Source organism: Gastrolobium bilobum, unplaced genomic scaffold, assembly GCF_033153095.1.
Source record: "Gastrolobium bilobum isolate Gb01-03AN ecotype WA unplaced genomic scaffold, APGP_CSIRO_Gbil_v1 utg547, whole genome shotgun sequence".
Classification (NCBI taxonomy): Eukaryota; Viridiplantae; Streptophyta; class Magnoliopsida; order Fabales; family Fabaceae; genus Gastrolobium; species Gastrolobium bilobum.
The window spans coordinates 39544-111632 of record NW_026897661.1 but is presented as its reverse complement, the minus strand read 5'-3'; the positions used below and the strand labels follow the sequence as shown (position 1 = coordinate 111632).

At 39.2% G+C, this 72089-nt stretch overlaps 4 protein-coding genes and 1 pseudogene across 4 annotated transcripts; 1 reads left to right on the top strand and 4 right to left on the bottom strand.

The window, feature by feature from the left end:
* Positions 1-20204: 20204 nt before the first annotated feature.
* On the bottom strand, positions 20205-24277 carry LOC133309114 (ras-related protein RABA1b-like; annotated as a pseudogene).
* Positions 24278-41553: 17276 nt separating this feature from the next.
* Positions 41554-44175, bottom strand: LOC133309118 (uncharacterized). The gene is made up of 3 exons (XM_061509856.1): positions 43366-44175; positions 42637-43207; positions 41554-42215 (listed from the first exon to the last, which is right to left on the bottom strand). The coding sequence occupies exons 1-3, from the start codon at positions 44173-44175 to the stop codon at positions 41554-41556; spliced, it is 2043 nt and encodes a 680-aa protein (XP_061365840.1).
* Positions 44176-44574: 399 nt separating this feature from the next.
* LOC133309117 (uncharacterized) lies at positions 44575-46014 on the bottom strand. The gene is made up of 3 exons (XM_061509855.1): positions 45862-46014; positions 44923-45644; positions 44575-44803 (listed from the first exon to the last, which is right to left on the bottom strand). The coding sequence occupies exons 1-3, from the start codon at positions 46012-46014 to the stop codon at positions 44575-44577; spliced, it is 1104 nt and encodes a 367-aa protein (XP_061365839.1).
* A 2978-nt stretch (positions 46015-48992) lies between these two features.
* Positions 48993-54517, bottom strand: LOC133309115 (ras-related protein RABA1b-like). The gene is made up of 2 exons (XM_061509853.1): positions 54213-54517; positions 48993-49573 (listed from the first exon to the last, which is right to left on the bottom strand). The coding sequence occupies exons 1-2, from the start codon at positions 54431-54433 to the stop codon at positions 49141-49143; spliced, it is 654 nt and encodes a 217-aa protein (XP_061365837.1). The 5' UTR covers positions 54434-54517; the 3' UTR covers positions 48993-49140.
* A 5571-nt stretch (positions 54518-60088) lies between these two features.
* Positions 60089-60898, top strand: LOC133309116 (uncharacterized). The gene has a single exon (XM_061509854.1). The coding sequence runs from the start codon at positions 60089-60091 to the stop codon at positions 60896-60898; it is 810 nt and encodes a 269-aa protein (XP_061365838.1).
* The last annotated feature ends 11191 nt before the right edge of the window (positions 60899-72089 follow it).

Genomic DNA, 72089 nt, shown 5'->3' with positions numbered 1-72089 from the left:
AACCCACGGAGGAATTGAGGTAAACCCAGATAAATGCAAGGCAGTTCTTGACATGATTGTGCCTCAAAATAAAAAGGAGGTTCAACAGCTAACCGAACGTTTAGCGGCGCTAACACGGTTCCTTCCGAAATCGGCAAAACATGCCCTCCCATTTTTTAAACTTTTAAAGAAAGAAGCAACTAATGGATGGAACCCGGCGTGCGAAGCCGCATTTGAAAAAATAAAAAAGTGTTTATCAACTCCACCGATCCTCTCAAAGCCAAACCTAGGAGATGTTTTAATTCTGTATTTGGCAGTAGGGGAGGAAGCAATAAGTGTTGTGCTGATCAAGGAAACAAACCAAGGCCAGGAGCCGATTTACTTTGTCAGTAGAGCATTACAAGGTGCAAATGTTAGGTATCAAATGCTAGAAAAAAGTTGCTTTTTCCCTATTAATCACGGCTATAAGGTTGCGACCGTATTTCCAGGGCCATCAAATCATTGTGAGGACTAACCAGCCTATTCGACAGGTGTTGCACAAACCAGACCTGACAGGAAGAATGGCTACATGGGCAATAGAACTCAGTGAATACGACATTATTTATGAAAGTTGGAAAGCAATCAAGGCACAAGCTTTAGCAGACTTCATAATGGAATTAACACCACAAAACTCAGAGAATGAGGAACACGGGGTTGCTTGGAAGGTCTACGTTGATGGATCGTCCAACATTAAAGGAAGTGGGGCTGGAATCATATTAGAAAGCCCATAAGGAGTGACCATAGAGCATTTTCTGAACCTGGGATTCTCAACTTCCAATAATCAAGCTGAATATGAGGCCCTGATAGCTGGTTTAATTCAGGCCAAAGAACACAACGTTAGGAAAGTACACATGTTCAGCGATTCACAGCTGGTAACCTCGCAGATAGAAGGAAAGTACCAAGCCAAAGGTCTTCTACTGATGAAATACCTGAGCCGGGTCCAGGAAATTATGGCCGACTTTGATGAGGTCCGGGTTTATCACATCACGCGAGCGGAGAATAGCCGAGCTAATATCTTGTCGAAGTTAGCCAGCACCAAAAATCCAGGGAATCACATAACTGTGGTGCAGCAAAGCATAACAACGTCGAGTTGTGTGATGATGGTAACCTCTGTAAATGACTGGAGAAAACCTCTGGTTGATTATTTAGAGAAAGGCATACTGCCACAGGATCGCCTGGAAGCCAGGAAGCTGGTCCGAGATGCGACCCAATATGCGATTGTGAATGACCAGCTATTCAGAAAAGGCCTGCATAATCCCATGCTAAAATGCTTGGACTCGGAGGGAGCCGAGTATGTTCTTGACGAGATCCATGAAGGGATAAATGGGCACCACATGGGTGGAAAAGCCTTGGCCAGAAAAGCCCTCAGAGCTGGTTATTACTGGCCAACCATGGGGGCAGATTCCCAAGAACATGTCAAGAAGTGTGACAGCTGTCAGAAGAACGGTAAGTTGATCCTTTCACCACCGGAAGAACTGAAATCCATCTCGGCCCCGTGGCCTTTCTTCAAATGGGGAATGGATCTACTAGGACCTTTTAAAGCTGCTGAAGGGCAACTCAAACGGCTGATCGTGGCTGTGGATTACTTCACAAAGTGGATAGAAGCAGAATCAGTCACCACGATCACCTCGGCTCGAGTGCAAATATTCTTTGAAAGAAACATTGTTTCAAGATTCGGAATTCCAGCCGAGGTGGTTACTGATAATGGAACGCAGTTTGCTGATAAGAAATTCCAGCAGCTAATGAAAGACCTACACATCACCCATCGTTTCGCGTCCGTGGAGCACCCACAGTCAAATGGGCAGGTGGAGGGTCTCAGAAAATGAATGTTTGCCGCGAAAGAAAGCTGGGTTCACCAGTTATACTTTGTCCTGTGGGGTTACAGAACTAGTACCCAAACTGCAACTGGAGAAACCCCTTATAGGCTAACATATGGATGTGAAGCCTTGATCCCGGTGGAGATTGGAGAACCCTCCTGGAGAAGGCTGACCAGTCTCGAGCAAGGCGAACAACAGAACAGTAGAATGCTTATTGAAGAATTAGACCTTGTAGATGAAGCTAGGGTCACTACTCACTGCCGAAATATGATGGCGAAACAACAAACGGCAGCAAAGTATAATAAGAAAGTGAGACCAAGGAATTTTGAAAAGAATGACTTGGTGCTCATGAGAGCCGATATTGGCAACAAAAATGCCAGAGATGGAAAGCTAGCTGCAAACTGGGAAGGACCTTACCGGGTTAAAGAAAAGCTCGGAAAAGGGGCTTACATCCTGGAAACAGTGGAAGGCAAAGAATTTAAGCGGACCTGGAATGCAGATAAGCTGAAGACATACTACAGCTAAACCTGTATTCCTCCGCTTAAATATGTCAAAATGCAACTTTTCTTCCCTCTACGAAGGGTTTGATAAAGCCGAATATGCCGGCAAGTTCATGTAATTCGTAATTTGATATCAATAAATGAGAAAATTGAAATTTTTCTTGTCTATCTTTGATATATCAATATTAAATCCGAGGTACAAATACAATTTTCCATAATGACTCTGATCAAGTCAAAATGCCACTCCTTTGGTCGAGATACCAAAAAGTGGCAGATGGCATTGTTGTTTTTACCTTAGATAAATTGAGTTACAAAATGGCTAAGTCAAAAGGCAAGGCCCATTATATATGCAAACTTACCAGAACGAGTAAGTTAAATAAACATGCGTCATCCAATTGACATAAAGCGGAATCCGTACAATGCTTTGACCTCGGCCAGGTCATGAATTAAAAAACTCTTATGATGCACGAGTATACGACAACAGGTTGGGATGAACATTTCACCTAATTACTGAAAATAATGCAACCTTGGTGTATCACTCATCAAGTATGAAGAGGAGGTATATCTCTGTAACTCGGATTTGTAACTCGGCGACTTAGGAAATCCTAATGCCGAGGGCATATCCGGGTTATGGTCACCTCGTAAAATTGCCTAAGCAAAAGCATTACTGCAATGGCATACTAGATTCTGACAAATAAACTACCTAGATAAATGCATCTATGGCGAACTCAGAATCAAGAAGTGCTAAACAACATATCATAAGGCAAGGCATTCAAACACAAAAATTCAGAATTGTCTGGGAAATAAAAATCAAACTAGGATAAAACCGTCAGTATTCATGATAAACCAAAAAGGGACCCAAAGGATCCCAACAAACTACAAATCCAACCGGCATTCCGGCTCTTCATTTCGTCAGGGTGGTGGGATGATCTTTTTGCACCACAACCTCCTTGCCAGATTGGTTGGTAACCTCCTCACCATCCTTGACGGCAGCAAATTTCTCAGATTGAGAAACCGAAATGCGAGACGGGGAGCCGGTCGCTGGGAGCATAATTTGGCCATCGGCAACATAGGCACGAGGGCTTAGGCCAACCAAGTTTAAAAGCAAGTCTGGGTTCAGAATTTGTAGTTGGCTTAGTGCATTGTAAAAGGAGCCAGTGATAGACTTTTCAAGTTCACCCCGGTAGAGTTAAGCTTCATCCTGAGTTTCCCTCAACTGGACCTTGGCTTCCTTCAACTTGTCTTGGGCTAACTTCATTTCCACCTCTGCTTTCTCATATACGATTTTGAAATCACTCAAACTCTTGCTGTTACTGGCATGGAGATATTGAAGCTTCTCATGATCACGTTGAAGTTGCGTCAAGGATGTTTTAGCCTTTCCCAAGTCAGATAAACTTTCGGTATATTTCTCCTTCATCGACGAAAAATCTTCTTTCACCTTGATCAACTCGGTAACTGCCTTTGTTTTTTCTTCCCGAGAGGCAGCAACTTCGTCAAGGGAATGAAGATACTTACGCTTCAATAAACGTAATGATTTCGTTAACCCAGACAACTTCAGGCCACTAAGCTCCAAATCGTCCAGTACCTTGATTTCTTTAGTTGTGAAGGGCTTTGCACTGGAGAAAGACTCAGGCGGAAGTTACGCTTCTCGGATAACATCAGATATCCCGGATTCCCATACAGCATGCTTAACCAAGCCGGAACCCGAAGTAGGAGGGGGTTCCGTCACTTGCCAAGGAGGGGATAGCGGAACATTTTCGGTAGGGATCCCCCTGCCTTTGTTCCCCATTTCACCTTTTTCCAACACCTTGGCTTTTGACTTGTAACAACATCCTTGGGTGGATTCAGCTCGGACACTTTCCTCTTTTTCCCCACCCCAGAAGAACTATCTTTCTGTGGCAACTTGGAGGTGGACTCGTTCTTTCCTTCAGTCAGAGCCAACCAACTTGGAGGAGTGTTTGGCTGCTTTTCCATTTGGGGAACTGAAAAAAAAGCAAAATAAAGCAGAATAATGAAGTCAGCTATTAGGCGGAGTATGAAACATTTCTATATAGCAATTCAACATACTTAATTCTGCATCAAGCTCCTCTTGAGACTTATAAATAAGAGACGCAACGCTAGCGTGATGATGCGTCTGAAGATATGTACCGATGGCGATCACGGTATTAATATCATTGCAGTCTAACTCGGACTCTTTAAAGCGGTAGCTAGAAGGAGGAAACTGAAAATGATCAGGTGACCAACACAAGGGAAACTTTCCCTCTGCCTCATCTGTGCCACAGCATTGGAGAAACCATACCTCCTTATCGGGATGCACGCACAATTTAAAGAACTTGTTTTTAAAACCCTTAAAAGATTCTGTATAGACCTTAAAGAGTCTACGGCCAGGAACACCTCGGACAGTAATCCAGCCTTTCAGTTCTGGTGGTTCGCGACCAGTTCGACAAGATATGACTTGAAAGAAGAAAAAGAAAACCATAACGGAAGGACGAAGTACAAGGTAGGCACAAAATCGCTCAAAGGCCTTAACGAAACCCCACCCGTTGGGATGGAGTTGCGTAGGGCATATGTGAAGATGATTGATTATCTCTATTTGAAATTCGGTCAACGGTAATCGGATTCTGAGTTGAGTAATAAAATCTCGGTAGAAGAAAAAGAAGCAAGGACCCTCTTCAGTCGCACCAGAACATACGAGTTCATCTTCTACAGGGGCTACAAGGTCAAAGTTTTCAACCAACCCAACTGAAAGACTAGACACGTCTTCCGCAGAAAGCTTGGACGTAGTATTCAAAACCTCGTGAGTCACCCAGGGAAACTGGGAGGTCAATGAGGATGGCGGAGGCCCACAACGTGACTCAGCAGATCCTGATTCCTCTACTACCTCTCGAGGGGGAGATGCCATTTATGCCTAGAAAAACAAGAAAGTTTAAATCAGAAGGAAAGAATAGGTTATACCTGCATCAAAAATACTAGCAGACGATGAGTCACTAGAAGATGAAGAGCTGGGCACGTCGGAAAGAGTAATCGGATCATTGGCCCCACCAGATGCCGACATCGACCCAACAAGATTTCCATGCCGGCAACTTTCCAAGGTGGACTCGGCCAACGAATCACATCCTTGCTCGACGAGCTTAGAACTCAGGTAGACGCAAGAATAACATGGGACGCCTACCGAGACAGAGGAAGGATAGGGCAAAGCAGGGCTTTTGGACTGAGAACTTAAGGTGGTCTTGGGTAGATATCGTGGAACTGAAGGACTACTTTTTCTGAGGCACTTACTCCGGGAAGAACGACCTCTACCCCGCTGGGACCCTAATTCCCTACTCGACACCTCGGCCCTTCGCCGAGATCGACCACCACGGCAGCCTCGAAGCATAGCCTCTTGCTCTTCTTCTTTAGTCCTGGGAATCCTCCAAAGCCAAAAACGAGCATCTGGAGGAATCTTTTTGAAAAAATCAGGGTTTCCTCCCTCTGCCCTTTAGAACACAAAGCTGACGGGAAAGCGTTTTTTCCCCTCATTTGTTCAGAGATTGAAAAATACTAAATATCAAATAGCAAAAAGAGGAGGAGAAGAGCAAGATGATGACCATCCGCGCAACAAGAAGGAACGTACAACTGCCATAAGAAGGAACATACAATTGTGGGAGATATGACCCTATGAAAAATTCTTACAGATTCTGGACAAAATAGCAAAATCGACGATGCAACATGCGCATCTTCAACAAAAAAGGGGGGGGGGAGAAGAGAGAAAAACTACAAATATGTGCAAATACCTGTTGGAGGAAGACGAAGAACCTAAGCAGAAATGGGGGCACAAAACCAGAAAACAAAAGCAAATGCTAGTGCACGATGCTCAGAAGCCAAACGAAAGCATGTGAAAGGGGAAGATGGCTTATATAGCCAAGCAAACGACTACTGGAATTTGAATAGCAAAGGTCAGGGTTATTTAATTATTTTCACCCTCAACTTATAACTGCCACGATCGTGGATGGGAACCGCAATCAACATGCGCCAAATCACAGCGCAGATAAGGTTAAAGGGCGAGGGCAAAACTGTCACCTCGCGCACAAAAAAAAAAGGTGTTAAATTTTGATGACAAGACAGCTGAAGCGATGCTGCAATAAATGCGCTCGAAACTCAATGACAGCATAGGAACGGTTGCAGCATACTATAGTGCACAGGCTGGAACACGTGGCACAACGCAATGATCATCGTTCAAAAACCTATATATGCGAAAAAAACTGCATGAACATACAGCTGTTCACCGCGTTTCGAGCTGATGCTGGGGTAATAATTAACCCACGGGTATTTCAGCACAGTTTCTACCCGGCTTCATAGGGAAGCAATATGCATACATACATGCCCTTGTAACCCGGGTACAATACCGACGGGGTCCTACACAACCATTGACCAAATCAATATGCAGATGCATTCTGAGATCGGGAATACCGCTTGGGGGTAATCTGCAAATAGGGTCAAGCAACTCAAGTGTACTCCTCGCTCAGAATAGCAGTATGGTTGATGCTCAACCAACATAGGGAAAATGAGAACCCGAAAGCAACATGTTGGCCGACATTGGGAAGAAGCCAAACAGATCGGCATTATACCTGGTCCAAGCATTGTAAAATGTCCCACCGGGTTGACATTCGACTCGTCGGCATAAGAGGGGCAAAGAACACCCCATGAGAAAAAAGCGCACTCATAGGTTCATCCTGACTACCCGGGTACCCCGTTATCCCGGCTGAGGGGCAACTGTTATGGACCCATACGATGGGCCCATTAAGTAACAAGCCCAACAAGGGGCAATCCAAAAGCTGATGAGTCAACACAGCTATCCACTTGATGTGTCAGCATAGCTACCCACTTGATGTGTCAGCATAGCTATCCAAGCTATCTACATGTAACCTCTATAAATACTAGGGCAAACCCTAAAAGGTACACACATTCTCTCTCTGATTGTTATGCTGTCACTATGCACACACACACCCCATTGGCTAACGCCATCATTGTATTCTGTGCACAGTGATCTTACTGACTCAAGGGTATCTCTCTCATAGATACCTTGGAGAGGACATCAGATCCGATACCAACGTACTAGCCTAACTGGGCTAGACATCTCTGTCCCAAGGACAGAACAAATTTTATTTATTTTTCTATGTGATTTTGAAAAAATGGCACCTTTATTCTGTATCTGTTATTGATATTCATGTTGTTAATTCTTTATAGTTCATTTTCATAAAAGTTTAAATTTTAATCGGTAAAAATGCTTTAATCCATGGTTAGGGTCTCTCGTGTATTTCTCGATTTGTAACAAGGAGGCTAATCCCATATGATTAGGTTTCCTCCTTGCTCTTTTTATTTATTTTCGGAATTTCTGTGTATTTTTCCAATATTTTGTAAAAGTTCAAGATCGAGAAACCGCGAGGAGATGCGCAGTCAGCACTGTTAGAGACTTTTCGAGGACTTCCCGATCTCAGAATGGGGCGATCTATATATGGTTGGAAAAAGGATGGAAATACGAACGCAACGGTGGGTGGATCGCCGCCACCTGATCCTCCATGCACCGCCACTCTCCGCCAAAAGCGGTTGCAAGTGGCCGCCTCTGGCAAAGAATGAGAGCGTGAGGGAGCGTCCGGCCACCTTTTTGGGTGGTTCAGGCGGCAACGCGGCAGACCTGACGGCTAGGGTTCCTCTTTTGCATCCTAGGGTTTCTCGTCAAAGGATTGGGTCTTTGGGCTTTTGGGCCCATGGAAACCCTAAAGGGGCTTGAGACAGATACTATGGGCTAGGCGAAAGTCGAATTCCAAAGTTGTAATTTTTTATTTTTTATTTTTTTTATTTTCTTTAAAATAGGAAGACCATGAATTAAAGTAATTAGAATTTATTATTTAATGCTTTTATTGATTGGTATGAATTATATGTGCGATTAACATGATATTTACAATAACATGTCATATAGGATATGAAGCTGCCATGTTGTTGCATGATCACATGTCATACGTACATATTTACTATTATGTCATTACCGACTAGTATGATAGTTTATGCGCGTAGTTTTTGATTTTAAATATTTTGGTAAAATAAAATTATGATTATTATGATTTTAGAAACAAAATCTAGATTAATGGTTATATTAATTTCGAAAATTAATTAATATTATGATTTTGGTAAAATCTAGAATAATCAAATTGATTATTTTTGGAGTTTCAAAATCAAGCCAAATTAGTAAGAAAATTTCCTAAGAGAATTCTTTTCTTTTGCGTGTAATTTGTGGGTCTACTAAAATGGTCATGTGTTAAACACACGCTGCATACCACAATCGTGTATTATGATTGTGTGAAGCATACGCTGCTTATCATGACCGGATTTTAGGACCTTAATGATTTTAAAATTCAGATAAGCTAAGTGATGCACGTTCATCGGTGCTCTTGCTTACATAGTTTTTGAAATCAAACAAAGGATACTCTCAATTAAATAATTCTTGGAAATTGAAAATTTTTGCTTATGTTGAATGGAAGGAGATTTAAATTAAGAAATTAATTTAACCTTCAAGTGCATTATAGGACCATTAATAAAATAATCATGTGAAGTCCCATCAAATAAGCATGATTGGATTTTATTAGATTGGACCTAAATAATTATGTGAGGAGATTTAAATTAAGAAATTAATTTAACCTCTAGGCACATTGTGGGCCTATCAATAAAATAATCATGTGAGGCCCCAACGGATAAGCATGATTGGATTTTATTGGGCCTTAATAATTTCAAAATTTTAATAAAGTGTTGTACGGTCCATCGTCGATAATACTAAGTTATTAAATATAATTTTGAAATTAAACAATGAATTCGACAAGGCTTATGAAAATTCTCAAACAAAAATGTTGAATGAGTGAAGGTTTTAAAAAAAATTTGATTAATTTTAAAACCTGCGGGCCCCAATTTTGGGTTTATTAGTGAATGGTTATCGCTGAAGCCCCATCGGATAAGAATAATCGTATTTCACTAGATTAAACCTTAATATTTTCAAAATTTTAGTAAAGTTTTGTACGACCCACCGTCGGTAACACTTAGACACTAAAGATAATTTTGAAAGTAAACAATGGTTAAATACATTCAACTTTGGTAAAATTATTAACCCTCCTATCGAGGCTCTGGCAATGGCACTGAAGGCCCAAATATCAATTTTGGTTTTTACAAGTGACTTGCCCATCGTAAGCTTTGTAAAGATAAACTAAAGGATTGTTAACAATAAACAAGAGTAGTTATGAGAATCTACTTGTACTTCGTTTGTTTATTGCATTATTTGTTTGTAATTGTGTGTTTTATATGTTTTTTCAGAAAATGACTTCCTTCAATTCTATAGCCATGATTTTGAGTCAAAAACCTCTAGATGGAACTAACTTTGAAGAATGGAAAATAATTCTTATATTGTTCTAAAAACATGAAAGCTAAAATTTGTCCTGACAGTACAAGGGCCATAGCAACCTGCAGAGGATGCATCTAAGGATGAAATACTCATATTGGAAAAGGACAAAAATGGTAGTTCACTATTATGTTCTTGTCGGTCTTTCCAAACACTTGCATAAGCAAATGTACATGGTTAAGAGTGGAGTAGAGATGCTTCAGACTCTTAATGACATGTTTGTTGTGTCTAGCAACTCTGCTAGACAGAATGCAGTCAACGCAGGTTTTGCTAAAAGTCTTGTTAAATCCAAGGGAAAACCCAAGGGTGTTAACAAGAACAAAATAACTTGGTGATCATTTGTCAAACCAGTTGCTATGTAGAAGCCGCAAGACAGGTGCTTCAAGAGCAGACTGAAGGGACACTGAAAGAAAAATTGCCCAGAGGTGATGAAAAGAACCAAACATGGGCATATCAAGGCCTAATCAGTGAAAGAATTATTGATTTTAGAATCACTGATTATGTTTGTTACTCTTTGCAGTAGTTCAAACATGGCATACCTGTCAACAATGGACATAGATATTTTAAGCTTGAAAATGGGAACTTGTGTCTGCATTTGCAGTAGGACAAGTTATTTATAAGACTATGGTTTTGGGTGACTGATTATTTGTTCCAGATTTCAAGAGGAATTCAATTATTGTTAGTTGTTTTGATTAAAACATGGTTTGACAATGCGATTGATTCCTCAGGTGCATTTCGGAGTTCATCTTCGTCTTGTTTGTTCTGGTACATTGTTTAAATAGTCTTATTACCTTTGTCCTATACCCCCTAAATTTATTGTGTTTAATGGAAAGGATAATGAACAAGAACTTTCATCAAATAAATAAAAATTTCAAATGAAATATAACTTTGGCCTTTGTGGTTGAGTCACATTACTTCAAGTAGGAAACATGTTTTAGTTAAAAGAGGAACTGAAAGTTCCAGAATCTTTTAAACTAAAAGCTACATGTTAGTCCTATTTAGAAGGTAAAATGGCCAAGCAATCCTACAAGGGGCCAAAAAGATTTGCGCAACTATTCAACTGGAACTGGTATATACTAATGTATGTGGACCAATTAGCGTTCAAACCAGAAGAGGTGAGGAGTACTTCATTATATGAATGTTTACTCTGGATTTGGATAGATCAACCAAGTGCTCCATAAGTCTAAAGCTTTTGGAAATTTCCAAGAGGTTTAAGTCTGAGGCAGAAAAATATATATGTGTTCAAATCAAAACACTTTGGTCTGACTAAAGTGTTGGCTGCCTGTCTGGTAAGTTCAGGTCTTACCTGATTTAAGAGGGGATAGTTTTATAACTGTCAACTCTAGGAATGCATTAGTTGAATGAAATTGCAGTATGCAAAAATCAAACATTTCTAGACTTGGTGAAGATCATGTTCAGTTATTCATCTTTGCCAATATTATTCAAGGGAGATGCCTAGGAGAAGGAAATGTACCTTCTTAACTTGGTTCCGTTAAAGTTTTTTGTAATGACACCTAAAGAATTATGGAAAGGGTGCAAGCCCAGATCAAACTATATTCGGATTTAGGGTGCTACGGCACACGTCCTACAACAGCAGTCAAATAAGATGGAATCTTGTATGGAAGAGTGCATATCTTTTGGCTACCCTAAGAGAATGAGGGATGATTTCTTATTTAGTCTTAAGGACAAGATAATCTAAGTGAGCACTCACATGATTTTCTTAAAGGAGGACTAGATGAGAAATTATAAGCTCTTAAGTAAGGTTATTCTTGATGAGATTTATCTCAGATCAAGAATTTCCAGAATCTTTAGAAGCTTCATCCACTGATACCTTGATTGTTCAAGAGGGGATAGATATATCTCTATGTGAACAAACAAGAGAACCGTAATTGGAAATTCAACATGATAATATATAAGTGAAACTAGTAGAAATATTAGTATCACATGTGGAGGAACAATATCAAGAATAAATGGATCCTCAAGAAATTGAAGATCCATCATTTGACTCACTCTTTGTTTTACCTATAAATACACAAGGTCTAGTGCAGTACATTCGTAGTGGGAGAGAACCTTGTTAACTCTCAAGTTGTCTCTTGTTGAGTGACATTGATCCTACTAGTTACGATAATGCACTAGAAGATGTTGTTGATCAAGTGTTGCTCAAGCTATGAACAATGAGATGAAATACTTGTATTTCAACTCCGTTCAGTCCTAGTAAAGACACCAAGAGGGGTAAAACCCACAAGGTGCATGTGGACATAAAAGGCAAAAAAAGGATGGACAGGAAAGTGAAAACCTTCAAAGCTAGCTTGGAGGCAATTTTTGCCAGACGCCATGCTTGAGTCTATCCAGATTCTTTTAGTTGCTATAAGTCTCAATTATGAGATTTCATTTTGGGAGTTGGATGTCAGGATATCTACATACAACAACCAAAAAGGTTTATAGCAAATGGGTAGGAACACATGATATGCAAGTTGTGAAAGTTTATTTCATAGAATTAAGCAAGCATCCAGGTCTTGGAACATCAGTTTCGATCAAGTTATCAGAATTTTGATTTTGAGAAAAACTTGATGAATGATGTGTATTTGTATGTAAAGGAGGATCCTACGGAAGACAGTAGATTTTCTGGTACTTTATGTAGATGATATGCTCCTTATTGAAAACAACGTGGAGGTAATATCAAGCATAAAGAGTTGGCTAAGTTAGTGTTTTGGTATAGAAGTACTGAAGAAGCCAATTATATTCTTGGTTTAAAACTCTTATGAGACCGGAAGAATAAGTTGTTGGCATCACCTCAGACTACTTTCATTGACAAAACTCTTGCCAAAATTCAACATGAGAATTCTAAAAGAAGAATTATAATTCTCAGATGTGAAATTCATCTCCCTAAGGAGTAACAAAAGACTCCTAAGAAGGAAGAATGCATGGGCAGGATATCTTATGCTTTGGCAAAGGTAGTCTCATGCATATCGTGTTGGGCGTTAAACCAGACATCTGTCACGCAGTGAGAATAGTGAGATGGTACCATTCTGGATATAGAGGAACACTAAGATTATTGTTAAGCATGTACTCAAGTATCTTTGGAGAATGAGAGATTATATGCTGGTATATTCTAGTGGGAGTCTTGAAAAGCTGAGTTTTCATAAATTCAGTTATTTCAAGTGGATATTGACTCAAGAAATCAACCTTGAGCTATGAGTTTTTCACTAAACTCAGATAGGAATAGAGATGGATCTTGTAGACCCAGTTACTAAGAGTTTGCCTGAACTTGTGTTCAAGAGGCATGTTACTTCTTTGGGTCTTAGGAGGATCCTAGACTTGCATTAAGCGAATGGGAGTTATTGGTTTCATTGTGCTCTTGGAGTAAGACAATGAAACAATGAAATCATTTTCTGAATTTCATAAATAAAGTTTTTATTTATTTATTTTGCGCACTATTTACAAACATCAAGGTCCGGATCAAATTGTGGAGTATATGATCATATGGATACGTTCATGGAGGACATGATCATAGGTTCTCACAATTGATGAATAGATTCACAGCTGTTAAATAAAGTTGGGTACTTTATTTAGGCTGCAATATTTTATGAAATGATTTTGTCCGAATTATAGTAAAATATTGGTGTGAATTAACATTCACATTGAAAGGATCAAGGAGAGATTTGATTAATGTAGTTTTTTCTGTCATAAAGTATCAAATCTCCAGTTAACTATAGTTATGTAATTTCTCTTAATCCTGAGTTTATTATAGATAGTTAATCAAATAGTTTTCATTCTTTGATTTACCAACGGGTGAGGTTCGATATATTGACGGCCAATAACTCGGTATTTTGGGAGTGAGTTATTTGATTATCGGTATTTGTGAGATAAACAACATGGAATTTGTAAGATATGTCCCCTTGATATGTTTCGGTACTTGGATATTAAAGACACTGACCAGTGCATGTAATCCATTAGAGAAACGATCATAGTCAAGGGAATAAATAATTGATTGAGTTAAAGAAAACTTGTCAAACAATTATAGACATTTTACAAAGGGGCGATGCATATTCATGTTATAAGTGTTGTTAATCTTGGAGTTCAAGTTAGGGCTTTTAGTGGAGTAGCACTGAATTAGATAGTCATTCGTTGATTATCAGGAGCCTTGATTAATAACAGATGGTAGATCCTCAAGCTAGCTTGAGATAAGGGATGGGGTGTTTTTCAGATAGATGATGACTTATGGGTTACATGATCTTGGGTTTTACGACTCAAGTTTGTATCCAAAAGAGCAAATGGGAGATTGTTGGGTTTGCTCTTTTACTAAAGCACAAATGGGTTATTAGTATGAGAAGGGCCCAAGGAACCTAGAGCCCAATGAGCTAGGGTTTCTTGGAACCCATATAAATAGTACCACTTAAGTCATCAGCCTCCAAGGTCTTTTGTGAGAAAGAGGCAAGCTCAGAATCTGATAGGTGCCCACACACTTCCCCTTCCTCCTCGAGAGATAGTTTGGAAGGTCTACCACAACAGTTCGTGAGTTCGTGCTGTGACGCAAAGGACTTAAGCGTGTGGAACATCATCATCTCACATTTGCGCCATCAAAGAGGTAATTGATAAAACCATGATGATCTTTATACATCCAAATCACAATGGTCTCATACGCTTCTGCAGATGCAATTGCTCCTACACCATGAATACCCTTTGACTACTTAACATCACTCACGTTTGTAACAGGCATTAAACCATCATTCTATTGTATTAAATTATCACATCATCGTTTGCACTCAAGGCAAACATTATCATGTGTTATTCCATTGTACCATGGAATCTTTAATATCATTTTACATTCTAAGCAACATTACCATCTATCTTATTTGGGCCCCCGATTGTGTTTCGTTCGTATGTGTTGAGCTCAAACATCGATGGACATCTCCATCATGTAGACAATTGTTATAATCCATCATTATAATAATCTAATATACTATAGTCATAGTAATCCATCAAGTTAAGGTTGAGGAGCTAAAATTAAAGTAATCTCTTACAATCTATAATGTTGAGGAATACTCTATAATTATAGTAAAACTGTGAGTAAACTTTTTCTTTTTTCAAATGAATTTATTTCGAGTTCATTAACATCTAATTCATTCATTAATAAGATTACTTTGGTTAAAAGTATCCTACATGACTCTACAACCTTATAACAAGTGGCCCACATTAACCTAGAAGGGTAAAAGATAAGTTAAGGATGTTGGCTTAGTGCGCTTTAGCGCCTAGGAGTACGCTATAGCATATTTTATTGTGTTGTAGCATGCTATAGCGCCCAATAATGTGTTGCAGCAAGAGTTTTCCCCTATCTAGAGTGTTATGCGCCTAGTAGTGCATTGTAGTGCGCTCAACAGATATTTACTTCCTATAAAGTGCGCTTTAGCATGCTTAAACAGAGGGAAAATATCCCTAACACATTTTAACTCGCTCTAGCATGTTGTAACGCACTCAGGGGAGCCTTTTTTGATTTCCAAGTGCGCTTTAGCACTCTCCAACACACTATAGTGCACTCAACTAGATAGAAAATTCCTTAACATGTTTTAGCATGCTAGGTTCGAACTTGAAAGGTTTCGTTTGATGTCTTAGACCTCTTCCAAGGATATAGACCCCTTCATTCACCTAATAGACCATACCATTAGTTTTTACCAATAATCAACCTCAAATACATACATTCCATCCATGCATCACTATATTTGGCATCAAGCCATCAAATTAACATCAAATCCATTCTCATACATGAATTCTAATGAAATATGTCATGTATCTCATATACATAACATAGAGAACTTGAATTACAAAATATGGAGCTCAAACTTGAATGTAATTGTATATACCATAAATACAAGCTTTCAACTAAAGATATACAAATTCTTTCCAAACATAAGATTTACAAAGCTCTCCAAAATACATATATCATCATGGAATACTCCAATGGAACTAGGCATGATCCTTTCCCCTATTTGTACTAGATCTTCCTCCTTGAGGTCCTAAAACATATCTCCAAAAAGGGGTGAGATAAAAATCTTAGTAAAGTAAGGGTCCTTGAAAAATCTCACCACCCTTAAGTTCATTTTCCTACCTGAAGGGTTAGATTACATAGTATAATAGTAACATATATCTAGACGCAAAATAAAAATGATTGAACTTGTGCACCCAGTATACTAAGATCACTCCAATGAGCCACCCCTCAAAGTAAGTGTCCATATGAAACTTCCAAGAGTCGTCCCTCTTAGGTAAATCCCCAAGAGAAGTTCATGTATAAGTTCAATTAGTCAAAGAACTAAACAATCAAATCATCACACAAGCTTTTAATTGTGTATTGGCCCATCCAGTAATTATACAATCTAGCCCCTTGTGCTTGTCCATTGGCACGTCCACCAATGATACAACAATTCTATATTAATGCAATTATACCATACATCTAAGAATCAATCATTCCAGTCATTAACCAACACTCCCTAAGAGTGCGGTGGAACACTATGTGTGACAACTCCCAAGGTCTAAGAGTTTACCTTTGGTGATTACTTCCCAAGCCTTAACTCTATGAATTCCAAAGCCAACAACACCAATTCACTAATAATCACTTATTATGATTAATCAATCCAATCAACAACATATTGTACATGTGAATTCATTAACACCATTACTCAAATACCAACATATCAAGGTGATATACTTACCTCGAGCTTCTTCAAGGTTCAAAAACCAAGCCCTAATTATCAAGAGGTTCCGATGGTGATTCCAACATAAAATCACCACTAGGTTCAACACACCTATCCCAAATATACACACAATATCCATCAATTTTATCATACCACAACCTAATCCAAACACCCCCAAATCCATGAAACACTAGATTATAGAATCCTTAAAAACTCAAAGGAAATCTATGGTTTTCTTACCTCCAACCTTGAAGGCACCCAAAAGGAGAGGAGCTCCAAGTTCTAATGGAATAAAACCTCACTTTTCTCCCTCTCAAAGTGGCGCCCTGATTTCAAGGAAATGGGTTTTGTTCTATTTTCAAGCTTCTTAGTTAGCTCTAATGGTAGGAGTGAGTAGAAGGAGATGAGGAAGGTTGTGGTCTCCTTGGTTCTTAGTGATCAAGAGCAAGAAAAGGTAAGAGCTTCCTTCTTCCTCCCTTTCAATGGAGAACCATGAACTTTGAGATAAAGGGAAAGAAGGTCCATGGTGAGGGTGAGAGAAAATGAGAGTGAGAAAGGAAGGAGAGAGAAATTGTTGGATATTATGAAATATCCTTGTGGTGAAAAACACTATTTTGCCTGTAGCCCTTCCCTCATTTTACCACTCAAGCCTAAGTCATTTAACTAGGACTTTTAAATTAGTTAGCTCATGAAGGGTGTGTTACACACTTAATTTAGCTTAGGGTGTCACCCATTTTTGCATAATTGCATTTGTGCTCGAAATTTTAATATTTGCACTTTTACCCCAGAGAGTGACTTAAATTTAAATAATTTCATCTAATCAACCTCTTTTAATTACTAAATAATTCCCTATTTACTCAATATAATTATTTGAGATATTATACTATATTTTATTCACTGGTTTCAAGTGCTAGTCGAATGATTTTGAGCTACTAACATCACCAGTCCCAACTATCTGTGCAGTTGGGCAAGTGGTTGTTAGTTCAGTTGGCGAAATGCTCATGGTTTCTACACGAGATGTATGCATTTACTTCAGAGTTAAGTTACGATTTCTGGGCCCTTTGGGCCTCTCTTTGGATTAGGTCTTCATCTCGCCGTTGTGAGGTCAAATCATATCTTTATATATACAGAAATAATATAACATGGTGCTACCTTAGGGATAATTTTCCACATCCAAAATAGTTTATTTTAGTACAAATATAATGTCATTATATCAATCATATTTGATACAATCTCAAGAAGAGAGTATCATGCATCTAAGATAAATACAAAAAAACCTTTAGAAAGAAAGTAACTTCTGAATATTCTTTGATTATCCTCATATACATATCCTATTTATAAATATTTTACATAACCCCTACTTAACTATCTACTCAATCTGATATTTGATTTTTGTTACAACTCTAACTAAGTGACAGAGCTACTATTAGAGTTGTTGTTTTTAGAAGGCCTTCAACTCCTAGCCCGTAACAATATTTCACTCCAAGAAAAAAGAGAGGATATGAAAGTAATTGGTGATTGCAAATTTGCAAGGATTTATTTCCTTTTATTTGGTTTTTGATGCCAAAAAAATCAGAAATCACTGATAGAGAATGAAACAAACCATTTTACTAACTCCAGAAAAGGGACAAAAATTAAAACTTTTTCCCGGGAAGGGAATCTCTTTTCCTCTTTTTTTTTTTTCTATTTACTTTTTCCTCCCTCAAGTATAAGCATCCTTTTGACATTTAGGGCATATTTGGCACACAGTATAGGATAAGGCTTGATAGTATAAGACCTGATAGTATAAAGTCTGATTGTATAAGACCTAATTAAATTTTAATACTATCCAGCGTTTGGCATGATATTGTATAAGATAATATATTGTATAAGATAATATCATCCAATGTTTGGTAATGCACTGTATAATACTATATAGGATAAAATAAATATTTTTGACAAAAATACATTTTAATCATGAATTTATATAATTCTTCCAAATATATCAGATGATATTAATTTTTATAGAAATATGTTGATGAGTCTGTCCAAAAAATATATTAATTTTTATAAAAATAAAAATCTCCAATATTTTAAAAATTTATGTAATGAAAAAATATTTTTTATTTTAACATATTAATATTAAAATAATATATTAATTCTTGAGAATTGCATTAGTTAATACATCAACCATTTATCAGGTCTAATCCTACCCTCCTAGACCTGATTAAGTCATACATCATTGTGATGTATAAAGGGATCCTGCTGTATAAACTTATACTATACGATGATCATATCAAACAACTAAAAATGTCATAACGTATAATATAAGCTTATACTATCAGACTTTATACATCACACCAAACAAGCCCTTAGTAAAACTTTAAAGCCCTATCCGTTCCTTCTCTCTTGTAAGATCTTGAGGTGATTTTTCAGAAGTTAGGGATAGTGATTTGATAAGAATGGGGTGCTACCATCACCTTAAACTCAGCTTATTTGACTCTTTGAAATAAATTTATAACCCTAAAAATTTAATGAATAAATATTTTTAGCATAGATTATTTTGGGTAGTTTAAGTATAAACTTAAGGTTTGTCTAACCTCATTACTATTCATTATTAATTATTCTAAACAATTTTCTAAAGCATTGCTGAAATAGGAGTTGATGTTCAAATCTGTTGGATATTACCTGGCTTGCTTTTTCTGGAATCATTAAAATAATTTAGTTAGCTCTTTAGAACGTGAGTTGATGGTGATCATGGTGGCATAATTTTTTTTGTTATTATTATTATTATTATTATTATTATTATTATTATTATATATTTTGTTGTATCAGTATCATTCAATATTGTATGTATGGGGTAACAAACTTTTTATATTATATTTAATCACTTATAAATTCATGGAATTTTATCTAATGCCATCCCGGAATAATCATTTTGAAAATGTTAGATAGCATTTGATAATGAAATGTAGAATTTGAAAGTTTGAAATTCAATTTTTTTACTTTTATACATTGGAAACGGATTTTATATGAACCAATATTGATTTGTTAAGATTTACATATTTCAAGGGATGTATGTTAGAATGTCATAGTTATTAGCGGGAGGAGGGATTGGGTGCATATAATTATGGGAAAAATATATTCTTATGTTGTATGAGAATTTTTCTCTCCTACACATACATCGATTTTCGTGTTATTTTTTTATTCTTTTTTTCTTTTTATATAGTGAGTGAGTTCCACACATGATTCTCTCTATTGTATGAGAAAATTCTCTCCTATTGCATGAGATTAATAAAACCCATAATTATGTATATGGATATTTTATTCTCTGAAAAGAGTAATATTCGTTAGATGAAACAACCTAAGAAAGAGATCATTCCTTGAAAGAGAAGATTATTAACGAGATGAAGCATATGACACGACTTTGTTGAGAAAAGAAAATGTTGCTCATTAGATAGAGTTGCCCCTAAGGCTGGGGCATGGAGCTTGAGACTGATATAGATAAAAGAATTCCCTGAAGCCTATTGTAAATCTATTTAAGTATGATCTATTTAAGTATGCCACACTTAAATATATTGAATTTGGGTATAAGCTATGGTTTTAAACAAAACCCACCAAAAAAAAAAAAAAAAAACTTTTCACGCATTATGTTATTGTATCCTGCTTATGTCATTCTTCGTTGTTTGCAGGGTGACCTAGGATTGTTTCTTCACTTTATTTCAGTCAGTGAGGCTCCTACACCTCTAGGTCTAAACTCTAAGTCACAAGTGATTCAAGATTAATATTTAGATTGTAGGTGTGACTATGTATTTTGTATCACAATGTACTTAACAATGACATGCAAGTAGCAAGGTTTTAAGGTTTTAAGGCTAGCCCATGATGACAACAACTTGCATCCCCAGATCCTATTGAACATGGTTTTAAGGTTAGACAACAAGTCTAATATATGCTAATGCTATTAGCTTGAGCAACAACCAACTCTCTTCAAGCAGACACATCATTCGTAAGATCAATTTTCTCTCCTCTGGAAGGCACAGATGCAGTTCCATTTTCTGCACCCTCAACTATTTTGTTACTAACAACATGGTATATCTGAGTCATAACTTCAGAGAATGCATTTTCTACATTAGTTGCTTCAAGAGCTGAGGTTTCTATGAAATACAGTGATTCTTTTTCAGCATAAGCCTTCCCATCCTCAGTTGATACAGCTACAAGGTGACTAAGATCTGATTTGTTCCCAACAAGCATCACAACAATGTCTGGGGTTTGATTCCGCAATTCCTTAAGCCATCTGTCAACATTCTCAAAGGTTGCACGGCGTGTGACATCATACACAAGAAGTGCACCTACAGCCGCACGATAGTAAGCACGGGTGATTGCACGAGACCTATAAAGAGAAACAATGTAAGTTAAAAAGCATGCAATACGGTGGAAAAGTAAAATATGGGTCAGAGCTATATGTCAATAATATACAGGCTTGGCTAGTTATAGACATAATAATTCAAAACAATTAACATCAAGGATTGTTAAGCAACAATTGAAATTCACGTTCATTTAGGTGGTCATAAAGAAAGGGACAAAAATCAAGATTGGACTAAGCAGCGTCTCGGTGACACACCATGAATATTTGGAAGTTATACACATACCAAATATTCTTATGTTGGATAGTTACATATTTGGTAATTACTAGAAACAAAAATTAGAGTCAATATGAAGTCACAAGGGCATACAAAGACTGAAAAAGTGCATACGCACCTTATGATATTTTCTTCATTGATATAAATTGAGGGAGATGGGAGGCATACCTTGATCTTTACTAAGATAAATTGCACATCATTAATTACACCATGTATCTCACTTTGCATTTTAGATTTTCTAATGGTGTGTGAGCAAAATCACCTCACTAAACACTGTAGTAGAAAATGAAGGCATCTATCCTTTTTTTTTTCCCTTGCCCACCTTTTCTATTTGCTCCTAAAGAGGGGGAGGGGGGGGGGGGGGGGGGGGGGGAGAGATTCCATTTAGCCCAAGTTTTGTTGGAAAAGTGCATGACTTCATGAATATATCTGTAGAAGGTATATAATAATAATGTGTAAGTGCTGCTGTTTTTGTTGTGGTGTTTTGGTTTTTTTTGTTTGTTTGGTTTGGTGGGGTGGGGTGGGGTGGTGGGTGGGGGGGGGGGGGGGGGTGGGGGGGGGGGGGGGGGGGGGGGGGGGGGGGTTCAAAGCTACTGGAAAGAATAATATGAATATCAAGCAAAGTGTTGTCCAGAATAGTGTATTATTTATGTCTGCCACACATCCCTATAGCTTTATAATATCAGCCTTTCAAATGCACCCATCAAGTTTCCGATTGGGACACTTAGTCAATTACCAACTCTCAAATTATTCTTCAAGTAAGGTCTCAACAATAATTTCCAGACACAATTTGTATCCAGCCAGAGTCTTTTCCAAAACCCAGGATACTAGCAACTTCTTTCATTTTAAGTAAGATGCATTATGTGTATCATAACAGATAATATACAACGAAATCTCCAAGGAGTAATATTAATTATTTCTTCAAAATTCAAATTAAAATGTAAACATTCATATCAGGCGGGCCACGAGAAAGGTCCAAACTTACTACTTTGCAAGAGATCTTTCATGACATGTTCCATCAAATTGAAAGCATAAAAGCAACTTCTAGTTTAGAGGCATATGTTTAACAAAGTTTGATGCTTAACTTAATGGTGACACTGAAGGAAAACACAGACCACAAAAGTTCAAAATTACTTCAGGTCAATGTTATATTGAAGTGTAAATGAGAGAGGGTGGGGCTTAGCGAATCGTCAACTACCTAGTACTTTGAAGCATGAATTACTATGGTTGAATCGGCAATTCAATTAAGTGATAAAAGTTCACAACTTCTTGATAAGTTCATCATTGGAAATAGAAAAGTAATCTTCCTTCCCCAGGCAAAAGGAAGATCAAGCCAGTGACCAGTTATTAAAATTCCCTGTTGCTTCACCAATTTGAAGAAGATTATAATGTGTTTCCAAGAGAAATGACTATGGGTATGGAAATTTTAAATTTGTTAGATTACATTACATACTTTGCAACAAACAGGCCCAAACGAGCTTTTATATGCTTGACTTAGGCCACTGTTTGGCTGAGATTACAGATGATCAAGGCCAACCAAACCCACTAATATCAACATCTCAGATCCTTCTAAATCTATAATGTAGAAATGCAAAAGCAGCAGTTCAACACAACGCTAACACTTGGATCTAAGCCCAAAAGTTATGTGATTTAAGCAACACTTCCAATGTCATCTCATAAAGAAAATATCAAAGTGAATGAACTAAAAAAAATTAAGCCCAGTGGAAATATCCACTAACAGATACATATAAAGCATAAATTAAAAGACAAAATAATCAATATTTTTATTAACAATATACTTAACACCTGTCAGCAATATAACAGTATTTAACAAAACTGCAAAAGGAAAAAAATTCGGGTTCGAAACAACAAAACATGGGCATTTATGTTTCTATATTGTTTTCTCAAACTATCCATACTCAAGTTTATGATTTTCAATTCTCCATGATACTATCCATCACATTTCTGAAACAGTAAAATCTTTTCCAAAGAAAGAAAATCAACAAGCAGCAGCTAGAATTGAGCATGTAATGCGAACTGGACTAAATTTGATTGAGGATTAATTGAGTTCAAATGAACATGATTCTAAATTTAAAGTGTTTTTTAATACGCCCATGATTGAGTTACGTCTCCTGCCTATGTGATGAATTCACAATACTATAAATATTGATTTACCTTCAATGAAGATTATTAAATGAAGTCTTACATAACTTCCTAAATAGTTAACAATTGACACCTAAAGTTTGCATCATATCTGAATAACAAATTAAATAATTAAATTAATATTTTATTACAGGATATAAATCATAGAAAATGGACACCATTAGAATAATAGTCCCAATTCTATTGCTAGCCTCTAAATCAGAAACTTACTAACCCAAGTCAACAAATGGAGTCCAAAAGAGGGAAAAACACTGACTTCAGTAAGAAAGTTTAGAATTAGCAACTTATACACTGCAATTAAATTGGATCACATTCCAAGGTGTTCAAGCTTCAATGGATCACGATCCACCCAACTAAACTTCAAAAAATAAAAGGGCAAAGAAGATCACAAAAAGACAAACATGACCCACCCAAAAAATTCCAAGTCAAGTAACACTTTACCAGGAACTTGACACGAAACAAAATTAGATCTTTCTGATAAAAACAAACCTTCCATAATAACACAACAGCTACACGAAACTCAACCCAACACCGACCCAGATACCCATTCATCACCCGATTCCAATTCCAGCTAGCAAAGTTACCAAATCTAGCTAATTAAAGCCAAATAGAACACAAGACTACAAATGTTTTTTGTTTCTTTTACGCGAAATGAAGAAGCAAGAAGAGAAAAGAAGAAAGACCCAGATGAGAAAATGACCTCTCCTGGCCGGCGGCGTCCCAGATCTGAGACTTGACGACTTTGGAGTCGACGTTCAAGGTGCGAGTGACGAACTCAGCGCCAATCGTGGACTTGTATTCGAGGTTGAACTCGTTCTTCGTGAACCTCGAGAGGAGGTTCGACTTGCCCACGCCGGAGTCGCCGATCAGGACCACCTTGAACAGGTAGTCGTAGTCGATGCTCTCCCTGTAACCCGCCATTGATGCTTCAAGCTTGCTTCGAAGCTCTTGCTTCTAGAGAGAGAGAGAGAGAGAGAGAGAGAGAGGAGAAGGTAGAGGAGGAAGAAGAAGGAGATTTTGCAGTTGCTTGGCGGAGTGAGTGAGGGCTGAGAGAATAAACTGTAATAATTGTGTATTGTCTTTGGTCTTTTTAAGTTTATATTTAGACAGCATGACGTAATCTGTTATTTATTATATTTTTAAATTATCTTCATTTAATCTTAAAATAATATCGTTTTGGGATTGAAATATTAAAAAATTATAATTATAAAGATTATAATAATCCTGAAATAAATTAAAATTACAAAAATACCATGATTTTCATCTCAAAACGACGTCGTAATGGGCTTACTGTAGATAACTTATCTACAGTAACTGCAGAAAAAACAAACCCTTATTATAAATATAATTAGAGTTTTATTAATCTCATGTTAAAGGATATAAGTTATCTCATGTCATAGAGATAAACTTGTGGACTCTACCACCTGAAAAATAAAAAGAAAAGAAAAAAAAGATGATACGATTATCGAAGAGTGTGTAGGAGAGAAAACTTATCTTATGTAACATGAGAATGAAATAATTATCATTATGGCTTGATTTGCTTGATTTATTTATATAAAAATTTATTTTAATCTGCTAAAAAAATAAAACAACAAAAACTTATTCAAAGCAATGTTATAAAAACCGATCCGGTTATCAAACCAATCGAATTGTTGGGCACTAGACAGTGGCGGACCCAGAAAATTATATGACGGGGGGCGAAAAATTATATTACTATAATAAAAAGACAATGCCAATTTTAGTTGGATGATCACACTAAGAATACAAAAATACCTGTTAAGAATAACCTTATAAAATTACATAATTTTTTGCCAATTTTTTGGTTGGAATGTCAATTTTTTGCTTCCGGTGACAATGGTCCAATACATCCTCTATTTCAATGAGGAACTAGCCTTAAGACCCTATATTTTGTTTGTAAATAAATATTTTATTGTTTACCTTATGCCTTCTCGTGTTATAATTGCACTTTCTTTGATTTTTTCAGAATCTTATTTTCTCACTTAGCTGTTATTTAGCAGGAGACACAATAAATTATTTAATGTATTATTTATCTTTAGCATTTGGTCCAAACTAATAATTGATAACTATTAGTGACATTGCCAACAAAGTCAAAACTTAAATACTCTTCTCCTGAGTTCATACATGACAATCTGTATAAATTTTTAATGATTATAAAAAAATAGATAATCAATCAATATAAAATTAAATTTTAGACAAATTTGATAGGTAGAGTGAATATGCATTACTAACTGAACTCTTCTTTGCATACAACAGAAAAGCCAGCTTTCCACATTTATTGGGGATAAGGTAGCAGACCAAGAATAAAACCTGCCATATATGCTGGCAGGTTAAAATTGGTAAATAATAGTTATCTCTAATTGGGTGCGATGAACGGGTGGAACACTTTTTTTATAAATAGCATGCTTGTCTTTCACTTTTTAAAAGCACTTTTAAAATTTTGTTTTTACACACCATGTTGCATATCATATAGTAGAACATATTTTTATATTTTAGAGGGGGCAGGGGCCCACCCTATCCCTCCATGTAGGTCCGCCCATGGCACTAGATCAATGGTTGAACCAGTGGCATAACTACCATACACTATTAACAACCTGCTACATGTGTGTTTAACAACCACTACAAATGGGCTTGAACAGTAGCATACCACTGTACCAAATAATGAAGCACCTGGTTATCCTGTCTCAACACTTGTCTAGAATTAAGTAAGGCTATTGGAGCTTGAACAGGTTTATTTGCCACGTTCAGAATAGGCAATGGTTCACGACTCACATAAGAAGAACCAAAAAACGGTTTCAATTGAGAAACATGAAAGGTTGGATGAATTAATTTTCCTTCTAGTAATACAATGTGATATGCCACAGGGTTAATTACCTTTTCAACACAATAAAGGGCCAAAATAGCACCTGGCCAGTTTGTGACATGCATGCCTTGCCATTGATACCTGACGATAAGTCTGTAATTGATTAAAACCTGGTCTCCAACCTAAAACGTATGCTCTTGTCGATGACAATCTGCCTGAATTTTTATTCGTTGCTGAGCTTTCTACAATTGGAATTTGAGATGTTGTAAAACATGTATTAATATATTAAACATGGATTAAAAGGAAGGATTAGTGAAAATCCTGAAGATTAGGTCAAAATACAAAGGAATGGAAAACAGTAATTAGCCAAACACGTAACCCTAGAAAGGTAAAATTGAGTAAGAGGTCTCAAATGGTAAAAATAACCCTGGAAATGGATTTAGAACGAAAAATTGAGTGGTTAGGCAAGTTTCAGAAAAATCAGTGAATAGTGTTTTTACCGGGTAAAAATATCGTGGTACAGTTGCACCGTAAAACGTGCCGATTGAATTTTGAGCTCTAGGTTTTGAATACAAGTTATAAATGGTGTATAGGACTAGGAAATATGATTTCTGATGAAATTTGATAGAAATTAGTAAGTTTGGGGAGCGTGCCTACGACGCGCATAACAGCTTAAAATTGCATTTTCTTCGAACGACCGGAAAGCTCTGGATTCATCTGATCAAGGGTAATTAAAGGACAATGGTTAATGTTAAAAATTAGAGTTTCTAATTAGTTTAGGAAATTATGAACGTTTAGCGGAATAAGAGAAAAATTCGAATTAGTTTGGAATCGCGTGAGGTGGCGGTGGGCCCACCTCACTTAAGTGGACTTGGCCACATGGCAATACATAAAAATCTGAACCATTGTCTCTCCTCCCTCACCATGAACTCGCGGCGTCCATTGGAAGAAAGGGGGAGTTTTTCTTGAAACTTCAATCAACCAAAACACCATCCAATCCTACTCAAATCCAAAAATGCTGAACATGAAAGTTGCTCCAAATTAGCTTGTGAACAACTTCCCTTCCTTGTGTGAGCCACGAAATTGAGAGATGGAGGAGATCATTGTGCTATATTGGTGGCGGTTTTGGCCCATTTTGGTGGTGGTTGGTGGCAGTTTTGGACCGTTCAAAGGTTGAAACTCACTCTTGGGTTTCCTAGGAGTAGATTGGTGGTAAGCATTCTCACTCATTTATGGTTTTGATTTTGAGTTGTTGATGGTGAACTAAGTTGGGTTGTTCGATTGATGTAGTTATAGAGCTCAAATGAAAAATGTGTATTAGATAAATATGTCTTAGAATGATGTTTTAGAGTGTTGTATGTCATAAAATTTATTGGTGAAAATTGATGATAACTTTAGGAAAAAATTTGGGTGAAATGCCATGTCTTTGTGTTTGGGATTGTTGTTAGGATTGTATAATTGAATTGTTGGATGTTTATATGAGTAAATGGTAGGATGCTAGGATGTATTTCATAGTTAAATTGATTGGAATAATCCTTGCTATGGGCCTATGAAGATTTCTACCAATGAGGGGGGAAATGGGGATTTGATGTTGTGGAATTGTATGATGGGTATGTTGTGATGTTAAATGGTAATTAGAAGGGTTGTGATGAAATGATGCTTTGGAAACCAAAACAAAAATGGTTGGATTGTATGAAATTGGAAATTGAACCTATAGTGAAATTAATGGCAAAATGAGGTTGTGATGATGTAGGATGCAAATTGGCACCTAAAATGACGTTGGAGTAGCCTTAAGATGGTTAAGAAAAATGAAAAGAAAATAAAGAAAAATAAATTGTATTTTAACACTTAAATGGCTGAACCTCACTTGGCGGGGGGAGGAAAAATCGACGTTTTGTGAATTTGGTGGTTTACCGTGTTCTGATGATCCGTATATGGTCGTTGTAGGTTACCTTTCGCGAATTTGAACCCCGAACCGTGAGCTCGGTGGGTTGCCCTTGGTCCCGGACCAAAAGGGATTGTGGTAAGTATTTTGAATCATGCTTTTATACTTGATAATTGGCATGAAATTGGTGAATGGAAATTAAGTTGGGAATGTCCTATGTGTAGGCATTTCTGTTTACCTAGCTCGGGAATTTATTACTGTGGAGCTGTTGAAAAGGAGATTATCCAGGTAATCCTTTGGTACTGGGGTTTGATCCCCTTGTGTGTTCCACCATGCCCGTTGAGGGTAATGGTAGGAAGTGTATGTAAATAATATAGGATAACATGTTCATGCATATTGTATGTGTGGTGGTACATAGGATGTACCGTGTCTCTGGCCAGTAGACTGTTTGCCTTCGGGCGTTACGGACTTCCACTGGATAGGTCTCCGTGAGGGAGTTCCAGTTGACCTGGGATCGTGGTGTGTGATCCAGATAGGAGCACACTAGGAAGTCTCGGGTGGATATGGATTGAGGGTGCCTTGGTTGATATTCTAGGAACACGCCTTGGTTTGAAACCCGTAGGCTTATATGCCGAGCCAATAGGCTGGACGTTGTGTGGTTTTGGCATTGACCATTCCAGCTTCGTCGTATTTTGTATCCCTATGCTCCCCTATTTCACTAAATCCCTTGCTTTATCCTGTTTTCAGATGTTATGTTATGTTATTTATATGCATCGAAGTGAGCCATTGGGAGAACCTCTGGGTTACTGAGATATATTTGTATATCTCACCCCGCTTTGGGGGCTTTATTTCAGGAGGTAGCAGTGGTGTCAGGGCGGCGGGCAAGAAGTCCGTAGGCTGAGCTGGAGGATTCTATTTATTTTGCATTTTGGTGGCCATTGGGCCTAGGCTAGACTTAGGGCATGAAAATTGTTTATGGATTTAGGATGAGTTATATTGTCATATTTGTTCATGCCATCTTTTGCCTAAGTCTAGTTGCATATGTATTTGTTCTGCCTGAAGCAGATATGTCCGACAGAAGGTCGGGTCTTTGATGTTGGATCTAGAGCTTTCTCTCTAGATACCTATGAATTAGGTATCTTGGGGACAGCTGATCACTACACACTATTTGATGGCTTTAGCCAGAAGGGGTGTGTGTGTGCACTGTCGTGTCTTGAATGAAATAGGGTTAGAGAGATCAGTCATACCTGTGGTCTTTAGTCCTATTTATAGAGCTTACCTCTGGGCTGACGTTGGTTGGGCTTCATATTGCTGTGGGCCTTTCTCTGGTCCATAACAGTTGCCCCCCAGCCCGGTAGACTGAGTCTTCAGGTTGCCGGGATGTCCAGTCCGACTGCTATGCTTTAGTTCAGAAGTTGGTCACCTGGCTGATTTGTTACTTTGGCTCCCTTGCCTAGCCTTGAGAGGGAAAACTTCCCCTGGAAGTCATTCCTGGTCTCCGTAAGCCTAATAGGCATAAATAACCGAGTTCCTTGTCTAAGGCAGGTCACGATCTTAAACCCAGCATGTGAACCCGGATGCAAACACAAATGTCGGCAACGCGGAATATGATTGTGCATAACTGCCATGTGACGATTGCTCTGAAGTGAGAAACAGTTTCCCTTCCTTCTAATGATTATCCCTCCACGTGCCCTCTCCTAATAGGCGCGACGTGTGGCGTGGTGCGTTTCTCGCCGTCTTGGCATTTAATGCCTCTGCCAAAACGTCCCTCAACTGTCTTGTCTACTGCAAAATTACCGCAGTACCCCTGCCTTTTGGCTTTCGCGGGTTTAATCCTTTGATTTCAACATTTCATACCACTTGCCTCATTTATCATTCATTTGCTTCTGTTGCTGTTCCGAATCGTTCCCGAAGCATTTTTTCTTCGCTGCTGAAGGGTTTCTTCCTACCAGAGCCTCCTCCTCCAGTATCTACCAATTTCTTCAACACCTTCCTTCGTAGGTATTTTCTTTCATTCTGACTCTCTTTTATGGCATGTTCTCCATTTACTTTCAATAATGACCATGGCTGCTGGTTTTGTAATGCCTTTCTTTATTCCAAGCTTATTTACTTGCCTGCTTCTCTATGTGATTGCACCTTCTGTATTGGTCTTGCACTTTATGTGAGCTTATTTGCACTTGGTTCACTCCTTACGCACCCTGCTTTGAATAGTTCCTGATATGGGTGAACAAAATTATGCTATTCGAGGGAGGCCCACTTGCCCCCGCGTCTTCGGTCGTGGTGATGAAATTAACGTCGAAGAGGAAGAACGATGTGCGCAAGAAGAGGAAAGGTTCATTCAAAGCCTACCACCTGGTTCGAGGTACTGGTTGTATGGCAGACCTCGGACCGAGGAAGAAACGCAGGTTGCTCTGCTAGGCGGCTATCGAGGTGGTGGCCGTAGGGGAGCCTCTTCATCTCGCTCCTCGATTGTGGTCGTAGGAGGGGTCTTCGAGGTAGAAGGGTTTCTGGTTCCTCCACCCGGGGTCAGGATGTTGAGCCCCGTAACTTGGGCAACCCGTCCAGGGCAACTTCTCTTTCATTAGGTTCTACCCCGGTTCACACTATTACACCTTTTCGTTCTCCGAATCAGAGTCTGAGAGTCTCCTCCCGTCCTAGCATTCCTAACCCTGAGCCTTGTTTCAATTGTGTATACCTTGGTGCCCAATTTATGGAGAGGAGGAATGACTTCATGGCCAACCTAGTTTTAGGTGGCTGTTCACATGTTCCGGGTTCACCAACCCCTGCTCCTGTCTCCACATCTGACGATTCTAGTTCCTCTAATAGTAGTTTGTTTAGCTCGGGTACGTCCCTTTTGCTACGTGCTATTGTTGCTTTTTAATCCTCCATTTTACTGTTCTAGGTATTTATGGAGTCTCATTCTACAGAATCAAAAGCGAATATCGCTTCTTCCAACCAGGGTCAAGAGGTCAGGACGAGTACCGCGGAGAAGGGTCTGGCGTCAGTAACCGATAATCTTCGTGCCCAATATCCCTGGGTTACGGAAGAAGTGCTGAGTTTTACCTCTGAGATGACAACCGAAGAAGTGTCTGGGCTTCCCTTAGGCAACCCGGTTGATTTCAACACATTCGTTCCTGCCGATGACGAACCTGTTTGCTTCGGCCGAAACCCTGAGGAGCCACATTCTTTTTTCTTCTACCGGGATCTGGTGACGAAGATTGGGATTCGATTTCCTTTTTCTTCATTCAAGGTGCAACTTCTAAACCACCTGCTGCTCGCACCAACCCATATCCATCCCAACAGCTGGGCTTATATTGTTGCCTTCGAACAGCTCTGCGACTCGTTGTCCCTTCCTTGTACCGTGCCTTTGTTTTTTCATTTCTTTACTGTTTATACTTTTTGCACCGGCTCGGAACCTCCTGAATTGAAGGGGTGGAGTAGTATCTGAGGTCGAGTTAGCAATCCCTCCCGTAAGTTGTTCTCTGTATACAACGAATCTTTTAAGGGCTTCAAGGCCTATTTTTTTAAAGTAGTGGCCGAGGTTGGAAAGAGGCCATGGTTCATTGGCGATGATGGGGAGCCGAAGTTCCCCCTGTACTAGACGCAAGATCATCACCGGCGAAAGCCATCCGACTACAAATTGAGACTGACACAAGCTAATAAGACTAATGCCAAGACCTTACTGGATCATGTGGGCTCCCAGGGTCATCTGAGCGCAGCTTCCTTGGTAGCCAGATCTCATTCTTCCCCAGAGCCTACTCCAGAACCCGCCAGTATGCTGTGCTTCCCATTTCGATACGTGTATTATTTTCATGTTATTGTTTATAACTTGGCTTGTTTTTCTTTCCAGATTCCGAAATGAATTTCGATGAAGAAGATTAGGGGCCAGGTTCGGGCTACATCTTGTCGATAATCGGTCAAACCTCTGCTCCACAAGCTCCTCCGACCAAGAGGCCCCGGACAGGCAGCCCGGCGGGGGCCGCTTCTACTTTGCCCGTGAATTCCGATGTCTCCATCTTGGACCTTACTGGGGATGCTGAAGATACCGAGGCTGACAGGATTCCCCATCCTCCAGTCTCGATTAGTGGGGGCAGAACTCATGCCGTCATTACTCTTCCCCGGGTTTCTCCTGCTCCTGCAGTACTCCCAGCCGGACTGAGGAGAGGTGCTTTATGGGATTCAGGGATAACAGCTGAATTCCGGGGCGTCATCCGTCCCCCGCCCGCATACTACGGAACCTGGATCATTTCTAGAGCCGAGATGGAGGAGCTCCAGAAGGCAGAGTTGTACACCCTCAAAGCTGCTTCCATGGTAAAGCCATATTCCCTGCTCCTGGAGAAGCATTCTGAGGCCATTGTCGAGCTGGACGAGCTTCGGGTGAGGTATAGAAAAGCTGTGCTCGTCAACGAAGAGCTAACAAACAACTCTGCTGAACTAAAAGCTACTGTGGAGACTTCCCAGTTCGAGCTGAAGTCTATTGCCGAAGCTGTTGGTGTTACCCCTAGCAAGGATAATATTTTGAAGTATTTTAAAGATCAATCCGACGTGCTGGCTGAAAGGAGTGTGAGAGTATCCGGGCTTACCGCCGAGGTTGAAAAATTAAAGTCAGTTCTCCAAAATTTGCAGCAAGCTTATGATTTTAGCAAGTCTGCTCTGCAAAAAGCCGCTATGAGTGCTTTTAAGAATGGGGTAAACCAGGTGTGGTATTTTAACCCGGAATATCCTCTGCGACTTGATCAGCTTGATTGCTTTGGCTATGTTCGCGGCGGGGTTTACTTTCCTCCTCCTCCATCGATTCCCAGTTTGCCAGAGAGTAGCACAGCTCAAACGGAGATTGCGCAAGGGGCTGGGGAGACCAGAATTGATGCCGCCATGGAGGCTGCTGGTGCCGAGTTTGAGGCGGAGGTGAGGGGGATGATGCAGGTGGATGCTTTGGGGTGAAGAACCGGGATTACGATTTACTTTTGTAACTTCTTTTTTGCTTTCCAATCAATTTGAGAACTCTGCTTGTCTAACCAAACATGCTTAATTAATATGGCAATTTTGCCTTTATCCTTGTTAATGTTTGTAATTTATGCATGCCGATATTTGTTGTTCAACCGACCTTCTCTTGTAAGGATGTTAGGGAAGTAAGGGCGTCCCCTTAAGTCTCTCCTTAATTCGGTAGGTCGGCACGAATGTTTTAATCCAACTTCTCGTAGGCAAGTTTGCCAACTATCGCAACGTTTTCGGCCGGGCTAGAACCTCTGCCTGTAGGATAGATGGTTTGAATACCGCGACGTTCTTGTTCGGGCTGGAACCTCTGCCCGTAGGCTAGATGGTTCCAATACCTCGACATTCTTGGCCGGGCTAGAGCCTTCTGCCCGTAGGCTAGATGGTTCCAATACCTCGACGTTCTTGGCCGGTATAGAACCTTCTGCCCGTAGGCTAGATGGTTCCAATACCTCGACGTTCTTGGCCGGGCTAGAACCTTCTTCCCGTAGCCTAGAAGGTTCAAATACCTCGACAATTTGGTCGGGCGGGAACCTCTGCCCGTAGGTTAGATGGTTCCAATACCTCGACGTTTTTGGCCGGGCTGGAACCTCTGCCCGTAGGCTAGATTGTTCCAATACCTCGACGTTCTTTTTCGGGCTAGATCTTTCTGCCCGTAGGCTAGAAGGTTCAAAGACCTCGACGTTTGTGGCGGGGCTGGAACCTCTGCCCGTAGGCTAGATGATTCCAAGACCTTGAATTACTTCTCGAGAATAAGATTCTGGAAAACTATTATTTCTTCAAATATCTCGGATTATTTCTTTTATTGAACTTTTAATTTGAAAGCTACAATTTATGGATAAGGACCTTTCAACTAAAATACTTCTTCAACTTGTCCGCATTCCAAGTCCTTTTGACTTGCTTCCCCTTTGAGGTTTCCAGCATATAGGCTCCCTTTGATAGTTTAGCTTTAATTTTATACGGTCCTTCCCATCTTGGAGCCAGCTTTCCTTCAGCCGCGTTTCGACCTCCGATGTCCACCCTTCGAAGAACCAGGTCTCCTATCACAAATGATAGCGGCTTGACCTTCTTGTTAAATCGGTTTGCCACGAGTTGCTTTGCTGCCACATTTTTGCAATGAGCTGTGGCCCGAGCTTCATCAATCAAATCTAACTCCATAGCTATTTTGCTGTTATTCTCTTTTTCAGATTGTGACAAAGCTTGGGCCCTTCGCCATGATGGTTCTCCCATCTCCACCGGGATTATGGCCTCGGTTCCGTATGTTAACCTGAACGGGGGTTCTCCAGTAGAGGTTTGCACCGTGGTTCTGTGTCCCCATAGTACATACCATAGCTCCTCTACCCATTTCCCCTTGGCACACTGCTCCATCCTTTTACGCAATCCGGCTATGATGACTTGGTTTGCCGCTTCGGCTTGGCCGTTGGATTGAGGATGTTCAACAGACGCGAAACGATGCCGGATGTGAAGATCTGCCATTAATTCTTGGAAGGTCCTGCTTGAGAATTGGGTTCCATTATCGGTGACCACTTCAGCTGGAATCCCAAACCTGCAGATCAAATTTCTTTCAAAAAAGCGCTGCACCTTTGCCGTGGTAATTGTTGCTACTGGCTCTACTTGAAGAAGGGCCCAGCAGGTCCATCCCTCATTTGAAGAAGGGCCGTGGAGCTGTGATCAAGCTTAACTCTTCTGGTGGTGCCAACAGGTTCTTACCGTGCTTCTGGCACTGATCGCACTTCTGTACGTGCTCCTTTGCGTCCTGACCCATAGAAGGCCAAAAGTATCCTGCTCTGAGGGCTTTCCGAGCTAATGCTTTACCCCCAATGTGCTGGCCATTTATCCCCTCATGGATTTTAGATAGGACATATTTTGTCCTATCCGAGCTTAGGCATTTCAATAGGGGAGAATAGATTCCCTTCCTATATAACTGCCCTTCAACCATAGTGTATAATGCAGCGTCCTTAACTAGCTTCCGAGCTTCTTCCTGTTGAGAGGGGAGCGTCCCGTTTTCTATGTAACCGATAATGGTACTACGCCAATCTCTGCTCTCGGATATCTGCATGACACACGTGGGTTCTGGGATGTCCTGCTCCACCACCGTCCTGTGGTTTCCCCATCCTTTGGTACTTGCCAGTTTGGAGAGTATGTCGGCCCTGCTATTTTCATTTCGTGGGATGTGACAGACTTCTACGTTTTCGAACTCCGCCATTAACTGCCTTGCAGAATCTAGGTACTTTGCCAGCATCGGTCATTTAGCTTGGTAGCTTCCCCCAATTTGCGACGTGACCAGCTGCGAATCACTAAAGATTTGCAGTTTCCTTGCTCCGAGCTCTTTTGCCTGATGTAGCTCGGCTATGAACGCTTCATATTCTGCTTGGTTCTTGAACGTTTCAAATTTCATTTGCAAAGAATATTCAACCGAGATCCCTTCTAGATTTTCAATAATTATTTCGGCTCCACTTCCTTTGGAATTTGAGGACCCGTCCACATAAATTTTCCAGGTGTCTGGAATTGTTGAGCTCTCCTTTTAGATTGAAGTGAGCTCCCTGACAAAGTCTGCCAAGGCTTGAGACTTGATTGCCTTTCGGCTTTCAAAGGATATGTCGAATTCTGACAGTTCTACAGCCCAGGCCATCATTCTTCTTGCCAAGTCAGGTTTATGTAAAACCTGCCGAATTGGCAAGTTCGACCGAACTACAATCTGGTGCCCTTGAAAATATGCTCTAAGCCTTCGAGCCGAGGTTAGCAGAGCGAAAGCCACCTTTTCTAACTTCTGGTAGCGGAGCTCTTCTCCCTGTAAAAGTCGACTTACAAAGTAGATTGGCTGCTGCCCCTCCTCATTTTCTTGAACCAAGACTGAGCTAACAACGAGATCTCCCACAGAGAGATACATTATCAGTGGTTCCCCTTCTCTTGGGCTGGATAGCACTGGTGGTGATACCAGCTACTTTTTAATTTCCACAAATGCTGCTTCACATTCTGAAGTCCAACCATATTGTACCTCCTTTCGTAACAACTTGAAAAAAGGCATTGCCGTTTCTGCAGACCGAGGTAAAAATCTAGTGAGAGAAGCTAGCCTCCCAGTCAACTGCTGGATTTCCTTCTTGTTTCCCGGGGCCTTCATTTTTAGCACGGCTCTGCACTTGTCCGGGTTAGCTTCAATACCTCTGTGAGTCAGCATGAATCCTAGGAATTTCCCTGCAAGGACTCCAAACGCACATTTAGCCGGAGTTAGCCGAATGTTGTGTTGTCGCAGTTTCTTAAAGGTCTGTTCCAAGTCTTCAACATGCATTGTTGAATTAGCTGATTTGACTATCATATCGTCTATATACACCTCCACATTCTTGCCAAGCTGATATGCAAATACCTGATTCATCATCCTTTAGTATGTGGCCCCTGAGTTCTTCAATCCAAAAGGCATCACATTAGAACAATAGTTTGCCCTTTCTCCAATAAACGCGGTCTTTTCTTGATCTTCGGGGTGTAACGAGATCTGATTATACCCAGAGTATGCATCCATAAAGGATAACATCTGGAACTCGGATGAATTATCTACGAGCTGGTCAATGTTGGGCATGGGGTATGCATCCTTGGGACATACCTTGTTCAGGTCAGTGTAGTCTGTATATACCCTCCATTTCCCATTTGGCTTTTTCACCATGACCACGTTTAACAGCCAGGTTGTATATTGTATTTCTCTTATGAATCCTGCTGCTTCCAGCAGCTCTCTTATGTGATCTTCTAACACTTGGCGACGTTCCACACTGAGTTTTCTTTTCTTCTGAGCCACCGGTTTAGACCCCGGGTATACTGCAAGCTTGTGACAGCAGAATTGAGGGTCGACACCAAGTATCTCTGAGGACTTCCAGGCAAAGACGTCGACGTTCCTTCTTAAGCACTCAGTAATCCGAAACTTGTCCTCATTAGCCAGCCCTTTTCCGACTTTGGCTATTTGAGTTTCTTCTCCAATAACTACCTCCTCCAGCTCCCCATCTGGTTCCGGTCTTGGGATCTGATTTTCATCCCTCTTGTCCAATTCCATCATGTTTACCGGTGTAGTTCCTTTCTTGGAGGCTTCCGGTTTATCGCTGGTGCTCAACCCACCTGGCGTTTTAAGGTGACTGCTTATTGCTCTGACTGACTTAAAGTAACAGTCCCGAGATTCTTTTTGGTCTCCATGAATGGTGATGACCGTATTCTGCTTACCAACCATTTTGAGCTTCTGATGCTTAGTGGAGACCAGCATATCCCAGTCGTGGATAGTTGGTCTTCCCAAAATCACATTATACTCTGATGGGAAGTCGACAACGATGAATCTTACCATTTCCGTCTTGTAAGCCTCCTTTGTTCCCAGGGCGAGCCTTAAATCAATGTATCCCTTAGGAATAGTATCACAGCCATTAAATGCCATCAAAGCCGTGTTGCAAGGCTTCAAATCCTCCAAATCCAGGTTCATTTTCTGGAATGCCTGCCAGAGAATTATGTCGGCACAGCTGCCGTTGTCCACGAACATTTTCCTGACTTTACAGTTGACTAGTGTCCCGGTGATGACTAGCCCGTCAACGTGCCCCGGCATGATATCTTCCAATTCTGCTTTTGTAAAGAACAGCCGTGGTGCTTCCGATTCCTCTGCCTTGAATTTAGGCTGCTCTCGAATTGAAAGCACCTCTCTTAAGTATTTTCTTCTGGCATTCATGCTATCACCTCCTCCACCAAATCCTCCACTAATGACATTGCATTCGAACTCGGGCTCCACGCATTCGTCATCTTCTTTGGCCGGCTTCTTACCTCAGCCTTCATCCTTGAACTTCTTCTCTCGGTTCGGGCTCATCGGTTGTCCTCCTTTTCTCTTCTTATTGTTCTTCCACCCTTGAGTTCGTATGAGATACTGACGCAACTTTCCCTCCCTGATATATCTTTCAATTGCGTCTCTAAGATCCCAACATTCCTCGGTTGTGTGACCAGGGCCATCATGGAACGCGCAATACCGTGATTGATCAAGCCCAGCTTGATTCAGTAGTGGCCAAGGTCTGTCCACCATTTTCATCTCGGTGGATGCCACTTCCTTCCAGATTTGGGATCGGGAGGAATTTAAAGGCGTGTACCTGTCAAATCTTATTTTGGATAAATTTTTCTCTTCGAGTTTTTTTCCCCGGAAATCATTTTGCCTTCGGTTTTCAGGTTTTTCTACCTGGCTTTGGTGCGGCCTTGGGTCCGCGTTTTCAACTTGCATCTGTTCGAGCTCCAAGTATTTTTTGGAACAAGTAGTGAACTCAACTAGAGTTCGTACAGGGTCTTTATAGACGGACTTGGCCAACTTGGAAGATCCGTGAAGGCCGACAATCACCAAATGAAGGTGAACATTTTTGGATAGCCCAGGAACTTGTAACGCGGCCATCTTGAAACGGTCCAGATATTTCTGCAGGGTTTCGCCAGGCTGCTGCTTTATTTTCCCCAGCGCAAATTCAGACTTTGGCTGTTTTTTGCTTGTAGCAAAGTTTAGCAAGAACCTGCCTCCAAACTCTTCAAACGACCTGATGGATCCCGCTGGCAGGGAGGAGAACCACGCCTGAGCTGCTCCTGTCAGGGTGGTTGCAAATAACCGGGTTATTAGCGGTTCTTCAATCCCCTTAATATACATTGCTGTATCAAAGGCATCCAAATGCACCTGAGGGTCTTGCGTTCCGTCATATTTTAGAATTTCAGAAAGATTTAGGTTCTCTGGATATGGTGCATTCACAATTTCGTCCGCGAAGGGGCTGTCATTATATTGCCCCCTATGATACTTCCTCCTGTAGACCCCAGATACATCGTTCGGGTTCGGGTTCAGGTTCGGTCTCTCTTGTCCCCCGTTCCTATTGAGAACTTCGGGTCCTTGATTATGGACCACATTGGGGGTGCTTCTTTGAGGCCGACTTCTGACGTTTCCAACCCCTCTTCCTTGGGCCTGAGCCCCATTAGGGTTCGCCTGGGTGCCTGCAATCCGTAGGTCTTTCATAACCCGTGTTATTGCCTGCTCCGGGTTCAGGTTGGTAGCTCGACCCACTCGAGCCTCCAGCTCTCGCATTTGTCTAGCAGCTTCCTCCCTTTCCAGCCCGTGTCTCCTCTCTATCTCCTGCATTCTCCGAAGCACTGCGGCAACTGCCAGATCTATTACCCGCGAATCAGCAATTGCACCAATCGGTGCCTGTGCAGTATCTGCTATTTGTTCCTCTATTGGCTGTAAACCCTGCACGTAAGGAGCATCTTGGTTAACAGCTGGAGTCGATGCCGAATGGGAATGCACATCACTCACATGCACGGCGTCGGCATCTATCTGCCGTCCATCCAGAGGATTCTCCCTAATTGGAGAAATAGGCTGGATTCTGGAATTCGATCTCGACGGCTGTCGAAATCCACTTCTTGTTGCTCTCACCATCGCGGCTTTTGACCACGTGGTCGTGGGTTCGGTCCCCACAGATGGCGCCAATGTTCTGCCTGAAGCAGATATGTCCGACAGAAGGTCGGGTCTTTGATGTTGGATCTAGAGCTTTCTCTCTAGATACCTATGAATTAGGTATCTTGGGGACAGCTGATCACTACACACTATATGATGACTTTAGCCAGAAGGGGTGTGTGTGTGCACTGTAATGTCTTGAATAAAATAGGGTTAGAGAGATCAGTCATACCTGTGGTCTTTAGTCCTATTTATAGAGCTTTCCTCTGGGCTGACGTTGGTTGGGCTTCATATTGCTGTGGGCCTTTTTCTGGTCCATAACAGTATTATGTTTCATTTTGAGGTTATTTCATTATATTGTATTTGGAGAATTATAATTTGTAACATGTCATTTGGAGGAATTGTGAATTGTATATGAAGACTTGATGTAATATGAAAGTATGTAATATGAGGAAAGAGCAATAGACCCATTCTAGGATGTGAATGATGCTTTATGATTCAAAGAATGCATGCAAATGGGATCTTGTGATTGAAATAAGTTAAAGTGAGAAAGTAAGCATGATTGATGTATGCTGATTAAATTGGATATAAATTGTAATGGGTTGTAAGAGAACCAAGGCATTGTTGATCCTTGTGTGCCACCCAATGATTATTAGGTACAAATTGAGGTTAGGGAACACTTTTGCAAATTTGGGATTTATTGGAAAAACAAAGGATACTCTGGCGAAATTTCTAAAATATAAATAGAATGTTACCCAATTCTCACCTTTATATGATAGAATTGGACTCCTTGGACTTCATGGAAGTTATAGATCTTTGTTTTAACTTTCCAACAAGACCAAGTTTGTGTCAATAGGATTAGTATAACTCAAGTTATGGGTAAAATACCAAGATAGGTTGAATCTTCCTTGTTTTAGTGCATTCCTTCAGAACTGCGGCGCTTTTGGCGCCAAGTTGGCGCTATTAGCGCCACCCATCAGTGGGAGGAAGTGACCATGGCGCTATGGGCGCCAATCTGGCACTGTGGGCGCCGTCCTCACTGTCTCTGGCGCAATAGTGGAGCTGTCAGCGCGGGTTCTGGCGCTGTCAGCGCGGGGGTCCTGTGGAATCAGCATCCCTTTTCTTAGAAAATTCATATCTTGGGCTACGGTGCTCCAAATAGAGCGCAGTTTGAACCCACGCGAAGCTAACGAATAAATCTACAACATATTAAGAAGTGACGTACATTGGAGAGGTATATAATCCTTCGAGTAAATAAAAAGGTGAAGGCATTTAGTATGAAACATGGATAGAATGAGATTTAGGCTAAGTGGGTTTATGGGAACCCCTTAGTGTCTTGAGAAATGTAATATATGATATAATATTAGTTTAAATAATTATTTCGTAAAGATTTTACAGTTACGGTCACAGCTCTTATTTATTACGCTTTTTAAGGTTTTAAATGCTCGCGTAATAAACGGAAAAAGTTTACTCGCATTTTTATAAATGAATTACTGTGATTGTAACTGCGCTTAATATCATAATTAATGTTAACGATACCGGTGTACAACGGGCTGTTATAGTACACTCCCAGGTACATCTATCTATTTCATTATTCACATACATACACCTGCCTCTGATACTGACTTAAGCATCAGAGTGTCTTCGCAGGTACCCCCTCATCCGGACTCATCGCGCTAGCAAAGGACAAAGGCATACTGATCCTCAACAACAAATCCAAGCCCAAGAAAAATAATTCCATTCACATCTTAACCATGTGTAATTTGGCCTAATACATATTGGCCAGCCCATACTGTATTTGGTCTGATCAAGTATATATGAGAAGATGCCTTGTGTTTAAAACACTGGCATTTATAATGGCGAAATGACCAATTTTGAGGGATACCTTTCCAGATATAGGTGGCTTGATATTGCTTTTATGGAGGCAATATCAAGCCAGTCGTTATGAGGCAAAAAATTTCTTATTGATTCCAGATATAGGTGGCTTGATATTTCTTTTAAGGAGCCATCATAGATGAATCAGAGCAACTATAGTTGACTTAGTAAGCCTCTTTAATGATACTTTTTCCATGGTGAATGATTTATGTACGGGCTTTAATATAGTAGTCCAAAGCAGGGATTGTGATTTGATGAGAATGAGGTGCTACCCTCACCTATTTTTTTGATAAAAATGGAGGGCCTAGCCCAGGAAAACTATATTGAAAGTTGATGCATGTTAAAAGACACATGCTCCATCAGCAGGTATTTACAAAGGTCACTCCAAAGAGGTAAAATACTTGCAGGGGGAGAGGAAAACAACTTCAACTCTCCACCCCTACAGTTGAACCCTATCATAGCTAAACTATCAGCACAAATATTATACTCCCTAGGGACAAACTCCATATGAAAATGATCAAAAAACTGAATGATACTACTAATTTTCCTGGTTACGAATAAGAAGCCATCCGAAAGTGGAGATTCAACACAAAGGAGAGCTTCCTTACTATCACTTCCAAGCCAAACCTTACGAAGATTCAAATCCACAGCTAGCTTGAGCCCCTGCCAGATTCCCCATAATTCAGCTTCCAATGGTGAACAAGAGCCTATATTAAGGGAGAATCCACTCAGCCAATCTCCATTAGAAGTGCAAATGAATCCTCCACAAGTACCTGTTTTGGAATTTAAGTTGACAGCACCATCAACAAAATTTTTAATAGTATCCTTCTCTACTTGTTGTCCTAAGCCACCAAAGGATATATGAGAGTCTATCTTCGAGGTAAAAGGATAACCGTTACTACTTTCCTTCATTTCCACTAGATAACTCAGTATCCTGCAAATAGGATCACTAGGCCACGAGAACAACTCGTCATGAACCACTGAATTCCTCCATTGCCATAAGAACCAACAAGTTACATAAAATATTTCCTTCCAAGAATGCCAAAGTTTAGATGATAATGGCTTACAAATATTAAGTTTAAACCAATCAAAACCATCTTCTGAAAGAAAGAACACGGAATCTTAACTTCAAACCATCTCTCCCAAACACTTCTAGCACTTTTGCAATCTCTAAGAACATGTATAATTGTCTCTTGATTGGTTAAGCAGATTGGGCATAGAATCTCCCCTCCACTCCAAAGGCAAGTAATATTTCTGACAGGGAGTTTATTCAAGCAAGCCGGCATAAGAAGATTGCTATTCTATATGGTCCTTTCCATTTCCAAATGATAGATCAAGTTTTATCTTTCCCCAAATTGGAGTCAGTAAGCTGGCAATATGCATTCCTTACCAGAGATTTACCTGGGTTGTTTCTTATCCAACTAAGCTTGTCATCTGGGCCACTTGGATCAGGGGGAAGAGTTGTTTGCAGCTTTCCAAAATTAGCTTCATCAAGACGGTTTTCCAGATAGCTCCAATTCCAACCACCTGTTTCTTGATCAACAAGGTCACACACTTTTAATTCTAGATCAGAACTTGGAGGTTTGACTAAAGAAGGATCATACATATTATTTTTCCATCCTCCCCAGTAATCTGTCCAGAAGAGAACAGATTTACCATTACCAACCTCCCAAATCAAATGCTGAGCTAATTTATCTCTGGCTAAACAAATGTTCTTCCATAAAGAAGAGTCACTCTTTCTAACAATTAGGCTTCTGTTGGGATCCTGCTTCCTACCATACTTACCAAGCAAAACCTTGGTCCATAGGCTGTTTTGATCATTGATGAGCTGTCGAGAGATCTTCTGCCCGAATGCTTCATTTTGTAGTCTAAGATTAATGATACCTAGACCACCACACTCCCTTGGACGACACAACTGATCCCATGCCACATAATAAGCTTTTTTTTTGCATCTGTATCTCCCCAAATAAACCTGCGTTGAAGTTTCTCAATATCTTGACACACATGGATTGGAAGAGTACTGTTCTGCATATGATATACTAGAATAGCTGAAATTACACTCTTTGCTAAAGTGATTCTACCAGCCAAAGACAAGCATTTGGATTTCCAGCCTTATAGCCTGTTCTGTACTATAGAGATGACATCAGCATAATGGTCTCTTCTAATTCTCCCATGTCTCATTAGAGCCCCCAAATAACAGCCAATATTCTTGACTATCTTAAAACCACTAACACTTGAAATAGAATCCACTGTCTCCTGAGAAGTATTCTTTGAAAAATAAATGCAAGATTTCTCCATACTCACACATTGGCCTGACATTCTAGAGAATTTCTCCAAGCAGCTAGTAATACAATCCAATTGACTTAGGGAAGCTTCAGCCAAAAGAATGATGTCATCCATAAACATTAAATGGGAAATCAGGGGGCCAGATCTGCCAGCTTTAATAGGATGCCAGTTCTTCCTTCCCACTTCATCCATAATCAGGTGAGTAAGTTTCTCCATACAAAGAACAAATAAGTAGGGGGATATAGGGTCCCCTTGCCTTATTCCCCTCTTTGAATAGAATCCCTGAGTTCTAGCACCATTCCACAATACTTCTATAAAAGGACTTGTGACACAACCCATGATGGCAGCTACCAAATCTCCAGGCAGCTTCAGATCTTCCAGCACAGATTTAATAAACTCCCAATTGAGTTTATCATAAGCCTTCTCTAGATCAATCTTGATAGAGAAAAAACTCTTCTTCCCTTTCATCCTATGCATAGAATGAATAAGTTCTTGAACAATAATAATATTGTCCTGAATGTTTCTCTTAGGGATAAAATTGACCTGGCTAGGTGAAATAAGATCACCAATGAGGGGTTTAATCTTATTAGCCAGGATTTTACTCAGCCCTTTATAAACAGAATTGCAGAGTGCAATTGGTCTGAATTGCTTCATTATGCAAGGCCTATCAACTTTAGGAATCAGAGTAAGAAAGGTATGATTAATCTCCTTTATCTGATCCGGATGGTTGAGATAAAACTTCATACTATTGTAAATTTGATTTTTGACTAGATCCCAATTCCTATGATAGAACAAGGCTGGAAATCCATCAGGTCCTGGTGCTTTCATATGAGGCATTTGAAAGAATGCATTCTTTACTTCCTCATAAGAAATATCCAGAGTTAGAAGATTATTAAATTCCTCCTTGATGGTTGGCCAGGAGTAATTTGTTTGGCTCCATTCTGACTCAACAGAGCCCTCCTTAAAAAGTTTCGTGAAAAAACCTCTAGCTAGCTCAATTAGTTATCCTTCTCCAGACACCCAACCACCATTATTATTCTGGAGTTTTATGATCTAGTTTCTCTTCCTTCGAATCAGAGTACTAGTGTGATAAAACCCAGTATTTCTGTCACCACCTTTTATCCATTCTCCCCTCGATTTCTGATACCAAATATGCTCCTCTTGGTCCAGAATATCAGATAATTCCTTTCTAAATTTAGCTTCTAGTTTTTCTAGTTGGTAGTTGTTATTCAAGCTGAGCTGCCTTTGGATGCCCTCCAACCGAGCTATCACCATGTTCTTTCTATAATAAGTGAACCCAAACACATTATTATTCCAGGCTTTAACCCAAGGATAAAGGAATGTAAACTATCCAGAAAATTGGAATCAGGATCCCAGTTAGCTTTAAGGAAAAAGCTAAACCTGGGATCATTTTGCCAGGTAGCTATAAACCTAAAAGGTCTCTCCCTCCAACTAGTTTCCTCTTTCTCCAATCTAACTAAAACAGGGCAGTGATCTGAGAAAATTCTAGGAAGAATCAAGACATCTGCTTCATCAAAACAAGCTCTCCATAAATCATTGGCAACTGCTTTGTCTAACCTTTTACACACCATGTCCAAGTGAAGGAATTTAGGCCCTTTCCAAGTAAATCTATTACCTCCACCTCCCAAATCCATGACCCCACAAGCATCCAGGACATTATTAAATCTATTGCATCGATTAACATCTACTGGTCCTCCTCCTCTCTTCTCAGAAACAGAAGAAATTTCATTAAAATCCCCTGACAGCATCCAAGGGTCATTCATACTCCTTCCTACATGCTTCAGATCTTCCCAAAGCACTCTTCTTTTTTCCTCTTGAGGACTTGCATACACTACTGTCGAACAGAATCCTTCCTTACCAGGAAACTCAACCCAACAATGAATAAATTGGTCTTGTTTCCTAATAAGAGAAATATTCACATCATTGGGATCCCATGCAACCCAAACTCCACCAGCATAACCATGTGCATCAGCTATAATATAACTGGTAAATCCCAAACTACGGATAATACTCAAAGCTTTATTAACACTTACTCTAGGTTCTAAAATGGCAGCCACATCAACCCCATACTTCTTTCGAAATCTGTTGAAGGTACTCTTAAACTGATTTTTTGCAGTACCTCTACAGTTCCAAGTCAGAATATTCATGGAGAAGGTTGGGGTTGTTGCAAGATTACTAAGTTCTTGCTACTTGTCTCTTGACTTACAACATAAGCCTCCTGGATATCAACATCTCTCTCTCTCTCTCTACACATTGAATCACATATACCATGCACAGAAATAGTCAGGGATGCACAAAGAGATTGTTCCATTTCCATACCAGATTGAGCTTCAACCCTCTTTTGAACTTCCCTATATCTAGATAAGGGGGGTCAGGGTCCTTCAAGCATTTCCCATTGAGCAAATTACTAGCCGGATGGATGGTTCTGGATTTATCCAAGAGGATCTCTTCAGATGAAGATTCAGCAGCCATCATCAAGTCACCCCATAGCTTTCCTTTTTGAGGCTCCAAAGGATCCTAAGAAGGCTTCTGATAAGATTTTTGCAGGCATGTGCTATTGCTAGCAACCAGATTGGGAGAAGGGGAGTGGGAAACCCCCTTGCCCTTAGCTGATAGGGCCTTAGTAGAAGACTTCTTAGAAGTAGACACAACTTGCTTAAATCCTGAGACCTTCTTAATAGGATTAGAAGCCATTGCTGTAAACTTCATCCCCACCTCAGAATTCTGAGTATTGTTAATCAACGACACATTTTCCTTATTCACCAAAGGATTAGGTGAATTATCTTCTAGAACCTTTTCAAGAGCATTTTTCAAAATACTTCTTCCACCACTAACTCCAGTCTTTAAACCCAAAACATTCTTCTTATTGGAAATATCCTCCCCAAACGATCTATTGGTTCTGACATCATTTCTTTGAGGAGTTTGAACTCCTTTCTTCTTGCACTGAACCACAATCCAAGGTCCTACACCTTGTGGACCAGGTTTATCCATTGGCTGATTAGCAGTCTCTACAGGATTCACCATTGAAGCTGATTTGGCGAAGTCTGGACAGGAGTTTGAATTGTGGCCATACGGACCACACTTTAAGCAAATTAAAAAGTCCTTCATATTCCATTCTCTTCCTGCAGCCATCCAGAATGTACTCCCCTCTCAGAGGTTTGGCTAGATCAATCTCTATACAAACCCTTGCAAACCGAGCCCTATCTCTAGTTGAGGTTGTTTTGTCCATTTTTAGAACTTTACCAATCATTGTTCCTACATGATTCAGAAAAGGAAATTCGCAATACTCTTGAGGAATACCTGGAAGGAGAACCTAGGCTGCAACCTTATGGATGTTCACCCTATCCGGATCGAAGCAAGGCTCCCATTTTCTAGTTGCTAGATAATGGCCAAGAATAACCCATGGACCTCCCGCTATGGCTAGATTAAGGTCTTCCAAACTGCTGAATCTTACAGAGAAGAACTCATTCCCTAGATCAACCACTGTTATGCTTCCAGCCTTAGCCCAAAGAGCCTCTAGCTTCTTCTTCATGAATCCAACACCGATCTTCTTGCCCAGAAGCTTAACTATTAATGCATTCTTCCAACGCTGACGCATTCTAGCTCTAGTTTCTCTGTTGCTCTTTATTTCCACAGATCCATCTTCCCTTATTATAGTTTGGAATCCTCATTCTGAAATCTCTCCCAGATTTGGGTCTAGAGGTTCCAGCTCTGGTTCCTCTTCCTCTAATAACCAGGGGATAGCTCCTCCTGACACTCCATTTTCCACCCCTGTAACTTCAGCGAAGGACCTCTGCTTATCATGCACAGCCTCACCAGCTTGGAACTTCTTCACCACATCTCTCATCCGTGTTTCCATCGGAATTTCTTCCCCACATTTCGTTCGCTTCGTACTTTTCTTAGACATGGACAAAATCTCATTGCTACTCACCTTTGTATCCCCCATAGATCCAGCAAAAGTTCTCAAAGAAGAAACCCTAGCAGAAAGAAAAATTTTGTGCGCGTTCATATATGCGCCTAACTAACCCATTTTTTGCTACCCTCAACTTAAATATAGCTTATTGACTCTTTGAAATAAATTCATAATCCTAAAAATTTAAGGAATTAATATTTTTAGCATAAATATTTTGGGTAGTTTAAGTCAATGTTATTAAACTTGAACAGATCATCGATCCAGTCAAGATAGTAGATTGATGGATCATTGATTCAACCGATTAAATTAAATTAATATTAAATTATATAGTAAATATATTAAAAGGTCCATTTTCAAAAAAATTAGTTTACCATTGGAAATAGATTTAATATGAACCAAGATTGACTTGTTAAGTTTTACAAATTTCAAGGAATCCATGTTAGAATGTCGTAGTTATTAACGAGAGGACGGGTTAGGTGCATACAATTATGTATATGGATGCTTTATTATGGGAAAAGAATGATATTCAGTAAATGAAACTGCTTAAGAAAGAGATAATTCCTTGAAGGAGAAGATTATGAATTAACGAGATGAAGCATCTCCGATGAGATGATATGACACAATTCGAGTTGAGAAAAAAAAAATGTTTCTTACTAGATAGAGTTTCCCGTAAGACTGGGACAAGGAGCTTGAGATTGATATGAGTAAAACAGTTCCCAGAAGCCTGTTGTAACTTGTAAATTTACTTAAGTATGCCACACTTAAATGCTATTATTATTTGAGTGAAGTATGAACCGAGTAACACCTCTAGGTCTCAACTCTAAGTGACTAGTGATTCAAGATTAATATTTAGATTGTAGTGTTACTATGTATTTTGTATCAAAATGTACTTAACAATGACATTCAAGTAGCAAGTTGAGTAACATGACATTAATATTTAGATTGTAGTTGTTACCGTGTATTTTGCATGTAAACTTGCTTGATATTAGCATGCAAGTTGCATAACTTTTAATCCAATTTATAACCATGATGGTACAGCAAATTAGCAACTTCTATTTTGTTGGTTATTCTTTTTCTTTTTTAGAAGTTGATGATTTCATTCAATAACAAATTTATTGCCACATAGTGATAATGTCATTCTTTTTTCATATGCTAATCTGTTTTGGCATTATAATTAAGGGTTAAAGACTTTTCACACTGAAATTTTTTTCATACCTCTTTTCAATGTGACCCACATGTTTATTGTGTATGTAAAAAAAAAATATTCTTCTCATATAACATGAGAAGTCTTTAACCCATTAATTAAATGTGAAAATTTCATTTCTGAATTAAAAGAAGATCATTTCAATCTACCAAAATTTATAAACAAAAATTTCAGTGCAGCAAAGTATTTTTACACGCCGGTGTAACGCCCAGGGATCAAACCAGTTGGCATAAAAAAGTTTGTTCAGCAGAATAGTCTAGGAGGTAACAGAAAAAGAAACAATAGATCCAATGAATTTTAAGCTCGAAACTTTGCTAGTGAAAACATTTTAGAAACTAATAACAATGATGTTAATAATAATAATAATAATTATAATAACAAAATAATTAAGGCTAGCCATGAAGCCAACAACTTGCTTCCCCAGATCCTATTGAACATGAAACATGGTTTTAACGTTAGACAACAAGTCTAATATATGCTATTAGCTTGAGCAACAACCAACTCTCTTCAAAGCAGACACATCATTCTTAAGATCAATTTTCTCTCCTTTGGAAGGCACAGATGCAGTTCCATTTTCTGCCCCCTCAACTGCTTTCTTACTAACAATATGGTATATCTGAGTCAGAACTTCTGAGAATGCATTCTCTACATTAGTTGCCTCAAGAGCTGAGGTTTCTATGAAGTACAGTGATTCTTTTTCAGCATAAGCCTTCCCATCTTCAGTTGATACAGCTACAAGGTGACGAAGATCTGATTTGTTGCCAACAAGCATCACAACAATGTTTGAATCAGTGTGATTTCGCAATTCCTTCAGCCATCTGTCAACATTCTCAAATGTTGCATGGCGTGTGACATCATACACAAGAAGTGCACCTACAGCCCCACGATAGTAAGCACTGGTGATTGCACGATACCTATAGAGAGAAACAATGTAAGTTAAAAAGCATGCAATTTGGTGGAAAAGTAAAATATGGGCCAGAGCTATATGTCAACAATATACAGGTTTGGCTAGTTATAAACATAATAATTCATAACAATTAGCATCAAGGATTGTTAAGCAACAATTGAAATTCATGTTCATTTAAGTGGTCATAAATTAAAGGGACAAAAAACAAGATTGGACTAAGCAGTGTCTCGGTGACACAGCATGAATATTTTGAAGTTACGGAAATCGATTCCCTCTCATGTTAAATAAAACATGATATAGTCATGTAAGGAAATAACAATCATCCAAAGGTAAATAACCAGTGATGAAACTACCTATTTCAATATTTTTTTTCTCTCTTCCCTTATCACTATTGATCCACCTTTGTATATTTATGATTTTCCCACACGACCATGTTATGTTTTATTTAACATGAGAGGATCCATTCCCTGTAGTTATACACATACCAAATATTCTTTATGTTGGATAATTACATATTTGGTAATTACTAAAAACAAAAATTAGAATCAATATAAAGTCATTAGGGCATACAAAGACTGAAAAAGTGCACACACTCATTATGATTTTTTTTTGTTGATATAAATTGAGGAAGATGGGAGGCATACCTTGATCTTAACTAAGATAAATTGCACATCATTAATTACACCATGTATCTCACTTTGTATTTTAGATTTTCTAATGGTGTGTGAGCAAAATCAACTCACTAAACACAGTAGCAGAAAATGAAATAAAAATGAAGGCATCTTTCTTTTTCTTTTTTTCCTTGCCCACCTTTTCTTTTTGTTCCTAAGGGGGGAAAGATTCCATTTAGCCCAAGTTTTGTTGGAAAAGTGCATGACTTCATGAATATATCTATAGAAGGTATATAATAATAATGTAAGTGCTGGGCGGGGGGGACTGGGATTCAACAAAGCCACTGGTAGAATAATATGAATATCAAGCAAAGTGTTGTCCCGAATATTGTATTATTTATGTCTGCCACACATCCCTATAGCTTTATAATATCAGCCTTTCAAATGCACCCATCAAGTTTCCAATTGGGACACTCAGTCAATTACCAACTCTCAAATGATTCTTCAAGTAAGGTTTCAACAATAATTTCCAGACACAATTTGTATCCAGCCAGAGTCTTTTCCAAAACCCAGGATACTAGCAACTTCTTTCATTTTATGTAAGATGCTGTTACGAACCCATTTGCAATGTATGGGACTTGAAGTCTCACATTGGTTGTATGGGAAACTAATGTGGAGTTTATAAAGCCTTGGACACTACCACCCTTTGAGCTAGTTTTTGGAGTGGTGTATCTTAAGGTACTTATCAAATGGTATCAGAGTCTTCCACTATGTCTCCCGATTGCAATTGAGCGGCGCGGGTGGTAACACCGGCATTGCAGTGTTCGCCCAGGGCTAGTAAAAGACTAGCATAAAGCCAGCCCGCATGGGCGCCGGGGCTGCGGAGTGTGGTGGAATGTTACAAACCCATTTGGAATGTATGAGAGTTGAAGTCCTACATTTTTGAGCTAGCTTTTGGGGTAGTGTATCTCAAGGTTCTTATCAGATGCATTAAGTGTATCATAACAAATAACATAAAATGAAATCTCCAAGGAGTAATATTAATTATTGTTGTAAAAGACAGTGGATGAAAATTCACCTATAGATTCGAATCTGTGTATGATATCAGAGATAGTAACTAACGGTATAATTAAATTGCAATAAAAATTTAAGAATGGGCAAACTTGATCAGATATAAAAGTATGTAGAATATGATGAGGAATTCGAGCCGTTCTTAAAGTTTTATTGCACTTTAATTATATCGTTAGTTACTATCTCTGGTATCATACACAGATTCAAATTTATAGGTGAATTTTCACCCACTGTCTTCTACAACAATCTTAAGACAATTTATTCCCTCACTAATGCCGAAGGTTGATGAACACTTGTCTCTCAGAATAGAACGAATTGACATCTTCAGAACGAAGGCACTATCGATCAAAAGCCCGAACGAACACAACAGGATGCCTAACGATTCACACCAAAAAGTATGGATGCATGCATGCATGGATGAAGAAAAGATCTAGCAAAGTAACGGTGCAAAATATTTGATAATTTTCTAAAGGGGTCAGTGTCTATATAAAAATTCAATAATTTTGTGAAGGGGTCAGTGTCTATATATAGCCACTGACCGGACATGATGAACCGCCGTGACTGACAGCAGTGAAGTGGTACGACCGGTTCGGTTTAAAACAAAATCAAAAGGAAAGAACCGGTTCAGGCGGGAAGCAACGTTTCAGTTTGAATTTTGGAGGGAAGCAATGATTGGACAAAAAATAATAAAATAATTTAATAAAAAATTATTTTTATTCCACAAACATGCGCAACTGACTTAACCGAGCCGGACGGCGGTGGCGCGTGTGTGGTGGACCAATGCCCACCTAAGTCGTCTCTCCTCCACAAAATGTGTAGTACCCCAAGGGACAATCTAGTATTGTGAGGTGAGAGTTTATATACCTTTCCACCTCTTACTTATCCAATGTGGGACTTCTTAGCTTATAACCCATCAACTTCCCTCTTTCTTTCCTTCCTCAACCCACTTCTTATTCATAACCCATAGGATTTAGATACAAATTCCAACAATTATTTCTTCAAAATTCAACTTAAAATGTAAACATCCATATCAGGTGGGCCAAGAGAAAGGTCCAAACTTACTTCTTTGCAAGAGATCTTCCATGACATGTTCCATCAAATTGAAAGCATAAAAGTAACTTCTAGTTTAGAGGCATCTGTTTAACAAAGTTTGATGCTTAACTTAATGGTGACACTGAATGCAAACAAAGACCACAAAAGTTCAAAATTACTTCAGGTCAATGCTATATTGAAGTGTAAATGAGAGAGGGTGGGGCTTAGCAAATCGTCAACTACCTAGTCCTTTGAAGCATGAATTACTATGGTTGAATCGGCAATTCAATTAAGTGATACAAGTTCACAACTTCTTGATAAGTTGATTATTGGAAATAGAAAAGTAATCTTCTGTCCCCAGGTAAAAGGAAGATCAAGCCAGTGACCAGTTATTAAAATTCCCTGTTGCTTCACCAATTTGAAGAAGATTATATAATGTGTTTCCAAATAAATTTGTTAGATTACATTACATACTTTGCAACAAACAGGCTCAAACGAGCTTTTGTATGCTTGACTTAGGCCACTGTTTGGCTGAGATTACAGATGATCAAGGCCAACCAAACCCACTAATATCAACATCTCAGATCCTTATAAATTTATAATGTAGAAATGCAAAAGCAGCAGTTCAACACAACGATAACACTTGAATCTAAGCCCACAAGTTATGTGATTTAAGCAACAGTTCCAATGTCATGTCATAAAGAAAATATCAAAGTGAATGAACTAATAAAAATTAAGCCCAGATGAAATATCCACTAACAGATACATATAAAGCATAAATTATCATTAAAGACAGAAAAATAAATATTTTTATTAACAATATACTTGACACCTGTCAGCAATAGAATAGTATTCAACAAAACTGCAGAAGGGAAAAAATTCTGGTTCAAAACAACAAAACATGGGCCTTTCTGTTTCTATATTGTTTTCTCAAACTATACATACTCAAGTTTATGATTTTCAATTCTCCGTGATAGTATCTACCACATTTCTAAAACAGTAAAGTCTTTCCCAAAGAAAGAAAATCATAAAGCAGCAGCAAGAACTGGGCACGTACATTCATAAAAGATAAATATAATGCGAACTGGACTAAATTTGACTGAGGATTAATTGAGTTCAACTTAACATGATTCTAAACATAAAGTGTTTTTTAATACGCCCATGATTGAGTTAGGTCTTCTGCCTATGTGATGAATTCCTAATACTATAAATATTGATTTACCTTCAATGAAGATTATTAAGTCTTACATAACTTCCTAAATTAGTTAACAATTGAGACCTAAAGTTTGCATCATATCTGAAAAACAAATTAAACAATTAAATGAATATTTTATTATAGGGCATAAATCATCAAAATCGAACACCATTAGAAAATTGTCCCAATTGCACTGCTAACCTCATAAATCTGAAACTTACTAACTTAAGTCAACAAATGGAGTTCAAAAGAGGAAAAAACATTGACTTCAGTAAGAAAGTTTTAGGATTAGCAACTTATACACTGCAATTAAATTGGATCACATTCAAGGTGTTCAAGCATCACAGGATCACGATCCACCCAACTAAGCTTCAAAAAATTAAAAGGGAAAAGAAGATTACAAAAAGACAAACATGACCGACCCAAGAAAATCCAAGTCAAGTAACACTATACCAGCAACTTGACACGAAACAAAATTAGATCTTTTTGATAAAAACTAACCTTCCATAATAACACAATAGCTACACGAAGCTCAACCCTACACCGACCCAGATACCCATTCATCACCCAATTCCAATTCCAGCTAGGAAAGCTAATAAATCTAGCTAATTAAAGCCAAATCGAACACAAAACTAAAAATGGGGTGCGAGATTTTTCATCTTCTTTTTTTTATCTCTTTTACGCGAAATGAAGAAACAAGAAAGAGAAAAGAAGAAAGACCCAGATGAGAAAATGACCTCTCCTGGCCGGCGGTGTCCCAGATCTGAGACTTGACGACTTTGGAGTCGACGTTCAAGGTGCGAGTGGCGAACTCAACGCCAATGGTGGACTTAGATTCGAGGTTGAACTCGTTCTTTGTGAACCTCGAGAGGAGGTTCGACTTGCCCACACCGGAGTCGCCGATCAGGACCACCTTGAACAGGTAGTCGTAGTCGTCGTCCGCCCTGTAACCCGCCATTGATGCTTCAAGCTTGCTTTGAAGATCTTGCTTCTAGAGAGAGAAAGAAGAGAAGGTGGAGGAGGAAGAAGAAGGAGATTGTTTTGCAGTTGCTGCAGTGAATTAGGAGTGGGAAGGGTGAAAGCGTTTAAAAAAGCGCCAGAAATCATGCCAAGTGATATTTTTGTCTAAAAAAAAATAGTTTTTCTTTTCAAAGAAAATAAAATAAAATTTTAATTCTATTTTTTTTTACTTAATTTTGTTTTTGTTATTTTTAACAAATAGTTATTTCTATAATTTTCTTTTTGTTTTAAAATGATTCTCGAACATACAAATTTTCAAAACATCTATTATTAACTCGTATAATAGCACTGTTAGTTAATTTTCTTTGAGTAAAATATATTTTGGGTAACAAATATCACGTGATCCAATTTAATCTTTCAAAAGAAAAATTGACTCATAGTCTTTGTGAAATTTAAAATAGACTCAGGGGATGTATTGAAATGAGATTTCAAAGAATTTTAATAGATTATTTTTGAAAAAAAAATCCATTAATATTCAATTAGGATTTTAAAGAATTACAAAAAAGTTATTTGGTATTTGATTAGGATTTTAAAAGATTATTTTAGAGTCCGTCTAAATCTGTTGTTATTCAATCAGGATTTTAAACAAAGAAAAAATAATATTGTGACATTCAAAAATCTTACGATTTTAATGGATTTTCCATTGGTGTGGATTTCGTGTGACTTTTTAGTGAGAAATATAATTAAGATGTCTCTCTCACAATCTCATCCTAACCCTTAGGATTTTTTGAGATTTCTCTATTGCAGTGTCTTCTTCTTCCTTTGGTGGGTCAACCCGCTCGAAACCGAGTTCCGCCATGGGAGCTTCTTTAAAGCTCAAAAATAATATATTTTTGACCGATTTTCATCACAAAATAACTTACAAACAACACCCCAACAAGATTTTAATATAAAAAATAGCATATTTTGAAGCTATTTTTGAGAATTTTTGAAAGTTTAAAAACGATTTTTCAAGCTAATTGGTCATAGTTTTTTGGTACGAAAATGTGTGATTTATGTATTAAAAACAACATAAAATAGACGAAAACAACATATGAACAAAATCCCTCAAACCAATTTTTATTTTAGATCAATAAAACAAGATCGATTTAAAAAAAGATTAAAACTATCATAATATGAACGCTATGTTTCATAATAATACATTCATGAACGAAATTACTTCGCTATAGGAAACGATTTCAAACAATTTTTGTGTCAATAGATCACTAAAAACTTGTTTTTCAAAATTTTCAAAGCAATTTAAGATTTTAATGCATCGATTGAAAATAATTTGAGAAATTTTTTAAATTTTCATGTAATAAAACTCAGAAAATTCAGATTCAAAATTTTCTTGAAATACTCAATGAAAACAAGCATATGATATATGGTTAGAAAACTATCATCACGTAGAACAAAAATCCCAAGATTTACAAGATCAATTGCAAAAAATTCCAAATGAAATGTTATCATGAATTTTACTGATTGAGAAAAATATATTAGATTTTACTTTTTTATTAATATCATTGCATTTCTTTGCTATTTTTTTATTGACTCTTGTAATTTTGAATGTTTGTTACAAATTCAAATGGTTTTTTAAAATCTTAAAAATTTATATTGTAATTTCAAATCTTATAAATTATATTAAAATCCAATCTTATGAAATCTTGATTGTAAAAAATGTCTTTTAAAAAGTCTTTAAAATTTCTCCAATTCTAAATAGTCTTTTAAAATCTATAAGATTTTTTATCTCAAAAAAATCTTTTAAAATTATAATCCAATACACCCCCTTAGTCATTTTGAGGGATGACGTGGGTAACCTCTTCTTTGAATTTCAGAGGGACCACAATTTTGAATTTAATAGGTATTACAAGTCAATTTGTTTTCTAAGGGATTAAAATGGGTCCCGTAATTTTAGTTGAGATCCAAAAGGTACTTTACACATTTTCTTTTTGTATTAAGTATTTTACCTTTTTTTTTTTGGAGATATTCTAATCCGTTTATCGTTTCGCGACTATTCCGGTTTGAGGCGAGTCCCGAGATTTAAACCCCTTCCAAAGTACTAACCCTTCCAAAGACGGTATTGAGAGAATCGAACACGTGCTCTCATCTATCTATTCAATTCTCTGACGTCAATTGAACTATCATTATTTGATATAATAAGTATTTTACTTTTAAGTAGTCATTCTTAGTGGGTTTTCTTTTTGTCATCTTATGAAGTGTGATTTTGTTTTCTTAATTAAAAAAAGGTATCATTTCACTATAAAAAATGTGTTGTACATGACAACGCCTTTTTAATACAAATATATGTGAGTTGTTATAAATCAGAAAATTAAATGTGTGGCATGTTACAAATTAGAAAACTAAATGCCTAATCGGTTATAAATTAGCATGAGCTGTTACAAATCAGAAAATTATTCTAGCTCAAACAAATTCCTATTCTAAAGAAATTTGAATTCAAAAGATATAATAACGCCTTTATGAAAATATAAGCAAGGTGGGAGAGCCAACATAAGTCGTGGGAATAGTGTGGGCAGTTCAATTGAAATAATAAATCTTTGGTACTACTGGTACTAAAGATTCAGTACATCCCACCAATAAAATAATTACATGTCAGCTAAATTTTTTTTTTCTGTCAATTTTTTTTCTTCTCTTTTCTAATGTGTAATGCTCTTATTGATGAGATGTATTGAATCTGGGTACAGCAGTAGTACCAAAAATTTATTCCAATTGAACATGTTAAGTTCACTCATGGAATATCGGGTTGGCAGCAATGTCCATGGCTACACTGGAGGTGCCACTGCCCCCAGAACAGCAAAGGCATGTGCCAAAAGACATAACCAGAAATAGAATGCCATTTGAAATTGTCCTCAACCCTTTTCAGACCATAAATGCTTGCCATTTGTATATCTAGAGAGAGAGAGCGCTTACATCGAAAAAAATTATAATACTGGTAGAAATTATGGGAATAGATTTTCTTATCACGTAGAGAAGTGGTCATGTTATTTAATCATAATTATTTATTTAAAAATTATATATATTTTTATCATATTTTATCATAAATAAATAGTTATGATCAAATAATATGATCACTTTTCACGTGAGATGATCCACTCCGAGAAATTATTGACTTTACGTGCATGCCAAACGCCAATTAAGATTTCGATTTTTCCACTTTTTCTCATCCTTCGACGCTTTGTTGCAAATAAAAATGTCCACAAAAAATATTGAAATTGTCATTTCTTACGTGTTACATCTACGGAATTGTGGTAAAATTGTCATTTAAATAGATTATCATCAAAGCTTTCGATCATCTTTTATTTATTTTGAGTAATTACCCTTTTTAGTCCTCAGCAAATTTTACGATACCCGTTTTAGTCTCTAGCAAATAAAAAGGCCCATCGAGATCCCTACAAAAATCAAAATAGACTCATTTAGTTGAAATCGCGGTCCCTCACAAATTTAAAAAAAAAACCATATTAGTCCTCAAAAGGACTAAAATGGGTCCATTTTGCATTTTTTAAGGACCACGATAGGCTTTTTTATTTGCTAGGGACTAAAACAGGCATCATGAAATTTGCTGAGGACCAAAAAAGATATTTACTCTATTTATTTTTACAAACATTATGTGACTTTCTTGATTTTTAAAATAAAAATGTTCTCCCCGTTAATTTCACTTTCTTCGAAGCAAATATACCACCAAATAGAGAGGAATACGAAGATGGATAAAGGACAATAAAAATGAAATGTTTCGTAAAAATATATTAAATTTCTCACTAAAAACCTAAAAACAAAAAGATTTCACCAAGGGAGCATTTGGTAGAGGAGCAAATATTTTTTTATCCGAGAATCACGATTTTCAGGAATATGATGAGAAATGAGTTTTCTGAGAATGTTAGCAAAAAGTTGTTTGGTAGACTAACATATTCCTGGGAATATTAGGTTAATTTTCTTGATGCTATGTTTAGTTGTATTAAATTTTCCCTTGCCATAGAAATCCTAAAATACCACTTTCTGGATGGTATTCCTGGATGTTTTTTCAAAAGAATTCACACACAAAATAAAATTATAAGAAAATCATATTCTCGAGAAAATTTTAAAAATCTTGTACCAAACGTGGATAAATAAGATTATCAGTTTCAGTTTTCCGAAAATCCTAAAAAAAACTCTTGTAACAAGTTTAATAGGAACTGTTATGGACCCATACCCCTGCCCATTAAGTGATAGGCCCAACAAGGGACAATCCAAGATCTGAATCAATAATAATAATGGATAGATATCCATCAAGGATATTAATCCTAATACGACAGCATAGCAAGCAGGTCTGGTCTCTTACCAAAGGCACCAAAGGCCCATCCACACTACCCGCAGGTAACCTCTATAAATACAAGGTAAACCCTAAAGGTACGTTACACTCTCTCTTACTGTTATGCTATCATTGTGCGCGCACACACATCCCATTGGCTAACGCCGTTACAGTATTCTGTGCGCAGTGATCTACTTGACTCAAGGGTATCTTCTTCATAGATACCTTGGAGAGGGCACTAGATCCAAGAGAAACATACCAGCCTATTGGGCTGGACATCTCTGTCCCAAGGACAGAACATTGGCGCCGTCTGTGGAGAATTCTACTCTGAATTTGAAGTTCCCACCAATCTGATGAAGAATGACAATCCAAACAAGGAGTAGTAGCCAGCAGCTACCCCAAAACCAGAATCAACCGCTGGATCCAGTTCTGGAAGAGGTAAATCAGCCTCAAAACCAGCTTGGAAATGACGTGGACTATGACCATGTCCATGTCAGTGAAGACATCTCGGACACCGGGTCCACTCCAGCGCGTCGAGATAGGGGTGCTGATCCAATTCTTGCTCCAGTAAGAAACAACCCTTCCCAACTCCTTGAGGATCTTGCCGCGCGTATTGCCCAAAAAGTCGATCCAGACACTCGGCTGGCTCAGAATGCATTTGATGCGATTATGCAACGAGTTGCAGAGATGGAAAATCATAATAACCTTCAGGGGCAACAAGATTTCCAAACGATACGAGACGAAAATATTAAGGGAATGCGCGACCTGGAACAGCGCTTAACGAAGCTAAATGGACCAGGGGAAGACCAGCGTGCCAATGGCCGGGAAGGAAATCACAACTTGGTTCAACAAAACCGGGTTACTGAGGTGGAAAATCGTGAAAGGTCCAATCCGGTGAACACAACGAATCCGAACCTGGAAAACCAGATGGCGGATGGCCAAAACGCTACTATACAGGCCATGACTCAAAACCATCTAGCATAAGTTAATGGGCAGAGGGACCGGGATGGGTTCCACCCCAACCAGAATGCTCAGATTATCAGAGGGCGCGTGGAATCCGGTGGGTACAGAAGGAAGTACAGCAGGGGGAGTATAATAATAGCCCTTCCACTGGTGAAATAGTGAACGCCTTTTTCCCGGAGGATTTCGACTCGGCACGCTTGCCAAAGTACGATGGAAGTCAAGATCCACAAGTCCACATAGATGCTTTCGACACGAACATATATATCCGAGGAATTGATGAACCCCTCATATCCTGGATATTTTCCATAACCCTAACTCGGGCAGCACAGGCATGGTTTTCAACTCTTCATGCTAATTCCATCAGATCCTTTGAGGAATTCAGAAAAAAAATTCCTCTTAAACTTTGCGATCAACAAAAAACATCCAAAGTCCGAGTTCGCACTTGGAAAGATACGTCAACAACCCGGAGAAACCCTCCAGAGGTACCTCAACCGGTTCAAGGACGCTGCATTGCAAGTCCCCGAATTACAAGAAAATGTCCATGTACATCTCATTGTGGCTGGTTTGGACGGTGCATCCAGACTAGCCAAGTCGGTCTATAAGGACCGAGTGAGGACGTTGGAAGAATTTAGAAATCGTTCGAAGAAGTACCTCGAACTCGATCAAATGGAGATTGAAAATGCGCAATCTAAAGAGGGTAAAAGAATTAGCCCGAGAAGAAGAGGCTCGACCCCAAAAGGAAAAGAACGAATCGACAACAAGAAAAAAGATCCTAGGGCCAGAATCCCAGATAACCGAGATCGTGTTGGAAGGTATGAAAAATATACACCGTTGAATGTGTCACGCTCTCAAATCTGGAGAGAAGTGGCAATGACGGAGATGAAGAAAGTAGAGAGACCACGACCCATATTCGACAGAGGAGGTCTGGACAAGTCCAAATACTGTGCTTTTCATGATGGACCGGGTCACACAACTGATCAATGTTGGGATCTCCGAGATGCTGTGGAGAAATTCGTGAGAGATGGAAGATTAAGCCAATATATGATCAAAACTCAAGGCTCCAAAAACAACAAAAGGAAATCGGGAAATAGAAATAGAAGTAAAAGTCTGGTTCCTGAAAAGAAAAATAAGGAGGAAAGGAACCACAAAGATGATTGAAACCCTGATGAATTCCCGGAAGCGAAATTCGATTGCAATGTAATTAGTGGAGCCCTTGGAGGAGGAGGGGACACTGTAAGTGCAAGAAGAAAGTACTTGAAAGAGGTCCTCTCTATTAGGGACCGTCCCAAATTCAAAGAAGACCTAAGCAAACCAGATACTCCTTTGTCGTATTTTACAAAGGAGGACATGCATGGTGTGTTGCCAGGACATGTAGACGGATTAGTCATTGCTGAAACCTTGGTAAATATCCGGGTTAAAAAGATTTTTGTCGATGCAGGAAGCAGTGCCGACATCATACTGTGGGATGTTTTCAAAAAGATGAACCTGGACGAGGAGGACCTCAAACCTTGCAAAACAACTTTGATAGCTTTTAATGAGAGCATACACCTCCTAAAGGCTACATAGATCTCAGGTTGACCTTGGGAACCAAAGAAGCGTTCAAATCAGAAAGGGTGAGATTCATAGTGGCTGATTTCTCATCAGAATATAATATAATTATGGTAAGACCAACATACACCAGTGGGACATGCTGGTTTCTTCAAAGCACCAGAAGATAAAAATGGTAAGCTGTAAGAATGAAATAATTACTGTTTGTGGAGATCAAAAGGAGTCCAGGGGATGCTATTTCGACACTGTCAAAGAAAATGAAGACGGACATTCGAGTCCACCCCGGATTCATCTGGGGGGTAAACTCGGCAAAAACATAATTCCTCACCACTCAAGGAAGCCTGTTAATGTGGTTGAACTCGACATGAGAGAAGAAACAATACCGAGGCCCGAACCCGACGGGGAGTTAGAAAACCTCGCATTGGGAGAAGAGCTTGGTCAATTTACCCGAATTGGTAAGACCATAGATCCTCAAATTAAAAAAGAGTTAGCCAATTTCCTCAAAAGAAACACAGATGTATTTGCTTGAAAGTCATCTGAGATCCCAGGCATCGATCCTGCCTTCTGCTGCCATAAGATGGCAGTTTATCCCGGATCCATGCCGGTCTCTCAAAAGAAAAGGAAGTTGGGACCAAAGAGGAAACAAGTCATAGAAGAACACGTTAAGGAGTTGTTGGATGCTAGGTTCATTCGGGAAATACAATACACAACATGGCTTGCGAACATGGTGATGGTGAAAAAACCAAATGGAAAATGAAGAGTCTATACTGATTACACGGACTTGAACAAGGTTTTCCCAAAGGATTCTTATCCTATGCCTAACATAGACCAACTGGTAGACAACTCAACTGGATTTCGTTTATTGTCATTTATGGATGCCTACTCGGGATACAACCAGATTCCAATGTACCTAGAGGATCAAGAAAAAACCGCCTTTATTGCTTAAAAGGCTAACTATTGCTACAATGTGGTGCCATTTGGGCGTAAAAACTCAAGGGCAACCTATCAAAGGATGATGAAAAAGGTGTTTGAAGATCAGCTGGGCAAAAATGTAGAAGTATACATTGATGATATGATAGTAAAGTCATTCGATATGACAAGTCATGTCGAGGATCTTGAGCAGACATTTTAGAAGCTCAGGAAGTATTGTATCTGTCTAAACCCGGTAAAATGCGAATTTGGAGTCCCAGCTGGTAAGTTTTTGGGTTTCATGTTAACCCATAGAGGAATTGAAGCAAACCCTGACAAGTGCAAGGCAGTACTTGATATGAAGATACCCCAGAAAAAAAAGGAAGTTCAGCAGTTAACGGGTCGATTAGCCGCATTAACCCGATTCTTACCAATGTCTGCTGAGAATGCACTACCATTCTTTAAATTATTAAAGAAGGAAGCAATGGAAGGCTAGAACCTGGAATGCCAAGCCGCATTTGACAATGTCAAGAAATATTTAGCAACTCCGCCAGTGCTCTCAAAGCCAGAACAGGAGATATTTTGATCCTATATCTGGCTGTGGGGGAAGAGGCAATAAGTGCTGTCCTGATCAGGGAAACTGATAATGGCCAAGAGCCAATTTATTTCGTCAGTAGAGCCCTACAAGGCGCAGAGGTCAGATACCAAAAGCTGAAAAAAGTGGCTTTTGCCCTGCAGATCACTGCTAGAAGATTGCGGCCATACTTTCAGGGAAATCAAATAATAGTCAGAACCAATAGCCTATAAGGCAGGTGTTGCATAAGCCGGACCTGGCAGGAAGAATGACTAACTGGGCAATTGAGTTTAGTGAGTACGACATAACATATGAAAGTCGGAAGGCCATCAAGTCACAATGGAGCTAACCCCGTTGAACCCAGAAAGGGAAGAATCTGGGGATATATGGAAGGTCTATGTAGATGGATCCTCCAATAATAAAGGAAGTGGAGCCGAAATCATACTCGTAAGCCCAGAAGGGGTGACAATTGAACACTCCTTAAACTTGGGCTTCCCAACTTCGAATAACCAAGCTGAGTATGAAGTTTTGATAGCCGGATTGATGCAGGCTAAAGAACACAGAGCTAGAAAGGTAAAAATCTTCAGTGACTCACAATTGGTGACTTCGCAGATAGAGAGAAAGTATCAGGCCAAAGGTCCTCTACTAATGAAATACTTGAACAAAGTTCAAGAAATGATGGTCGACTTCGATGAAGTGAAAGTTACTCATATTTCTCGAGGGGAAAATAGCCGAGCTGATATCCTGTCTAAATTGGCAAGTACCAAAAATTCAGGTAATCACAGAACTGTGGTATAGAAAAGCATAACAATGCCGAGCTGCGTGATGGTTATAACCTCGACAAATGACTGGAGGCAACCCATAGTGGCATACCTTGAAAAAGGAATATTGCCAAAAGATCGTCTGGAATCCAGGAAACTGGTTCAACATGCGACACAATACACAATTATGAACGACCAGCTGTTTAGGAAGGGTTTGCATATCCCTATGCTGAAATGTTTGAACTTGGAAGGAGCAGAATATGTTCTGGCTGATATACATGAAGGAATCAATGGCCGTCACATGGGAGGCAAAGCTCTGGCTAGAAAGGCCCTCCGAGCTGGTTATTACTGGCCGACAATGAAGGCAGACTCTAAAGAACACGTCAATAGATGTGACAGCTGTAAGAAGCATGCCAAGCTAATTCTTTCGCAACTTGAAGAACTGAAAAATATCTCGGCTCCGTGGCCCTTCTTCTAATGGGGGATGAATTTGCTGGGGCCCTTCAAAGCTGCTAAAGGGCAATTAAAGTGGTTGATTGTAGTTGTGGATTACTTCACAAGGTGGATAGAAGCAGAGCCAGTCACCACAATCACCTCGGCCAGAGTACAGAGGTTCTTTGAACGGAACATCGTCTCCAGATTTGGAATACCAGCCGAGGTGGTCACTGATAATGGAACACAGTTTGCTGATAAAAGATTCCAACAATTGATGAAAGACCTACAAGTCACACATCGCTTTGCATCTATGGAACACTCACAGTCGAATGGGCAAGCTGAAGCAGCGAACAAAGTGGTTGTGAATGGTCTCAAAAAATAGATGTTTGACGCTGAAGAAAGCCAGGTTCAACAGCTATACTTTGTCCTTTGGGGATATAGAAAGAGTACCCAAACTGCAACAGGGGAAACCCCTTTTCGAATGACGTATGGATGCGAAGCCATGATCCCGGTGGAAGTTGGAGAGCCCTCTTGGAGAAGGTTGAATAGTGTCAAACAAGGCGAGAGCAACAAAACAGTAAATTGCTTACAGAAGAGTTAGATCTTGTAGACGAAGCCAGAGTCATAGCTCACTGCCGGGATATGATGGCCAAACAACAAACAACGGTTAGATATAATAAGAAAGTGAGACCAAGAATCTTTGAGAACAATGACTTGGTACTCAAGAGAGCAGACATTGGCAAAAAAAACGCCAGAGATGAAAAGCTAGCTGCAAACTGGGAAGGCCCGTACCGGGTTAAAGAGAAGCTCGGAAAATGAGCTTATGTCCTAGAGACAATAGAAGGAAAAGGAATTAAGAGAACCTGAAACACGGATAAGCTGAAGATATATTACAGCTAAATCCCGGATCCATCTTCTGATTTTTGAAATATTTCAATTCAGTTATATTTTCCTCTATTAGGGATTTAACTAAAGCCGAATATGCCGGCAAATTCATGTAGTTCACAATTTGATATCAATAAATGAAGAATTTTTCTTTTTAAAGATTTGTCCTTATCTATTTTTGATGCATCAATACGAAATTCGAGGTACAAGCACAATTTGTCATAAGTAACTCTGATCAAAAAATGCTCCTTATTTTCGGTCTACGAACCAAAAAGGACAGATGACAATGTTGTCTTTATCTTACATAAAATTGAGTTATAAAATTCAAATTAAAACAAATGGTTAAGTCAGTAAAAACGATATCCATTATTAATACAGACTTACCAGAACAGGTAGGTCAAAACAAACATGCGTCATTGAGAATGACAGAAAACGGAATCCGTACAATGCTTTGACCTTGGCCGGGTCAAGAATAAAAAACTCGTAAAATGCACGGTTTTAGTAAGTTTATTCGAGTTGAAAAAATTCGCCAGTAGATGGTGGATAACACTCAAAGTATAACTTATAATAAAAAACTCGTAAAATGCATGAGTTTAGTAAGTTTATTCGATTTGAAAAAATTCGCCAGTAGATGGTGGATAACACTCGAGTATAACTTATAATATAAAGCTCGTAAAATGCACGAGTTAAGTAAATTTCTCCAAGTTGAAAGAATCACCAATTAATATGGGGTAAAACTTGGATAAAGTTTATTGCATAACTTGGAAAATCCAGGGTTACGAAAGTAAAATCAACCCGAGTTGCAACTCAGCCATGATGGGGGCAACTCATACAAGGTTTAAAGTATGTGAAAATTGACTAAGTTATAAACTTGGGTAATAAAGGCAGAAGCCCACTTGTAAGAAATGCAAAGATGAGCCAAACTTTTAGAGAAATTGAATAAGGCTCTAAGAGAACATGCCGGATTATGAAAATCAAAATACCTAGATAAATGCATCTATGGTAAATTCAGGGAGTAAGAAATGCAAGACGTCAAATCATAAAGCAGAATATGTGAAGAAGATAAAAGGCTCAAAGAGAAAATTAAAAATCGGAGTAAAACCGGCAGTATTCAAAACAAGTTAAAAAAGGGCCCAAGGACCCCAACCAAAAATTACAAAGGTAACCGACATCCCGGACCTTCATTGAGTTTCGCCAGTAGGAGGATCTGTAGGCACCGCGACCTCCTTAACAGGTTGATTGGTTGCTTCTTCCCCTTCCTCAATAGTAGCACCTTCTTTCTCAGATTGAGTAACCGAGACACCAGAGGGAGAGGTAGTAGTAGGTGGAATGATGTGACCATTGCTGACATAGGCACGAGCATTCAAGCCGATTATATTCAAAGACAATTCAGATTAAGTACTTGGAGTTGGTTGAGGGCATTATAGAAGGAGCCAGTGACCGACTTCTCAAGTTCACCACGATAAAGCTGGGCATTACGCTCAGCTTCCTTCAACCTCTCCTCCAATCTTTCGTACATAATCCGGAAGTCATTCATCCTCACAGCTTCGGAAGCTTGCTTGTCTCGAAACTTTCCAAAATCCGCCTTGACCTTTATCAGCTTGGAAGCAGTTTTGTCATAATTCTGTTTCAAATAGGACAAATCGTCCTTTACCTTCAAAAGCTCAACATATGTTTTGGCCTTCTCCTCTCGGGATGCGGATGGCTCATTTAAAGAGCGAAGATACTTTTTCTTAAGAGTTGGCAAAGGTCTGGCCAACCCGGCCATCTTCAAACAGCAAAGTTCCAACTTTTCCACCTCCCTAATTTGGGCAGTGGTAAGAGCGAAGGAGTTGAAGAAGGGCTCAGGAGCACAAATTGCATCCTGGAGAGTACTGTTCATTCCGCCCTGCCACACCATGTGCTTCATAATCTCGGGTGATGGAGGAGTAGGAGCTTTCATTGTCTGATGAGTAGCAGCAGAAACACGGACATTAGCAGCGTCCACCTTATCTTTGGCACAACCCGTCGTAGTAGTACCTTTAACAGTTGACGTGTCTTTTGCTTTACCGGGGTCACCCTTCGAAAGCTCAGAAGCTTTCCTTTTCTTTGTCAACCCGGCAGAGGCAGCCTTGGATTGGTTCAAAACCAACAAACAGCTAAGGGGATCATTTTGTTGATTCTCCATGCTGGGTACTGTAAAAAAAAATAGTAAGATACAATCATCAAAAGCAGTATAACAAATACGCAAGTATAGGGTTGGAGGAAACAATCCATACTTAGTTCAGCATCAAGATCCTTTTGGGACTTGAAGAGAAGGGATGCGACACTAGCATGCTTATGCGATAGAAGGTATGTGCCAATGGCAATGGCATTGTCGATATCAGAGGGGCTCAGCTGGGTATCCTTGAAACGGTAGCTTGAGGGGGGAAGTTGATAATGGTCAAAAGACCAGTACGAAGGAAATTTTTCCTCTGCATCCTCGGCATTAGAGGCGTCAACAAACCATACGCTCTTGCCAGGATGCGCAGAAACTTTAAAGAACTTGTCTTTAAATTTTTTGAAAGAATCAGTGTAAACTCGAAAAAGTTTACGACCAAGGATATCCCGAATGGTAACCCAACCTTTTCGTTCTGCCGGTTCCCGACCGGTTCGAGGAGTAAGCACTTGAAAAAAGAAAAAGAAAACGCAGACAGAAGCTGGAAGGATAAGATATGAGCAAAAATGCTCAAAATCTTTAATGAAACCCCAGCCATTGGGATGAAGTTGGGTAGGACCTTCTTGAAGGTGATTCAAGAGGTCAGTTTGAAACTCCGTCAAAGGAAATCGTATACCAAGCTGGGTTACGACATCCCGGTAAAAGAAAAAGAAAAGGGGGGGGGGGTCCTCTGACCTCAAACTACAGCAAATAGGTTCGTCTTCCCGTGGGGGACTATATCATAGTTTTCTAACTTCCCCAATGGAAGGCCCGCCATGTCATCCAGACCATCTCGAAAATAGTATTTAAAACTTCATAAGTAATCCAGGAAAACTGAGATATTAAAGAGGTGGAGGGACGTGGGGGATACGACTCGGTAGAACTCGACTCTTCTACTACCTCTTGAGGAGGAGATGCCATAAAACCTAAAACAAGAAAAGAGCTGGATCAGAAAAGAATCATCATACCTAAATCAAAAAGGCTATCAGAAGAATCACTAGATGATGATGAAGTCGGAAAATCAGAGATCATAATAGGATCATTTGCTCCACCAGACGCGGAAGTAGATTCCACTATATCTCCATGCTGGCAGCTAGACAGAGTAGACTCGGCAAGAGAGTCACATCCTTTCTCGACAAGCTTAGAACTCAAATAAACACAAGAATAACATGGGAACTCCTTGGTAGGGGTGTCAATATGGGTTTTGACACGCGGGTCGACCCGCGACACGACACGAAAATTCGTGTTCGGGTTGACCCGTAAAAAAATTCGTGTCGTGTTCGTGTTGGAAAAAATGACACGCAAAAAATTCGTGTCGTGTTCGTGTTTATGAATTCGTGTTCGTGTCTACCTATTTTTATTATTAATTTTTAATTTTTTATTTATTTTCGATCTATTTTTTTAATTTTTTTTGTCAATTACCGTTTTGTCCCCTATTTTGCGTGTTATTCGTGTCGTGTCAACCCGCAAAAAATTCGTGTCGTGTCAGTGTTGAAGATTTTGACACGAATGAAAATTCGTGTCGTGTTCGTGTTGATGTATTCGTGTCGTGTCGAATTCGTGTCGTGTCAACCCATATTGACACCCCTACTCCTTGGGACAGGGCAAGAATGAGGAGAATCCCGAATGGTGGAAAGAGAACTTCGAGGAGTCAAAGGCTGGCTAGCAGGCTCAGCCCTGGGTTGGGCAAACGGACGCAAAGCACATCTATTTATGGTAAGACGACCCCTAGCCTGAGTTGACGAACCTCTACCCTGGTGCTGCCCTAACCCTCTATTGGACACCCCAGACCTTCTCCGAGATCTACCACCACGGCAACCACGAAGCATGGCTTCCCGTTCCTCTTTCTCGGTCCTTGGAATCCCCCAAAACCAGAAACGGGCACCAGGAAGAATCTTTTTGAAAAAATCAGAATTTTCCTCCTTCTCCCCCTTACAACACAAAGCTGAAGAAGGGGGGGTTTTCCCCCCCTCATTCGGTTAAAAAGCAAAATGACGCAAAAATTTCAAAAAGCACAGGGGGGGACAACGAAGACAAGGTGATAAACACCAAAACAACAAAAAGGAATACACAAGCTCTGGAAAGTGCAAACTATGGGTGTAATGATAAGATAAAAGAAAATCAACAAAATGGCATATACAGGGCAAACAACTCAAAATTGAAAAACCATTCTCGCGAACAAGTGACAAAATACAGGCATTTCAAAACAGAAGCAACAAAAGACGAAAGGTGAGTGAAGTACCTGTTGAAAAAGATGAAGTACCAAGAAGATAAAGAAATGAGTTTGAGACGTTGAAACTCGAAAAATAAAGTTGTTGCACAATGCTCAGAAGGTAAACAAAGCACTTAATGTGAGATGAAGGCTTATATAGGCATGACTACTGACCATTAGGGTTGCGAATGGCAAAGGTCAGGGCTATTAAGGTCTTTGCACTGGAAGATAATAACTGCAACAATCATGAGAAGTAACCGCAATCATCATGGGCGGTAACCACAACATGCAGAAACGGCAAGGGTCAGGGTCACTAGTGTCATTTCACTCCAAAAAGTAATGATTAGACAACTGAAACGATGCTGCAATAAATGCGCACGAAACGCGAAAACGGCATAGAACGGCTGCGGCACGCTAAAACACGCGGGCTGTAGCACGTGGCAGAACGAAATGAGTACCACTCATAAACCAACAGATAAGATAGGATACATACATATACAATCGGGTTATACGCCTGATGCTTGGGGGCAACTCGCCAGTTGGATCACAACTACTCAAGCACATCCGTTACTTGGTTGCCTATGTAAAGTATCTCGCCGGGTTCATGCAAACCCTGTTGTCCCAGTAACCAAAGGCATAGAATAACACTCCAATTAAGGTATGATGCTTGAGGGCAACCCGTCAGTTGGATCCCAACAACTTAAGCACACCCTTAACTCGGCGTAGAAATATAGAAAGGGTTTATGCTCAACCTGCCGAAATAAAGAACAAGGAGAAATCGTCCTTGAGGTAAGCCACAAACTCGGAATAAGCATAAAGGCTGATGTTTGAGGGGAAACTCGTCAGTTGGACCCCAACTGCCCAAGCCTACCCCTAATCAAGAAAAAGGGGAAACGAGAAATATCTCACTGGGTTGATGCTCAGCCCGTCGACATAAGGGGCAAGAGACACCCCGCATGGAAAAAATTTCGGAATATGAGGAACATGCAAAAGTTTGAAAGTTTGCAAGAACACAAACACATTCAGGAGAAAAAACCCTGAAGAGATGCACACATAAGTTCACCCCGACAACCCGGATGCCCAGGTAGCCGGGCTGAGGGGCAACTGTTATGGACCCATATAAAGGGCCCATTAAGTGATAGGCCTAACAAGGGACAATCCAAGATCTGAATCAATAATAATCATGGATAGATATCCATCAAGGATACTAATCCTAATACGACAGCATAACAAGCAAGCCTGGGCCCTTACCAGAGGCACCAAAGGTTCATCCACACTACCCGCAGGTAACCTCTATAAAGACAAGGTAAACTCTAAAGGTACGTTACACTCTCTCTCTTACTGTTATGTTGTCACTGTACGCACACACACACACCCCATTGGCTAACGCCGTTATAGTATTCTGTGCACAGTGATCTGCTTGACTCAAGGGTATCTTCTTCATAGATACCTTGGAGAGGGCATTAGATCCAAGAGAAACATACCAGCCTATTGGGCTGGACATTGATAACACATAGTTTTTTACACTTATTTATTACTCTTGGTTGATATTTTTATGATTTATTTGAATTAAATAAAGGTCTTTTGGGTCAAATCACAATTCTAGATTTTGATTGGATTTAATTAATTTTCGTCATAATTTTCCAGATTTACACTACTTCCGTATTTTGACCATATCTCACTTTACAGATGTCCGATTGACTTCGTTCTTGTTGCGTTTTTCAGCTAACAGATAGGGTTATAATCGTTATTTCATCTACTGAAGCCCAATCGGACGGGAAGATGGTCGAAATCTGAGCTCAAGATGACGTGTTTTTGTTGGAATTTTATTTTGATATTTTGACTTGTAAATCAATTAGAATCCAATGTGTTTAGGGCCCAAGGCCATGTTTTAAGATTTTATTTTATTTTCTTTAGATTTTATTTTATTTATGGGCCGAAGTGGTGAAACCCTAACCCGTTCTGAATGTGGGTTATTTAAAGGGAATGTTAGGAAACCCTTCGGCAGTCAGATTTTGAGTTGAACAATTGTTTTTAGTTTTCTTTATCAAAATTCTGCACTCTTTCTCTTCATCTTCTTCTTCTTCTTTTATGCTATTTTATTCTGAATGATGTTTAACCTCGCGATGCTAGGGTAAACACCTTTAATTAATCTAAGGTTAAAGGTTCGTTAGTTTATTTCAGAGAATTAGTTTTTAACTTTTTTATCAATTTCGTTTTCTCTCAATTCAGGTTGAATATCGTGCGATTGTAGATATTCAAACTGAATAATGCGATTGCATTCTAGAAGGGAGAATTGATCATTAGATTTAATGGTCAGATTGACCAACCCAATGAACATAAGTTAAACAGGTTTAAATTACTGTGATTGCATAGTTTAAATACTGTATTCAACCAAACCCTAGGCGATAGTCTAGAGAGGGTTTCCAATTGAATTTGAGGATTCCTAATTCGATTGGGGTTAATCACGAATTGATAATCATATCTTTTTAATCCAATGACGAAATAAATTAATGAATCCTGATTCTTTAGGTTGATTGCTTTTAAATCTTTTTTAAATCTATTTTATTTAAATTCCAAATCAACAAAATTCCCCTTCCCTTTTATATTTTATTTTACAAGAGCGTTTCTGATTGTGAGCAGGTTCTTTGGGAGACGATCTGAGTTCCCTATCACTACAAACCTGAAGCTCGGTAATTTGCGTGAGTTCGACAGCGCACGTCAGACATCTCTGTCCCAAGAACAGAACAGGAACCAGAAAGAAAAATGCTAGGAATACATCCTCATTACATAACTGCATCTTGATGCCACATTAATAAAATTCGGTATTTATATTGTAATTTAAAAAT

Bases quoted from the DNA above. Each gene is read 5' to 3' on its own strand.
- LOC133309118 (XM_061509856.1), bottom strand. From the start codon at position 44,175: ATGAAGCAATTCAGACCAATTGCACTCTGCAATTCTGTTTATAAAGGG. The intron at 43,208-43,365 runs GTACAGAACAGG...ACTTCAACGCAG, and splicing joins ATGCTGATGTCATCTCTATA to GTTTATTTGGGGAGATACAG. The intron at 42,216-42,636 runs GTAAATCTCTGG...GGAGGAATTCAG, and splicing joins TTGGATAAGAAACAACCCAG to TGGTTCATGACGAGTTGTTC.
- LOC133309116 (XM_061509854.1), top strand. From the start codon at position 60,089: ATGCTAATTCCATCAGATCCTTTGAGGAATTCAGAAAAAAAATTCCTC.
- LOC133309117 (XM_061509855.1), bottom strand. From the start codon at position 46,014: ATGGCTGCTGAATCTTCATCTGAAGAGATCCTCTTGGATAAATCCAGA. The intron at 45,645-45,861 runs GTATGGAAATGG...GCAAAAAATCAG, and splicing joins GAGGGTTGAAGCTCAATCTG to TTTAAGAGTACCTTCAACAG. The intron at 44,804-44,922 runs GTTTAGCTTTTT...CACTTATTATAG, and splicing joins ACCTGGCAAAATGATCCCAG to AAAGAACATGGTGATAGCTC.
- LOC133309115 (XM_061509853.1), bottom strand. From the start codon at position 54,433: ATGGCGGGTTACAGGGCGGACGACGACTACGACTACCTGTTCAAGGTG. The intron at 49,574-54,212 runs GTCATTTTCTCA...TTCTCTCTATAG, and splicing joins GACACCGCCGGCCAGGAGAG to GTATCGTGCAATCACCAGTG.